This window comes from Molothrus ater, chromosome 12 (assembly GCF_012460135.2).
Source record: "Molothrus ater isolate BHLD 08-10-18 breed brown headed cowbird chromosome 12, BPBGC_Mater_1.1, whole genome shotgun sequence".
Lineage (NCBI taxonomy): Eukaryota > Metazoa > Chordata > Aves > Passeriformes > Icteridae > Molothrus > Molothrus ater.
Window position 1 is genome coordinate 18,804,728 of NC_050489.2, and position 63,113 is coordinate 18,867,840.

General features: G+C 50.8%; 4 protein-coding genes across 5 annotated transcripts; 1 reads left to right on the plus strand and 3 right to left on the minus strand.

Moving 5' to 3' along the window:
• Positions 1-12,930: 12,930 nt before the first annotated feature.
• Positions 12,931-19,623, minus strand: IRF8 (interferon regulatory factor 8). The gene is made up of 8 exons (XM_036390409.1): positions 19,450-19,623; positions 17,574-17,757; positions 16,531-16,619; positions 16,033-16,144; positions 15,713-15,760; positions 14,689-15,075; positions 14,004-14,119; positions 12,931-13,101 (listed from the first exon to the last, which is right to left on the minus strand). Exons 1-8 carry the CDS (start codon positions 19,621-19,623, stop codon positions 12,931-12,933), a joined length of 1,281 nt encoding a protein of 426 aa, XP_036246302.1.
• A 5,158-nt stretch (positions 19,624-24,781) lies between these two features.
• Positions 24,782-42,753, minus strand: LOC118691237 (dual specificity protein phosphatase 22-A-like). 2 transcript variants are annotated; one of them, XM_036390358.2, is made up of 8 exons: positions 42,717-42,753; positions 42,522-42,597; positions 41,172-41,205; positions 40,225-40,307; positions 36,308-36,357; positions 33,047-33,121; positions 31,885-32,056; positions 24,782-26,695 (listed from the first exon to the last, which is right to left on the minus strand). In XM_036390358.2, exons 2-8 carry the CDS (start codon positions 42,540-42,542, stop codon positions 26,501-26,503), a joined length of 630 nt encoding a protein of 209 aa, XP_036246251.1. In that variant the 5' UTR covers positions 42,543-42,597; positions 42,717-42,753; the 3' UTR covers positions 24,782-26,500. The 2 variants fall into 2 exon arrangements, with proteins under 2 accessions (XP_036246251.1, XP_054372084.1); XM_054516109.1 differs by having other exon boundaries at positions 31,885-32,089.
• An 877-nt stretch (positions 42,754-43,630) lies between these two features.
• Positions 43,631-48,638, minus strand: LOC118691350 (cytochrome c oxidase subunit 4 isoform 1, mitochondrial). The gene is made up of 5 exons (XM_036390517.2): positions 48,557-48,638; positions 47,762-47,841; positions 46,466-46,630; positions 44,735-44,866; positions 43,631-43,896 (listed from the first exon to the last, which is right to left on the minus strand). Exons 2-5 carry the CDS (start codon positions 47,838-47,840, stop codon positions 43,760-43,762), a joined length of 513 nt encoding a protein of 170 aa, XP_036246410.1. The 5' UTR covers position 47,841; positions 48,557-48,638; the 3' UTR covers positions 43,631-43,759.
• Positions 48,639-50,727: 2,089 nt separating this feature from the next.
• On the plus strand, positions 50,728-59,148 carry EMC8 (ER membrane protein complex subunit 8). The gene is made up of 5 exons (XM_036390475.2): positions 50,728-51,009; positions 54,802-54,878; positions 56,293-56,362; positions 56,830-56,924; positions 58,307-59,148. Exons 1-5 carry the CDS (start codon positions 50,812-50,814, stop codon positions 58,464-58,466), a joined length of 600 nt encoding a protein of 199 aa, XP_036246368.1. The 5' UTR covers positions 50,728-50,811; the 3' UTR covers positions 58,467-59,148.
• The last annotated feature ends 3,965 nt before the right edge of the window (positions 59,149-63,113 follow it).

Genomic DNA, 63,113 nt, shown 5'->3' on the forward strand with positions numbered 1-63,113 from the left:
GCCTGGAGGGCGGAAAGGGTAAGGACCGAGCTCTGAAACGTGAACAGAGGGATTGCACAACAGCCCTGGGCCAGGGGCAGCGTCCAGGCTCTGCCATCCAGCTGGATTTGAGGCTGAGGGTGCAGTGCCCACCTGCCCCGCGTGGCTGAAGATGCCCTGGCAGCATCAGCAGGGGGAGGCGCACACCCCAACCCAAAAATAGTCCTTGGGATCCACAAAATGACTCATTTGGTTTCTGGACCAAAAATATCTCCCTGCTCAAGGCTTGGGGCTGAAAGGAAAAGCCGGATGGAGTCTGTGCCTGACGGTGCTGGTGGATCCTCGGCCTGGAGCAGGTTTGGGAGGCTGATCCCTGCTCTGGGAAGAGCAGAGCCAGAGCTGAGAATGATGATGCAGCGTTGTTCTTGTGGTATTTCTGGCCCAGCCAGAAGAGGGAAGTATCAGAAATCTCATGAGGCCTTTTGTGAGATTTCCAGCTCTTTTGCAAGCCCCCCTGAGGCCTGGATTCATCTCTGACCTGGTTTGCTCGCTCTTTTTTTGTTGTTTATTCCTATAAAACACCCTTTTGCCCTGAAGGGATGCTCAGTTCTGTCTTCTACCTCGGTGTAGATACAAGGATGTGGAAGGAGTACAAGGATTAATGTCCCATTCCACCCTGCAACCTCCTGCACCAAAACCAGTGGGGAATGAAAGGGACAAGGAGTCCATCAAAAGAGCAGGAAAAAGGAAATAAAGCAGGAAAAATAGCTTTTCCTCATTCCCTGGCATGCTCAATGTGGCAGAATAACCACTCCTCCCCAGCCCTGCAGCTTGTCTGACACAGCATTTATTGGTTAAGGGAAGTTTGGGATGCCAAAAAAAGCTCCTTCATTAAGGACTCTATTAAATGTGTCCCTTTCTGCAGGAATGTCCACAAGCTCAGCTCCTGCACCCATGCCCAGCAAGCTGGGGCTTCAGGGACATGGGATCCTGCAGAATTCCAGGGTCAGCCCAGGGCAATCCATATCCCACCATGGTTGGAACACCACCAAAAGTGTTTTGTGGAGCTCCCCTCCATAAAACACTTCTATTTCCTTCAGCTCCAAAGACTTGGACAAAATACCTTGGGGAATTTTTCTTTGAGAATTTTCTTTGCTCCGAGCCCCTTCCAAGAATGGAGCAAAACCTCCTGGGAGGAGGAAACATGACAATAAAATCATTTAGGTCAGATAAGATCTCTAAGATCATCAAGCCCAGACGTTTAACGAGCCAAGGCAACCACAAATAGAGGTGACAAAGGAGAGGCTGAACCCCATTACAGGACACCAGCCAATCCACCCACAAGGAAAAGAGGTTTGGGAGCTCTCAGGGCTTTTCCCCCTTCAAGACCTTGCTCCAGCCCTGAGGGACACCAAACTAACAGGGGGTTTTAGGGCCAAGCCTGGCGCTGACAGGAAAGCAGCTCACGCCCCACTTCTCACCCGTAAATGTAAATGAGCCCCGAGACCACTCCTGCACCCACTCCGGCACTCATCACTTCTTCTGCCAGAATTTCTGCAAGGAAATTCCGATTTTTTAAAGCAGGGGCACCCCTGGGCTCAGCATCTCAGGAGCTGAGATCTCGCTAAGAGCAGATTAATTAATTCTCGGCAGAGGCCAAAGTCTGAACTCAAGGCTTGTTTTGTCACAGGGAATGGATCTCATCCAGGCTCATCCCAGCAGGAAAGGTCCTACTTAACTATTCAGGAAGCTTCAGTAGAATAAAATAAATATTTATGTTGTGAATTTTGTTCTTCTCTGCACATGGGTTTTGTGCACTGCAGCTCATTGGTTTAATTTTTTTTTTCTACTTGCTTTTGAAAATTTGGTCTCAAGCCAGAATTCCTATTAAATTCCAGACTCAGGAGGAGGCTGTAACACAAGCACATAATAAATGTCTGGAAAAGGAGAGGGGTTACAGGATGGGGAGGACTTTTTTCAGCTGGTTTCAGTGAAACTCCAGGTTTCGCCTGTACAAAACTGAGAGCAGCTCTTGGTGTTGGGGGAAAGGAGCTGGGGAACTTTTTTTTGCAGCTCTGTGAATTCTCAAAGCTCAAGCACTTGCCTTTTGTAGGCAGTGGAGCTACCTCAGAACCAGATGAGATGATCACACCTGCAGACTCCGAGGCTGAAGCATGTGATGGAAAGATTCTGGTTTTGGGGAGAATTGGCTCTGTCCCAAATCCAGCCTGAGAAAAGCTGATTGAATGCACAGGACAGCAGCTCTGGCTCTGCCAGCCTCCACTTGTGACCAAAAAAAACCACCCTAATAAAATAGCTAAAACAGCAGGAAAGTAAGGAACAGGAGAGCTATGATCAACTTACCACTATTTCTTATCTCAATAAAAAACAGAGGTGCGCTAAATCAGCTCAGATTGGGGTCACAGGTCCACGGGCCACCTCAGGCACGATTCCTGGAACTCTGGGGTTACCACATCGTGCCCAACTGACAGCTCAGGCTGGAGGCGAACCTTTACAGCAGGCCAATAAAAGGGAAAACAAACGTTACCATTCATTCCCATCCTCCTATTTTAAGATCTGGCCCTGCCCTGGAATCAGATCCCATCTCTGGCAGCACCTCAGCGTCCATCGGTGACACACAAATCAAGAGTGAATTATTAAATTCTCTGGGCTCCTTTCCAGCCTCACCTCTCCTGATGGCCCTGCAGGGCTGATAAGGAGCAGGATGTCTCACGGACTGGGCTGTGATGAATCAGCTCCTCCTGAACAGCTCCTGGTTGTTTGGAGATGAACAAATTCACCATGGGGCAAAGTGAGAACCAGCCTCAGGGTATTCAGCCTCTGGAAAGCGAACCTTCATGGGCAGGCAAAGATTTTCCTGCTCCTGGGGTTGGAGTTTCTGTGCAAAAATGCTCCAGAGACTCCAGGCATCGTTTATTGCCTTCCTTTCATTACTGACTTTAGAAAGAGGCTGCTACAAACTCCACCAGTTTCATAAAAATTGCAGCGAAATCCCCAGTTTTCCACTGTTGTGCGTAAATGTGTAAACTCTTCAAAAAGTGTTTAAACTCTTCAAAGTGTTTAAACTCTTCAAAATGTGTCTGTCCCATCCCTGGAAATGTCCAAGGCCAGGCTGGACAGGGCTTGGAGCACCCTGGGATGCTGGAAGGTGTCCCTGGCCATGGCAGGGGGTGGGATGAGCTTTAAAATGGCTTCCAACCCACACCTGTCTGGGATTCTGTGAGTAAGAACCAAAATCAGGAGACAGGACCAGAAATTACACAGTGGCACCTTTTCCTGCAGCAGCTCGAGAAGATGATGTCACTTTACCAGAAACACGGAATAATTTCTCAGCAGGGCAAAACCCAAGGCCAGGTTTTGCTTTCACATCGAGACCTCTGCAGTTGCAAACTCACAGCAGGAAGAGTTCCAGGCCAAGTAAAATAATCTGGGACAGAAGGGATTATTAAAGGTCATCTAGTCCAAGCTAGTTGGCCCAAAGGGCATCCAAATGGGATGGGTGCTGGCCAGCCAGCCTGGCCAGACATCTGCCTGCCACACAAAATCCTCCCTGGTACTCAAAAACCCTCCTGACACCTCTTGGCTTCATGACTCACCCTTACATCTTCACCCAGAAAAATCTGATGGGGGAAAATGAAGAAATTGTGCTTTTTCTAAGCCCTCCTTGAGCAGCAATTCCCCTGAGCCATCACTGCTCTGTATTTCATCAGAGGCACAGCCCTCAACCTGAGAAGGTGGGAAAGGACGTCCCAGGGGATCCCAGCCCTGAGGGCTCACATGATCCTGCCCTGCTCCAGCTGGGACTCTGCTGTTTCTCCTGGGGGAGTTGCACCCTGTGACTTTGAGTGCCCGGCACAGCAAAGCTGTAAAACCCCCTCAGTTTCTCACAACCCACAGCAAGGTTAAAATTACCCCAGAATTTCCAGCCTCTTGTCGAGACTGAGAGTTCCCCACATCCACCCCGAGGGTGAGCATGGAGGGTTTGTTTCCCCCACCATTCAGCCTCATCTTGGTCTCCTGCCTGATCCCAGCCCCACGAAAAGGAGACCCAGCCCTGCCAGTGGCTGTGGGCAGGAAAGAGGAATCGAGCAGACAGCAGAGATGCTCCTCAGGAGGAACCCTGGAGAGAATGGAGCTGTGTCCTGCCCAGTAGGGTGGAGCCCCTCTCTCCTTTCTGATCCCATCCCCACATAATCCAGCTCTTTCTTGGCCATCATTCCACAGGGGTTGGTCCCCACAGCCATGGGCAGGTTGAGGGAATGAAGGTGTCCATGGAGCAGGGCTGTGCTGGGGGCTCTGACCCTCCATGCTGCAGCCACAACCTACAGTCCAGGCTTCCCTCAGCCCTGCTTTTGGGTTCAGCTCAGCCACAATTGCTCCTTCCCCTCCCAGGGATCTGTTGGATGGTGTTGTGCAGGACCGGAGCTGGGCATTGGGCAGGGCAGGTGCTCACCCTTCTCCTGAGCTGCATCAGCGATGAACCTCCCTCCAACCACCACCCTTCTCTCACTTTCCCCCACCTTTTCCACCTCCTGCTCGGTGGTGAACCCCACAGACCACCTTCCCCACCTTCCCCACCACGAGCCTCCTTCCAGCAGGCTCTCCTTGCCCTTGCTGCTGACACCACAAGTGAAAGTTTCCCACTGATTTTTCCCTTCCTTGCCTCTCATGAAAGCAAGTTGTCCCTTCCCTTCTCCACCTGAAAAAGGGGCTCTTCCCGTCTCTCCTTGGAGCAGGTCTCCTCCAGACCTCACCATCTGCCCTAGGAAGGACAGGAGGTCACAATGGTCATGAGCATTTAGGAGCAAACAGAGAAAACCTGGGTTGGAGCAGCAAAGCAAATCAGCAAATTTGAAATATTTGGTGTTTTCACAAAAGAGGTGTCCAGACCCTCCTCCAAATCAAAACCAGACTGTGTTTCTGGTGCAGAGGTGTAAAAACATTCCCCAAAATTATCTCTCTTGCTATTTTCTAGCTGTGATCCCTCAGAAGAACAACCTGCTTTCTGCACCCTGCAGACCTGTCCATGAGCCAGATTTACCTCAGGGAGAAGTGGTTACTCCTCAAATACAGAACAGAAAGACACAGGCAGGGAATCGCTTGTTTCAAACCACTGTTGCTTCCACATCCCTCAGTCCTCCCTCTGACACCCAATAGAAGAAAAAGCAGAAACCATGGGATGCTGGAAATTGATATTATTGAAACTAATTCCTCCAAAAACCTAAAAATCTTGTTGTTCTTTTGGGGTTTTGAGCCGCCTAGTTCAGTGGAAGGTATTCCAGCCTCTAGGGAGAGGTTGGAATGAGATGAGCTTTGAGGTCCCTTCCAACCCAAATCCTTCCATGTTTCTATGATTTGCATTTCTCTGAAAAACACCCAGCACGGAGTAAGGAGGTTTTACATAACCCATGTGAATTATTCTCTCAGCGAGAGCTGGAGCAACTCTTCTGAACACCCAACTACATTCACACATTGGGGTGAAAAAGAAGGAAAAGGAATATTTCTCCAGCTTGGAGTATTTTTTTTTTTTAACCACCACATTGCAAAGACCTCCTTGTGCAATGGCCTGAAATGCCCTTTTGCTTCTTCCCATTTCCATTTTTAGGGCTGAGACCAAATCCTTCTAAGGAAGAGCAGCAGAGGCCCAGGTTACCTGGTGGCTCTGGGTCACCCCAAAGACCCACACCAAAAATCTCAGGCTGATTTTTATGGCTGCTCAGTGCATCCGGGTATTTCGTTATTACAAACAAATCACCCCAAATAAAAACATGTCAGAGCAGGACACAGCCCCTGAGCACATGCAGACTGAGGGGGAAGGGAGGGGATTTCAGCCTGGACGTGGTTTCAGGCTCGGTCTCATAACAAACCCAAAGTTCTGCACAAACATCACCGTGTTTCTCCCCGTCCCTGTGTTGCCTCTGCTGCTGGTGGAGCCTGTTCTCAGCACCTGGTGTCTGCTGTTCAGGCACCTGCAGAGGGACAAGGCACCTGTCAGAAGATGATTCTGAAAACTGAGTGGCTGTCACGTTTTCTGGGGTTTGGGACCTCCTTTCCTCTGCACGAGACCTTCCTGCAGCCAAGTCCTGCTTGAGGAATCCCTGCAGCTTCAGCCTCCTCACCCTCAGCTCTCCCCACCACCTCCTCTTCCTTCTTTTGATGGAGCTGAGGAGGTGCCTTTGGCCAATCCTTGTGTTGCCCCCACAGCTCTGACCTCATGGTTTGGCCCTTGAACCAAGTCCCACCATGCACCCAAACCAAAAGACAACTGAAAAGTGTCACATGAAACCATGTCAAAAAAAACAGACTCAAAACGGGCCAAAACCCTTGAGATCCACCAAAGTCAACTCTGGATGGGTTTTCCTGACAGGTTTCCATCACAAATCATCATCCTTGGCCATAAAAACAGCCAAGGGGGTATAAATCCCTTTGGGAAAGGAGGTGGGAGCCTCCATGCAGCTTTCCTGCCTTCCCAAAGAGAAATCTGCTGCCAGAACCCATGAGGAGGTGGCTGGTCCCAGATTACAACAGGATTCCATCACAAATCATCATCCTTGGCCATGAAACCACCCAAGGGGGTATAAATCCCTTTGGAAGAGGAGGTGGAGCTTTCCTGCCTTCCCAAGGAGACACCCTGCTGCCCATGAGCAGGGAGCTGCTCCCAGGTTACAACAAGTTTCCACCACAAATCATCATCCTTGGCCATAAACCCACCCAAGGGGGTATAAGCAGGATTTCTTTTCTTTGGAAAAGGAGGTGGGAGCCTCCATGGAGCTCTCCTGCCTTCCCAAGGTGACACCCTGCTGCCCATGAGGAGGGGGCTGCTCCCAGGTTACAGCAGGTTTCTATCACAAATCATCATCCTTGGCCATGAAAACAGCCAAGGGGGTATAAATCCCTTTGGAAAAGCAAGGTGGGAGCCTCCATGGAGCGTCTCATCCTGCTGCTGCCCATGAGGAGGGGGCTGCTCCCAGGTTACAACACACTGCAGGAAGAGCCCAGAGAAGCGGCTCTGGACAGGCTGCTGCGCCGAACGGGGGGCATTGAGCAATCAGACCAGTTGGAGAGGCTGGTGTCTAGAAATAAAAAGTGACTGTTTGTTTTCTAACGCCTGCAGAGGCGCCTGGGGGGGCCGGTTGGAGGAAGCAGCTGGAGCTGGTGGCTCTTGGATTCCCGAGCAGTTCAACTGTGAGCTGGGACCTGCCACTGCCTTGTGGTTGCAGAGCACTGGATGGAGATGCCTGCAGAGCTTTTCCTCTTTCTCCAGGTCGAGATGGGGTAAATCTCAGGATTTAGCTGGGACAAACCTCGCCTTCCTCCTCGCCAGCCCACCAAACTTGTTCTTCACACAAATTTGGCGCTAGGTAACTCCTCACGATGGGTTTCAGGCATGTGGGAGGGGTGGGTAGGCACTTCTTGTCCTCATGGATGCTGATTTCTTCTCTTGAAGCCACCGTCTGTGGTGTTTTTGGCATTTGGTGAGGGGCATCATTTGGTGAGTAGCATGTCCTGCATGCCCCTCACCAAACTCCAGAAATACATAATGAACAAGATTAATACAACCCAGGATATAACCCAGCCTGTTTTCTCCCAAGGAAAATGCTTCCCAGAGGCCCAGCTGCCTTCCAGCCACAAATCTCAGGAGTAAGGTTGGCTTTGGACCCAAATTACATCCCTGAGCCAGTCAGTAAGGAAAACATCAAGGGGCTGCAGTGTTGATCGCATCCTTTGCAGCACCCAGAAATCAAAATGTTCCTCTGCCATGGAGTAGACATCTTTAGGCTGGAAAATCTTAGAAAATTCCCCCAAATTTCCTGCCCTGGTCCACCCTTTCCTGCCAGATGTCAGGAGGATTTGGTAAGCACATGGCTCCTGCCCAAATATTCTTGAGGGAACCCAGTACGTCCTGCAAGTTAAGGTTTCCTTCGTGGAAACCAAGCTCCACTCTCCTTCCCATGTGGAACCTTTTGCTCCTGAAGGCAGGAGTTCAGCCTGGGCAGCTCCCAGAAACTCCCTTCCTATTCCCACAGGCCCTGCTGGGACACAAGGAGATATCCTGACATCAAGCAGGAGTTTGATGGTGCCGCTGCTCTGACTCCAAGTGTGGGAAAGCACCAAAAAAAGGCAGCAAGGATTTTGGGGAGGGCAGTCCGAGCATCTCATTTGTGCTCCACTATCCTGCTACGCCAGGAGGATGACTCAATGGAGGGGATGCAGGGGATAAACCACCCCCAGGGTTTGGGGACAGGGTCCTCAGCCAAAATCTTGGGCCACTCTTGGGACCTGGCAGCAGAAAAGCCACTGGCAGAGAGGAGCCCACAGTGGCACTGAGGTTTCACTTCGGGGAGGTGACAGAGAGGAACCCAAATGAACAGAAACCAACGAAAGTATTTGAGTCACCCAAAACCACCAAGGCAGGGCCCAGCTGCAGCAGCAGCGCCCTGGGGCTGCCCAGAGCCAGGCAAGGTGCAGGGATGGGTGCCCAGGATGCAGGCACTGCCTCTGGATTGGGGCTCTTCCAGAGCCCAGCAGCTGGGGATGGCAGTGCCCCTTCCTGCCTGGCTTGCAGGAAAAGGTGAGAGACGTGCAGGAAATTCCTTCTGGAATCCCACAAAGGCCACGGTGACTCTGGGCCAGAGCACCCCTGTGTGAGATCACTGCACTTACCTGGAAATCTGTGCTGGAACATCAGCCCTGGAGGCTTCCTCATGATGGATTGCAGGATGGGGAAACCCAGCTCAGGCCTAAAAATTCCATAAAAAACCCAAAATTCCATAAAAAAACCCAAGAAATTCCCCATAAAATCCATAACAATCCATTTAAATTTCCATTTAAATTTCCATTTAAGTTTCCATTAAAAATTCTAAAAAAATTCCACAAAAAATTTCCAAAAAATTCCATTAAAATTCCAAAATAATTTCCAAAAAAAAATTCCATTAAAATCCAAAATAAATTCCATTAAAATATTAAAAATTATTTTAAAATTCCATTAAAATTTATTGAAAAGTAAAAAATAAAAAAAAATTCATTAAAAATGGAACAAAAAATCCTCAATAAATTCAGTTTAAAAATGCTAAACAATTCAATAAAAATTAAAAATAAAAAATTAAAAGCCCTGAAAAATTCCCAAAAAGTCCCATAAAAACCCAGAAAAATTCCATTAAATTCCATAAAAATTTAAACAAAAAAACCCATTAAAAATCCATTAAAATTCCACTAAAAATCACATGCCCACATCATTACCCTTCCTGCATCCCACTGGCTCCTTCCCAGTCCCTCCTTAACCACCAGGTATTTCCTCTTGGTAATCTCTGTGGGATGGAGGCCATGGTGCTGGTTAAGGTCCAAAACTGAGCTGTGGGCTCTGAGACAGCACCAAAAATAACCAGAGCAGCACAAGGCACCTCAGCTCCCCACGGGGTGGGAATTGAAAGAGCCCTGGGCAGGAGCAGGTGGCTCCAGGCGGGCACCAGTGCTGGTTTCTGAGGAAGGACTTGGCCCTGCACATCTGGGGAAACCACGAGCGGGTTTCTGGTGTCCCAGGCTCCAGCCCCTCATGAGTTGTTCCAGCACAGCCCACAGAGGGTGCCTTGGACCCAGCTCCACCCTGCCAGGCCCACAGGTGATGCCTCAGGTTTTGGCTTTTCTATTTTTCAAATTCTGTGCTGCTTTAGTGTGTGGGTCTGGGTTCACATCAGGGGATGCTGAGCTCTGTGCACAGAGCAGGGACACAAAACAATTCCTGCTCCAGCTGGGCACCAAGGACAAATGATCCAAATCTCAGCCCAGGAGCACAAACACCGTGGGCTGAGAGAGAAAAACAAGGATGGGACTGCAGGGGCTAAAGCTGGAATGGGACAATGAACTGCAAGATGCAAATGGAGCAGGACTGATCCCAGGGAGAGACCCCGGGAGCGCTCGGGCATTTTGGGACCATTTGGGTTCATCCTGGGTTCATTTTGGGACCATTTTGGTTCATCTTGGGTTCATCTTGGGACCATTTTGGTCCATCTTGGGTTCATTTGGGGACCATTTTGGTCCATCCTGGGTTCATTTTGGGACCATTTTGGTCCATCCTGGGACCATTTTGGTTCACCTTGGGTTCATTTTGGGACCATTTTGGTTCACCTTGGGTGCAGCCCTGCTGGGCTCTTGTGCTGCCCAAGGTGGATCCATTGAGGAGATGCTTTTAATAAATCCCTGCTTTATTCTTTAGCTCTGCCCAGCCTCTGTTCCAGGTCAGCCTTCCCAAGGCATCACAGGAGGTGAGGCTTCCTCCACCCCCTGAGGGAGCAACCAGGGCTGGAGCAGGATTAAAGCCCGTGGGATGCTCAGGAGGAGCAGAGAAAGGCTGAGCAGTGCTCACAGTGCCCCTGCAGGTGCCATCCCCACCCCAGTGGCACAGCATCCCACAGGAGCTTACAGGAGTTGGGGTCCCCTTGGCCTTTAGGATCCTGGTGCATCCCAAAAACTCTCGGTGTGCAGCCAGTTCTCCTCACAAGCCCCAAATCCAGGTGCTGCAACGCCTGCAGAGGCACAAGGGCACAGGCAGGACCATGAGCATCCCACCACCAGGGCTGGGGCCAGCATGGAGGAATTCCCTCAATCTTCACGCTTGATCACAAAGTTCCAGCTGGTTCTCCCATCCCAGAACCCTGAGAAATGTGGATGGAGCAGTGTCCTGGATTCTGCTGGGATGGAGCTCATTTTATTCTCAGTATTGTCATTCAGTGACATTTTCTTCTCAGGAATTGCCATCCAATTGTACTGTGCATCAGCTGCTCTCCTTCACTTTTACTCCTCTCTCCCTTTCATTACAATTACTATACTTGATATTTTTATAATTAGAATCCCTGAACGGTTTGTGCTGGAAGGGACCTTAAAGTTCAACTCATTCCACCCCCTGCCATGGGCAGGGACACCTTCCACTGCCCCAGACTGCTCCAAGCACCATCAAACCTTGCCTTGAGTATTTCCAGGGATCCAGGGGCAGCCACAGCTTCTCTGGGCACCCTGTGCCAGGGCCTGCCCACCCTCATAGGGAAGAATTCCTTCCCCAAGTAAAGAATTTCTTCCAAATATTAAACTGTTCTCAGTCCACAGGGCTTTTCTTTCCAACTCCCCTCCCTCTGAAAGGGTACCAGGGAGTGAGGGATTACACCTGGGATTACACCACAAGAGGACAGTGGGGAAATGCTCCCATTTCTCATGGGAAAAGGAAAAGAGGAAGTTTTTGGACACAAGCATAAAAAATCGTCCCCACCCCATGACCTCAAAGCATCACACCCAGCTCAGTGCCGTGGCAGATGAGCAGGGACACATCCTCTTCCTCCTCCTCTCTGGAATGAAGGCTCTCCAAGTGATCCCATTTCCCTGCCTCCATTGCATTACAGCATTTTGACTCATTTCATTCTGCCTGGAGATGAATCCAGGAAAAGGAAGGAGGTGACAGAGGCTTAACACAGACCCCACCACAGGTAAAAACCAAATTAGGGGCAAGTCAGAGGTCCCAGACTCCCCCCAAGCAGCTCTGAGCCACCACCCATTCCACCCAAAAACCACATTGCAAGAGAAATACAAAATATAGCACTTTAATTGCAGGGAGATATAAAAATTTACCCAACAAATTAACAAACCTCAGGCATACAATAAATAGGCAGCTTTGGTGGCACGCACACATGTGCAGCCCTGCTCTGGGAGGCACCAGCAGCTCCCCAGAGCTGGGGGCACACACAGAGGCTGTGAAAATGAGGATTTACACATGGATGACGCTGCCTGGACACGCCTGGGAGAGCCCCACACGTGTGTTTGGGAGGGCAAAGCCAAGCTATTCACACTACGCCGCAACCTTGAAAAATTAAAGTTCTGTGTATTTATATATAAACTCTGGCTCTGGTCAGGAAAAATTAAGATTCCCAAGTTTTCATCTTCAGTATTTACATATAGAATCTCTGCATGGGTTCCCAAATTTCAATCCACTTTGGTGTGAAAGAGAAACACATAAATCTCACAGCAAAAAAAAAAAAAAATAAAGAAAGAGGAATTTCAGGAGTTCTCTTTGGGAGGTACACCCTGCCTTCCACCAGCAGGACTCTTTGAAGGGGGAAAGCTGATTCCTGGATATAATTTCCTAAATTTGAGCATTCTAAGGCTTTTCCAAGAGTCACCTCCTATCGAATTGCTGCTCTCAGCAAGGTCTGAGCTGCAGATTGTTGGGGCAGGTGGTTACAGCTGCTGGTTTTTGGTTCTGCCTGACTGGCCATTAACAAAGGCAACACAAAGCAAAGCCAGCCCTGACCTTCCTGCACAGCTTGGATGTTCCCCAGCCATGAGCTACAGACAGTCCTGGGAAAAGTCACTTTTATCCTAAATTCTTTACAGGACAAACACTGAACATCCAACCTGTTTGCTCATGGCAATTTTCACCACTGGATTTATACAGACTCCGCGCTGGAAACAGCAAAGAACAAAACCCAACTTTCCAGAAAATAAAGAAAAAAAATAGGAAAAAAAAAAAAAAAGAAAAAAGAAAGGAAAAAATCAGAGGAAAATAAAAAAATTAAAATAATAAGAAAATTTTTTAAAAGAATAAAAAAATAAAATAAGAAAATAAAAAACAATAAAATAAGAAGAAAATAAAAAAATAAAATGAGAAGAAAATAAAAAATAAAATAAGAAGAAAATAAAAAAATAAAATAAGAAAAAAAAAAATAAGAAAAATAAGAAAATTAAAAAATAAAATAAGAAGAAAATAAAAAAATAAGAAGAAAATAAAAAAATAAAATAAGAAGAAAATAAAAAAATAAGAATTAAAAAAATAAGAAGAAAATAAAAAAAATAAGAAGAAAATAAGGACACTTTTTAGTGTCACTTTTTAGGACATTTAGGCCCTGGTGGGAGCAGTCTGGGTGTGGCCAGGCCAGCCCAGCAGGCTCACACTGCAATCTGCTGGCTCTCCCTGAAGAGGGGCCGGGGTGTGCAGATGTCCTGGAAGATGCGGTAGCCCTGCTCGTGCTGGGGCTCCTCAGCCATGGGCAGCATGGGGCTGGAGCTGCAGCTCTTGCCAGCCTCATCCACCGCCTGCCTCAGGTGCAGCTGCTCCACCTGGGACAAAGCACAAAGGGCAGGGATTGAGTGAGGAGTGAACTCTTGGGGCATCTCTGCTGCTCCAGCCACGCAGCAGAGCACAGGGGGCCAGGTCCTGCCAGGAGAGCAGGTCTGGCTCTCCACAAGCAGCCCCAGGAATAAAGGAGCAGCCCCAGGAGCTCCTGCTAGCAGGGATATTGAGGTGCAAGGACAGGCTGGGGGTGTCCCAGCGCGTCCAGAGTGATCCACCGGGGCAGACATCCAGGACAGCAAGAGCTGACGAGGTCAGGAGCTGTGCAGGAGGCACAGGACCAGCCTCTGATCTCATAAAATCCCCACAGGAGCTCACAGACTGCTGGGTCTCTGCTTGCTCAAGAGGGGATGCCACACCCTCCCTGTGCCCTCCGTGTCACATCCCTGCTGCCAGAGGCTCCAGAAACCCTGTCCTGAGCCTTTTCAAGCCTACAACTGCTGCAGCTTCTCCAAGGAGAAGCTTCTGACCAGGAGCCATGAGGACTGACCCCACATCCCACCCCCTTCCAAGATCTCCCAACCCCACTGCTCTCAATCACAGCTGTTGACCACATCACTGACTGATCTAAAATCCACCACTCCAGGGATTTACTTCCCCATTTCCCACAGGAAAAGGCAGAAGTCCCAGTGCCAATGCAGGATCAGGAGGAAGAGGAAAGATTTCCCTGCAGTTCACAAAACTCGTGCCCTTAGGGAGCTTCATTTGCAAACCCAGCTCTGGGAATTTGATAATCAGCAGCCCAAGCACCTCTCAGGAGGCTGTGGAAAAGCACCACAGCACTTCCACGCCAATCCAGGCACCCAAATGCCCCGTGGCTGCAGGGGTGGGGCTCTGCCGGCAGAATTCCCTCCCTGCCTGGTCCCCTTTTCCTCCCAGCCCCCCGTACCTGGACAAGGATGAGTTTACACCTCAGGGGCACCGCATCTGGGAACTCCTCCCCGAAGCACAGCATGACCCTGCTGTCAGGGAAGCGGCCCTGGTTGTTGTAGTACTGCTGCAGCTCTGCAAGGACACAGGAAAACTGGGAATTTGCCCTCCAGGGGCTTCGTGACACATCCCTGGGATCAAACACCCTGCAAGGAAGCTGGGGGTTCAAGCAAAGCCCCCAGTCTGGAATTTGCCACATGACCCCAAACACCCCATTATCCTTTCCTAGGTCTGGTAGTGTCATCTGCTCACCCTTGGGAACCCAGCAGGGAGGGATTCAAAGTGTGCAAGGAAAAAGGGTTCCACCCTTTCAACCCCACCACGGGGCTCAAGGGGGTCTCACACTGGGTTTAAGCTCCAGAAACCCTTTGTGCATTGTCCCAAAGCTTTGGGATCCCAGAATTACCTCAGCTTTTCCAGGGAGCTTCTGGCCAGAGTCGTATCCCTGTTCTCCCATCCCCTCCTCAAGGTCTCCCCACCCCAAAACTGCTGCCACGCAGGACTGTCCACCACATCTGCTGGCTGACCATCCTCAACCACCCCCCAACACAGGGATTTACTTCCCACAGGAAAGAGCAGAAAATCCCAACACCAAAAAAAAAAAAAAAAAAAAAAAATTAAAAAATCAGGAGGCTCCTACAAACCTCGGAAGAACAAATTGGTGTCAAAGATCTTCACCACGTCCTCCCGGTCCAGCTTGTTGGGCCTGTCCTTGTAGGCCATGGTGTTGCCGCTCCAGAAGACCCTGCCCTGGCAGAGCCTCTTGATGAAGATGCCCTGCTTGTTGCTGTGCAGGAGGACACCCCTCTCCAGGTGGCCAAAGAGCTTCCTGGTGATCTGCTTCTGGCGCTCGTTCTGGATGGCGTCGGCCGAGGGGAACCGCACGTGCTCCAGGGCATCGGGGGCGTAGAGCTTCTCCCCATGGCCCGAGGGCTGCCCCAGGGAGATCCTGCAGCCCTCAGAGCACGAGGTGCTGACGTGGCCCACCAGCCTCCCGCTGTAGTAGAAGCTGATCACCATCTGGGAATAACCTGGGAGGTGAGGGACGTGGGGGTCTCATCAGGGAAGGGACGTGTCCAAATCCCAAATCTCCTGGGATGGCTCCCTCTTGGTGGAAGGACATCTCCAGGGCTGGCCAGCAAGTGAGAGCTCCCAATATTACAGGATTGGTGCTGGAAGGGATCTCTGGAAACCACCCAGTCCAAACCCCCTGCCCAGGCAGAGTCACCTGGAGCAGGTGACACAGGAGCAAATCCAGGTGGGGTTTGTTCCATGAATTCCTCTCTGAATGTCTCCAGGGAGGGAAATTCCACAAGTCCCCTCTGACACCCTCCATGGGAAGCTTTTCCTCATGTTGAGGCAGAACTTCTGGTGGTTTAGTTTCAAACCCATTGAACCTCTCTCCCTCCTGCCTTTGCTCCACACTCCCCCCACGCCATGAGCAGATTCCCCCATCCCAAAGGCTACCTGATCCCCCCATGCCAAGCAGCTGCTCTCCTCCCCCATGCCACCAGGCAGGATTCACCCCAGCATGGCAATGTGGACAATCAGGAGGGTGCAGCACCTCCTAAACCCAAAGCAAAGCCTCCCTGAAGGTGGGGGACAGAGTCAGAGCCACCTCCTGCCACCACAGAGAGGGGCACCTGCTGGCCAGGTGAGGAGCCTTACCTGAGTGATACTGCTCGTAGCTGGAGTACCCATTCATCAGGGGCAATGCTGTGGGCACAGAAAGCCAAGCTGAGCCTGCATTCCCAAATCCCAATCCCCCAGTTCCCCCCACCACCCCCCCTCATTTTCTGCCCCAGTTTTCCCAGCTCCCACATGGGAAATGCCAGCAAAAAGCTCCCAGCTGGATTTCTCCATGAGTACTTCAAACATTCTTAATAAGGAAGATAAAACACACAATGGGGAGCAGTTCATTCCCACACGGGAAGATTTTTCCTGCCCCAAAACCCTCCCAAACACCACACAAGCTGTTGGCTGCTTACCAGGGCTGGGCTGCTGCACCCACCAGTCGGGTATTGGGGGGTTCCTGCAGGTCTCCTGGGGGGGTGAGGGGCTCCTCTTGATGATGCCCAGGTACTCATCCACACAGGAGGGCTGTGGGACAGCAGACACCGGGATCAGAGCAGGTTTGGTGCCTCCAGCGAGGCCCTTGGAGCACTCAGGGAGGGCCCAAATGGCAATTGTGGGCTTGGAAAGACCAAGTCTGGTTGTACATCTGAATAAGACCCTCAAGAGCTACAGAGGGCGAGCAGGCAGGTGTGACAAGGCCAAGCAGGGGCTCAGAGCTGTGACACACCCATCCCCAGTGAAGGCCTCTCCCAGCTGGATGCACAAGGAAAGCAGGAGCTGGCGCTGCCTCACCTGAAGGAGCTGCAAGCCCAACCCTGCAGCTCTGCAGAGGCAATTTGGGGAAGGCAGCGCTTTCCCAAAGCTGACAGCTTGAGCCAAGCCCTGCCCCTGCAGCCAGGGTGAGGCCTCACCTCTTTGATGAGGTCCTCGATGGCAGAGGAGCTGCAGTCCATGTCGGTGACATCGTTCAGGCTGCTCCCGTTGGCCACCCCTGCTTTGCCTGGAGGGAGGGAGGGAGAGGAGAGGCTGCAGTCAGAACACCCACACTGGCCAAGCACAGCTCATCCTGAAGGGTTTTGGACACCTCTCAGCCAGTGAAAGTGGTGAAAGCAGGAACCACAGCAGAGCCATGTGACAGCACCTTGGAGAGGCTCACAGCCCCTCCAGAGCTGCTTTTTTGGGGCCAAAAATCACTTTACAACTCATCTCCCCCCTGCACAGGGACCAGCAGCAAGAAAAATCAAAAGCCTGGCTGGTGACAGAGACAGAGCTGGAGCAGGGGAGAGGGTTTGGGGGTTTTTTTGAGCACCCCAGAGACTGGGGCTGGGGCTGCTGCTTCTCTTTTTTCCACCAGCCACCCCAGGGCAGTGGTGCTGCTGGTGGGAACCTGCAGTGCCATTTGCATAGTGGCAGCACAGCCCCTGTGTGAACAGGCTGGGGGGGACAGAGATGCTAAAGGCAGATTTCCTGACTGCAAAATCATGCTTTTTTTTTTTTTGCAAGTTTTTAACTTAAAGGACAAAGCACACAGGCTCCCCTAACCACAAATAGTTATAGTTAGTGTGAGCTGAGCCACACCAGACATCAGAGCAGCTCTCTGCAAAATTGCTCCTCCAGCAAGAAAAGGGATTTATTGCAGCTCCCCACCATCCTCACAGGGCAGGGGTTGGGAGGAAAAGAAAAGGTTGAGGCTCATGTCCCTCCTCCAGGCAGGGAAGGTGGAATTTGCCCCTACAACATCCTCAGGGGATGGGAGCTCCCACGAAGCTGCAGCTGTCCCCTATTTCCTAGGGGTTTAAGGGGTTAAACAACCCAAGCCTGGCCTTTGTCCTCCCCTCCCTGCCACCCCAAGGGACACCTGCAGAGCAGGACAAGCACAGAGCACAGGGAGCCGTGCTGAGGTGCAGGGCTGTGCTCTCGGGATGGACCCTCAGTCCCTTCCTGGGGAACTCACACTTCTGCTCCTCCTCTGGCACGATCCTGTAGACCTTGTAGGGCTCGGAGATGTCCAGCTGGGACCTGTCTGTCACCTCCTCAAAGTCAGGGCTCTTGTTCAGGGCACAGCGGAGCCGCGTCTTCCACGTGGCCGGCTCAGCTTTGTCACCCTCCTTGAACTTGCCCTTGAAAACAGCCCAGGCCTGAAGCAAACAATGAGAAAAAAAAAAAAAAAACCCTAAGAAAATCCTCCCTGTGAGCCCTACAAAGCCTCTCAGGGAGGAAGAGCTGGGGTTGCAGAGAGCATTTTGCATCTTGCACCCTCTCGAGCATCCCTTGGGGATTTGCTGTTTCACTCCTAGACTGCAGCCACCTGCACGGCCACCACACCTGGGCAGGGTTTGGGGTGCAGAGCAGCACTACCTGCCTCAGAAATGCAGGAAAGGCTTCTAAAAGCCAGGTTTGCAAAGAGCAGAGATCAAAATCATCACTTGGGGGTTCACTTCTGCACCTAATGGTCAGGAGCGTGAGGAATCGCTGCTCAAAAATCAAAATAAACCTCATTGCCCAGCTCCTGACTAATAAGTTAATAAATAAACTGGTTTCCCCAAGATCAGAATATAATCTGTGTTTTTAGTAGAAGAACATATTTTACCATTGAATAAAAACATTACATATTTTTTAAAATATACATTTTGATTTCTTTTATAGATATTTCTATATTTTCAGAGGGCTGAGCTCAAGGCTGTCCTCATGGCTCAGTGCTCCCAAACCAGTTCTTACTGAAATTAAAGGACAGATACTTGGAAGTGGGGTCAGAGGGAAGGGGATTCCTGGGGAAGACCTGAACTTTTTGCTTCAGGATGGAATTTTCCCATTTTTTCCAAAACTGGAAACCCCCGTTTCCGTGAAATTTTTCCTTCCCACCTACAAAGTCCTTTGAGTTTGTTTTTTTTTTAATAAACCCAGCATTTTATCATGCATTTTATCATCAAGCTCATCAGCAATTTACCAAGAGAAGCTGATGAGAAGTTTAGAGCAGGTCAAAAGCTGCTTCTCACATCACACCTGGATTCAAACACGCTGAAAGCAAACTTAAAACTGGTCCTAAATTTTGATGAAAAGGAATAAATCATAAAAAAAAAAAAAAAAAAAAGCCAGGAGACCAACTCCAGCATCTCCTGCAAGGGTTAAAGATGTAAAACCCAGAGACAGCGTGGCCATGTCCCACAAAGGGACAAAACCAGCAGCACAGAGCCCAGGAACTCTCAGAATCTCTGCTGCTCAGAGTGACTCTGAGATAGGTACAGGCTTCTTTTTCCCAGCCCAGCTGTCAAAGAAGGAGTCAGGATTTTTCTGTTCTCGTTCTCAGGGTTGTTTATTATTTCTTATCTATGACATTCTTTCTCTGACCTGCTGAGGTCTGTCTGGCAGGTCGGGTTGAGGCACACTGGTGTTATCTTTTATACTAAAAACAACCTGTACATTATTTACCATAACTTCCCAATACCCATCACCTATGTTAGACACTGAGCTTCTACCTTAAACCAATCCAAAGGTGTCTCCACAGCAGAAGATGGAGGCCAAGAAGAAGGAGGACAGGACACACCCAGGTTCCTCCATCTTGCCTCCTGAACCCCCATTCTAAAAACCTCAAAAATCTATTTTTCACCCCATGATAAATTCACTATCATTCTACTTAAACCCTCTTGCCTTGTAATCCTTCATATAAAGGTTGGTAATTGTTTCTCCACGGGTCAAGATCAAAGGCTCAGGGGTCTCGGCTCTGTGCCAGGGTCTCTGAGCCCCCTGGGCAGGGTCTCAAGCCCTCCAGGGCAGCCAGAGGAGCATCCTGGGCTCCAACAAGGAACCACCAAGAAAAAGACATTCCCTACCTTGAAAATGGAAGCATCCACCTCCTGGTTGTAGTCCTGCTTGCCAGCGTGCTTCCAGGGGATGCGGAACATGGACTTGTCCTCGTTCTCCCAGATGAGCCCCGCGTAGAGCTCGCTGTCGATCTGCTCGATCAGCCACTGCCGCAGCCGCCGCCCGCCGTTCCTGTCACACATCCTGCACGGGCAAAATCCACCTTTTACCACGGGCTTTTGGCAAATGTTAAAGTGAATGTTATGTGTGTTGTGTTAGGAAGTTATGCTGTGTCGGTTTTCTTGAATAGCGCGTTAAATGTAGTTTGAGGTTATAACAAAATGTTAAAATGGAAACCGTGCTATGTAGGAGGCTTTTTGTCCTAAAGAAAGGAATCGCAGCGAGATAGCAGCCACAGGACACCTGAATCTTTCAGAGAAAGACAATTTATCAGAATTCTCTCTTATCAGAAGAATCGAGCTTCTTCCCACCTGGCTCAGCCCTGAAGAGGCCGTCAGCATTCAGAGGGAGAAGTTGACACTGACCAGACAGAATCCTGTGTTTGAATGGAATTTATGCATCATGTATGAGGTGCATGAATATGCAACAGGTTATTGTTTTTAAGGGTTAATCCTCTGTTAATATGGGTCCTTTTTCAGGCTTATGCTGCCCAGAAAAAGATACCCGGATGTCCTTAACTCTTTGTTTCTATTGTCTCATATTGTCCTAATCCAAATTGCCCAAATTATTATTACTCTAATTATATCACTATTTTTATAACCATTTTTTTACTATTAAACTTGTAAAATTTTAAAAACAAGTGACTGGCGTTTTTCACGCGTAGGGACAGCCAGCGAGCCCTCTCAGCTCTGCCAGCTCCATCCCAGCACAGGGACTGGGCTGCTTTGTCCCTTGGCCCCACGCTCGGCTGGCAGCAGCACCACCTGCAGCTTTTGGAAGCCCCCATGCCAATGTCTGCCCACTTTCAAGTCCCTTCCAACCCAAACCCTTCTGGGATCCCACAACTCTGTAATTCTAAGATTAAAACACCCCCAGCCCACACCCCCACCCAATCCTCTGCTTCTTTTAAAATTAAAAAAAAAAAAAAAAGAAAAATGAAGGCAATTTCCTTCTGAGTTGCTACAAATTCTTCCTCCAGCTCTACCAAAGTTCCGCTCCCAGAGTGGCTGACTCAGTGCTCTGCTGATTCCTATTTTGCTGCAGGATAAATGACAGAGGAAGCAGCTGGATGGGGATTAAAGCCCCCAGCTGTGCTGTCACCTGAGCAGGTGACACTGGGCAGGCCATGCTGGGGTGCCAGAGCCGTCCCTGGCACAAGGATTTGTCCCGGAGGGGGCAGCAGCTCCTCTCACCAAGCACTACTTGGGGAGCTCCAAACTGCATCCCAAATCCTCGCAGGGATAAGGGACACACAACTGCTGGAAGCAAAGTGCCAGGCTCAACCCTCCCTGTCATGTCAGGAGCTGGTGGCCTAGCACAAGTGATCAGCAGCCCCTAAATCAACGTGCCAGGCATTTTGGGCTCTACGTTTCACAGGACTGCCTCTCCCTCGTTTATTTGTTATTTACTGCCCCACTGGAAGATTTTTGGGCAGAAAATAAGGATGCTCCCAGCACAGCCTGAGAGCCAGTGGTGCCTGCTTTGCCATGGGCTGCCACCAGCTCAGTGCCACCAAATTCCATCCCTTCCTGATGGCCCTGGCTACTCAGAGCACAGCCCCTGGTTTTGGGATGGTGAGCACCAACACCACCAGCCAAAACATCACAGAGGGCACAGCTCTGGATGTCCCAAAGGACACGGCACAGCTCATCCCTGGAGGAATGGGGCACACGCAGCCTCTCTGGGGGCTCCAGCGCCCACTCCGAGTGATGCCAAAAGGGAAGAACCCGAGAAATCCCGCAGAAATGGGACACTTTTTCTAGAAAGCTTCTTCGCATCACTGCCGGAGGCCCGGGGCTCCATCTGCGTCCCCGAGAGGGAGTCACAGGCTCGGGACAGCGCCAAGGAGCCGCCTCCACCGGGCTGGCAGCGGCAGCGCCGCGGCTCCACCCGCCCATCCCGGGCTCTGCCACCCGCAGGGCACCGCGACACGGGGGACATCCCGCGACACGGGGGACATCCCGCGACACCCCCTGCGCTCCTCGGCAGCGTGCGGGAAACCGGGGTAGGGCTCGGGAGCTCCCCAGCCTTTCCCCGCGCGGTGCCGGTGCCCTCCCCGGTGTCCTCTCACAGAGGATGCCGGTACAGGACGCGGTCCTGCGGCAGGTCCCTGCCCTCCCACGGGGATGTCGGTGCCGGTCCCTGTTCCCTGGTCGGTCCCTGCCCTCCCACGGGGGATGCCGGTATGGGGATGCTGGTATGGGGATGCCGGTATCGGGATGCCGGTACCCGTTCCCCCGGCCGGCCCCTGCCCTCCCACGGGGGATGCTGCTATCGGGATGCCGGTACCTGTTCCCCCGGTCAGTCCCGGCGCCGTCCCCCTTTCCGCGCTCCCGGTGCCGCGCCCGCGGTTTCGCCGTGCTCATTATATATACCAGCAAAAATTATGAGGCCACGCCCACCGCCACGCCCACTTCACGCTCCACCAATCACCGACTCCTCGCCGCTCCTGCCCTACCCAATGAGGAGGCGGGGCCGTGCGGGGCTGACCAATGAGGAGCATCCCGGCGGGGCGCGCGCCGCAGTTTCTCTTAAAGCGCGGCTTTCCCCGAAATCAGCTGACCGAGGGGGCGGGGCCTGAGCGGGAGGGGGTGGGGCCTGGGCGGGAGGGGGCGTGGTTATCCCGCCCCTGTCCCGGGTCTGTCCCGGGTCTATCCCAGGCCGGTTCGGTCCCGTCGTTCCCAATCCCAAATTAATCCGTTCCCAGTTCCAACCCAGCTTCCCCAGTCCCAGAGCAGCCTGCCCAGAGCCAGACTGGTCTGGTACCAGTCCCAGCCCAGTCCATTCCCAGTCTCGGACCAACATCCCAGTCCCAGCCCAATCCATTCCCAGTCTCAGACCAACATCCCAGTCCCAGCCCAATCCATTCCCAGTCTCGGACCAACATCCCAGTCCAAAACCAATCCATCCCCAGCCCATGATCAGTATATCCCCAAATAAACCTCCCCAATTCCAGACCAGTCTCCCCAGCCCCAGATCAATCTAGTCCCATACCAGTTTCCCCAGTCCTAAATCAGTTTCCCCATTCCCAGACCAGTTTCCCCATTCCCAGATCAATTTCCCCATTCCCGGACCAGTTTCCCCAGTCCCAGATCAATTTCGCCAGTCCCAGACTGGTCACTCTCCAGTCCCAGGTGATTCTATCCCCAATCCCAAATCAGCCTTCCCAGTCCCAGACCAGTGTCCCCAGTCCCAAACCAGTGTCCCCAGTCCCAGCCCAGTCCATTCCCATTCCCAGGCCACGTTCTCCAGTCCCAGACTGGTCCATCCCCAGTCCCAGACCAGTGTCCCCAGTCCCAAACCAGTGTCCCCAGTCCCAGCCCAGTCCATTCCCACTCCCAAGCCACTTTCCCCAGTCCCAGACTGGTCCACCCCCAGTCCCAGTTTAGTCCAGGCAGTTCCCAGTTCCTTTCTGGATCACCCCCAGTCCTGGATCATCCCCCCCTGCCTGCCCCAGCAGCTCCCACTGTTCCCAGTCTGGATTTGGTGTCCTGGCTGTGCCCCAGCCTGGCCAAACCCAGCCAGACCCACCAGAGCATAAAGGACCATCTGCAGCCTGACTTCAGAGGGGGATTTTTTTGGGATTACCAGATTACACGCACATTTCTTGGAAGAAAACCATAATTACTCCCACGTGGGTAATACAGAGAAATGGGAAATGTATGGAGCTGCACAGATGGTTTAATAAAAATAACACTCTGAGGTGCACAACCTTTCCTGTCATTTCTAATAAAGGATGGCTGGAATGGCCCCTGTTTTTAAAAACCCCACTGATCCTCATTGGATCCCCCCCAGGAGTTTTGGGGTGAGCCAAGAACCATCTTCTGCAATCAGATACAGTCAGGAGGATTCATTTTCTTTTTTGACCAAAAATACAATTTTAAGCTTTGCAGGGGTATTGCATCCTCCTGCTAGATAGAGACCCTCCTGTAAAAACCTCTTTCTTTGGTTAAAATTCTGGGAAACTTGTGATATTTTAAAGGGTCTGCACACAACCAAACTCTCCATCCCCTCTGGGGACCAAAAACCTGGAAATTCATCACAGTGGGGCAAGGTGACTTCATCATTCCCACCTTCACTCTGGCTCTGCAGCTTCCTAGGCAAGGTAAAGGTAAAGGTGGAAAGGAAAATCCAAATTCCCTGGGGTGAGGAGGATCCCTGTGGGGAGGATAAAAAAATTAACCCAAATAAAATTGGGTTTCAGACACTTGAAACAGGCTGGGAAGGGAAGATGAGCAGGGCCAGGAATGTGCTGGGAACAATTTTCCCTGTCTGCAGCACCCTGGGCAGCTCAGCCTGAGGTGCTCTTGGCAATGTCCAAAAAGTGGAAATCAGCCCAGTTTTACCTGTTTGGGGTTTGCCTCCCAGCTGCCAGAATTCCTAAAGCCACCTCAGGTCTCCCTGATGGAGGACAGAGTGGAAAAATAGATATATTCTTATAAAAATAGATATATTCGTACAAAAAATAGATATATTCATATAAAAATAGATATATTCATATAAAAAATAGATATATTCATATAAAAAATAGATAGATATTTGATAGCCCCCAAATCCAGGGAAATCTGGGCTGGGAGGAGGTTTTGGGGCATGGTTGTGGCTGTGATGTCAGGCATGGAGGGTGCTGCTGCTGCATTCCCTGTGATTCCCCAAACCTGGGGGGTTTTCCCAGGTTTTGCTTTGGTGCTGTGGTTCCCAGGGAATGTTTGAAGCCCGGGCTGTGGAGCTTATCACACCTCCTGCACATCTAATCTCTGCTTATCACCCATCTCCAATGACTTCCTATTAACTCCCACTTTCTTCTCTTTTCTCTTCCTGCCTGCAAGTTCCATTTTTCTGCTTCCTAAAACGAAAACAGAGGCTTTAAATCCAATATTGATCCCTGAGCTGATTGCTCAGCCTCCCCTCAGCCCACTCCATCAACCTCATTAATTGCTTTCCCATTATTTCCATGTGGAATAACAGCCACAGGGGCCCTTTTCTCCATCTAAATAAATGGGAAAAAAAAACATTTTTTCCCCTAGAATTCTATACATCATGGCCAAACACGGAATATTTAAAACTTTTCATTTTGCTGGTGGTTCTCATCAAGAAAATGGGAAGCCGGGAAGTCATTTCAGTCCATGTCTGTATTCCCACCAGGAACACCACAAATCAAGTCCAGGCACCCTCAGGATTTAATCACTTTTTTCTTTATTAGGAGCTGGGTGAGTCACCCCTGGTGCTGTCACACGACGTGTACCCAAAAATCTTCATCCAGAGAAATTCCTAGAAATGTTTTGAATCCCTTTTTTCTTAGAAGGAATTGCAGAACAGACTTTTTTTTTTTTTTTTTGAGTGGACAAACAGGGTAATTACAGTAAAAAGGGCAGGATGGCACGGAAGGGTTGAAGGTTTCCATATGGAAGGGCTGAATCTATGGGATGGGATGGGTTGAAAGGCAGATGGGGGGAATTCCTGCCAAAAAAAAAAAGCTCTGGAAAAACATAATCCGAGTTTGGGATGAAAAACTGGACATGGCCACAGGGTTCAGGTATCAAAAAGGCTTTGGAGAAGGACAGAGTTAAATTGGTCCATGGGTTGAGTGAATCCAACCAAGATTTTGGGTTCTTTGGCAAGCAGGGACATTCAGATGGGGCTCAGGGAAATCCCAAACCCACTCTGGCTCCAGGGATGGAGGCAGTGGGACAGGCACTGCTGGATTTCCCCCCTCTCTGGGGCTGGGATAAGGAAAATCCCAGATAAAACCTAAATTTGGGTTTACCTTTCCCCTTATCCCTGGGGCTGGGATAAAGAAAATGCCAGATAAAACCTAAATTTGGGTTTTCCTTTCCCCTTATCCCTGGGGTTGGGATAAAGAAAATCCCAGATAAAACCTAAATTTGGATTTACCTTTCCCCTTATCCCTGGAGTTGGGATAAGGAAAATCCCAGATAAAAGGTAAATTTGGATTTACCTTTCCCCTTATCCCTGGAGTTGGGATAAGGAAAATCCCAGATAAAAGGTAAATTTGGATTTACCCTTCCCCTTATCCCTGGGGTTGGGATAAGGAAAATCCCAGATAAAAGCTGAATTTGGATTTTCCTTTCCCCTTATCCCTGGGGTTGGGATAAAGACAATGCCAGATAAAACCTAAATTTGGGTTTACCTTTCCCCTTATCCCTGGGGTTGGGATAAGGAAAGCCCCAGACCCCAGAGCCCAAGACCCCCGTGCCTTTGATCTAACCTTTGGAAAAAAAAACAATTACCAACCATATATGAAGAATTACAAGCCACGAAAGTTTAAGTAGAATGATAGTGAATTTATCATGGGGTGAAAAATAGATTTTTGGGGTTTTTAGAATGGGGGTTCAGGAGGTAAGATGGAAGAACCTGGGTGTGTCCTGTCCTTCTTCTTCTTCTTCTTGGCCTCCACCTTCTGCTGTGATGTTGGCACTTTTGGATTGGTTTAGAGTAGAAGCTCACTGTCTAACATAGGTGATGGGTATTGGGAAGTTATGGTAAATATTGTACAGGTAGTTTTTAGTATAAAAAGATAACACCAGGGGCAGGCAGAGTGCCTTGGACTGTCCTGCTGAGAGGACCATGGCTGGACAGGAGAGTTTTATAGATAAGGAGCAATGAACAACCTTGAGAATGAGAACTGAAGGGCTCTGGCTCCTTCTTCAACCACCAGGCTGGGAAAAGAGACTTTGTGACCCATCTCGGGGTCACTGTGAGCAGCAGAGGCTCCAAGAGCTGGCAGCTCTGTGGCTCCTGTCCCCCTGCTCCAGCCTGGAGCCCAGGCTGCTGCTGGCATCTTTGTGCCCTACACACCAATCCCTGCAGGTGCTTGGCAAAGGGAAAACTGAATTTTCCAAGCCCCAGGGCCAATTCCTGCCCGGGAACAGCCTGGCTGCTTTATCTGCTCATCCACCCGCTGCCACCAGCGGTGTCACCTGCGCGGCACGGAGGGGACAAGGTGGGAGCCGGGCAAGGGAGCCGGGAGCAATCCCTGCCCCCGGGCTGCTGCTGCTGCTGCCCCAGCAGACGCTGCAGCTCCTCCTGGTCCTGGAAGGGGTTCCTGCCGTATTCCCGGCGGATCCAGGCGCGGTACTGCCGGGAGAAGAGGCAGGAGAGGTTCTCAGGGGGAGCTGAAAAGCTCAGAAACCCCAGAGAGAGATGGAGCAGGGCAGCTCCGGGGGAAAGCAGCGAGCAGAGCAATTCCTGCAGCATCCCCAGCACAGCCAGCGTGCAGGAGGGTCCCATCCCACAGGAGCTCACACCCAGCACCCCACAGATGCAGTGGATCCCTGATCCCAGCACAGCCAGCGTGCAGGAGGGTCCCATCCCACAGGAGCTCACACTCAGCACCCCACAGATGCAGTGGATCCCTGATCCCAGCACAGCCAGCGTGCAGGAGGGTCCCATCCCACAGGAGCTCACACTCAGCACCCCACAGATGCAGTGGATCCCTGATCCCAGCACAGCCAGCGTGCAGGAGGGTCCCATCCCACAGGAGCTCACACCCAGCACCACACAGATGCAGTGGATCCCCCATCCCAGCACTCCCCACATCCCCAAGCACACCCAGCGTGCAGGAGGGTCCCATCCCACAGGATGAAGGGATGAAGAAGGAATGAAGGGACCAAGAGCAGCAGCAGGATGGGAGGGTTAAAAAGAAGGAATGAAGGGACCAAGAGCAGCAGCAGGATGATGGGGAGGGTTAGAAAAGGAGGTCAGTGTGGATGGATGTCCCCACAGATGCAGTGGATCCCTGATCCCAGCACACCCAGCGTGCAGGAGGGTCCCATCCCACAGGAGCTCACACTCAGGCTGGAGGGATGAGGAAGGAAGACAGGAAGGGATCAAGAGCAGCAGCAGGATCACAGAATCACAGAATTTCTAGGTTGGAAGAGACCTTCAAGATCATCGAGTCCAACCCATGTTCTAACACCTCAGCTAGATGATGGCACCAAGTGCCACATCCAGTCTTTTTTTAAACACATCAAGGGATGGCGACTCCACCGCCTCCCTGGGTAGATGATTCCAGTAATGGGTATCATCATCCCAGGATGATGGGTAGGGCTAGAAAAGGAAGCCAGTGTGGATGGATGTCCCCAGAGATGCAGTGGAACCCCCATCCCAGCACTCCCCACATCCCCAGCCCAGAGCTGGCAGCACCCTCAGCTTCCCACACTGCCTGCAGCTGGGACAGCAGCTTTATTTATTCCTCCTTGCCAAGAAGCTGCTGCTGCTGCTCCTAATGTGCCTGAATTCCTGTAAGGAAAGATTCCCAAGGTTTTTTTTTTTTTCCCCCAGAAGCAGTTGGTCCTTGCAAGGTGGGGCAGGTTTGATGTCAGAGCACCTCAGGAGGTTGTGGGGACCTTCTCACCCCACTTGTCACAGACATCTTTTCATGGAAAATCCTTTCCTTAGGATTTTTTCCTCCTGGGAAGCTGAGAGGCCTCAGGAACAGAGTGTGGGCAATGGTTATCTGCTGCTGTGGAATGCAACAGGTGCATCTGGGATTGGGCTCATGTGGTTGTTTCTAATTAATGGCCAATCACAGTCCAGCTGGCTTGGACACGGAGCCTGAGCCACAAACCTTTGTTATCATTCTTTCTGATTCTATTCTCAGCTTAGCCAGCCTTCTGTTGAAACATTTTCTTCTATTCTTTTAGTATAATTTTAAAGTAATATATATCATAAAATAATAAATCAAGCCTTCTGAAACATGGAGTCAGATCCTCGTCTCTCCCCTCACCCTCAGACCCCTGTGAACATGGTCACACTCCTCCTCCTCCTCCTCCTCCTCCTCCTCCTCCTCCTCCTCCTCCTCAGCCCATCTGGGGTAAGAAGGCAGCCTGGCCACGCGTGCCAGCGCCACAGGGTCAGCTGTGTCCCCAGAATGCCCATCTGTGCCCTCTCTGGCTTCCTTTTCTGAGCCTCCCCATCATCCTGCTGCTGCTCTTGCTCCCTTCCTTCCTTCCTTCTTCATCCCTGCAGCCTTCTTCATCCCTGCAGGCAAATGGAGAAGCCCCATTTGCCAGCTTGAAACCACAGCAGTGAGGCTGGAGCACCTTCCCCATTCCCTCCTCCCATCTGAGCCCCCTGAGGTGAAGGAAACTGAGGCACCACAGCCCCAGGAGCTCCAGGATGTTCCTCACGGGTTTAAACCAGCAAGGATTGAGGTTTCCCACCCACCAGGGCCATTCCAGGGCTGACATCACACACGAGTGGGAGTTTCAAGGAAAAGGCAGCTCTTGCTAAATCCCACAGACAGGAAAACACTTCCCAGCACCTCCACCCTGGGCTGCCTCAGGGAAAGGGCTGCAAAGCCACTGGCAAAGCTGTGAGGGGATGGGAAAAGCAGCTTGGGAGGGAAAAGGAGGAAATTGTGGTGTCCAGGGTGGATTTGGGGAGCAGGAGGAATGGCTGGGGTGGAGGGAGGGACGGCAAAGCGCAGCCCAGGGTGTGTGGGAAGGGCTGGGGAGAGCTGCCCTGCCAGGGGAAGCCCTGCAGGGAATCTCCAGCACCCAGGGTGGTTTGTAATCCCCAGGAGCATCTGCCAGCCTCCTCCAGGGACGTTTCTGGCAGCTGGTGACAACGGGGCAGGGCCACATCCCCCCGTGTGACAGCACCGGGGAAGGGAACTTGGCCTTGGGGACAGTGTCCCAGGAACTTGGCCTTGGGGACAGTGTCACAGGCTGTCCCTGCTCCCTCCTGCCAGGACAGGAATCCCCTCCAGGGGCTCATGAGGAGCACAGGGACCCCCTGTTTGCCATGGGAACCCCCCCAGGGGCTCAAGGGGAGCACAGGGACCCCCTGTTTGCCATGGGAATCCCCTCAGGGACCCCCTGTTTGCCACAGGGACCCCCTGTTTGCATGGGAACCCCCCCAGGGACCCCCTCTTTGCCACAGGGACCCCTGTTTCCCAAGGGAACCCCCCAGGTCCCCCTGTTTGCCATGGGAGCCCCCCCCAGATCCCCCTGTTTGCCATGGGAACCCCCCAGGACCCCCTGTTTGCCGTGGGAATCCCCCCAGGACCCCCTGTTTGCCATGGGAACCCCCCAGGACCCCCTGTTTGCATGGGAACCCCCCAGGACCCCCTGTTTGCCATGGGAATCCCCCAGGGACCCCCTGTTTGCCATGGGAACCCCCCAGATCCCCCTGTTTGCATGGGAACCCCCCAGGACCCCCTGTTTGCATGGGAACCCCCCCAGATCCCCCTGTTTGCATGGGAATCCCCCAGGACCCCCTGTTTGCCATGGGAACCCCCCAGGTCCCCCTGTTTGCCATGGGAACCCCCCAGGTCCCCCTGTTTTTCCCTTGCACGGCGGCTGCAGCGCACGGGGGGCTCTGTCTCCAGGGCTGGCACGGGGTTTAGGGGTGACAGGAGCTGTGACACCCTTTGCACACATCATTTCCAGGGTTCCCCTTCCCTTGCAGGGTGTCTGTGTCCCATGGGAAGTTTGGGAAGGGTGAAGGGGCAGAGTCCAGAGTGGGAGGCTGGAGGCAGCCACAGAGCCAGGTGGGAGCGCTGCTTTTAAAAGCCTTTCCCTTTGCTTTTTAAGGTCTTTCCTTTTGCTTTTTAAGGGCTTTCCCTTTGCTTTTTAAGGTTTTTTTTTCCTTTGCTTTTTAAGGGTTTTTTTTTTCCTTTGCTTTTTAAGGTCTTTGGTTTTTAAGGTTTTTCCCTTTGCTTTTTAAGGTCTTTGCTTTATAAATTTTTCCCTTTGCTTTTTAAGGTCTTTTATTTTAAGGTTTTTCCCTTTGCTTTTTAAGGTTTTTCCCTTTGCTTTTTAAGGTTTTTATTTCCTTTGCTTTTTAAGGTTTTTCCCTTTGCTTTTTAAGGTTTTTCCCTTTGCTTTTTAAGGTCTTTTATTTTAAGGTTTTTCCCTTTGCTTTTTAAGGTTTTTCCATTTGCTTTTTAAGGTCTTTGCTTTATAAGGTTTTTTCCTTTGCTTTTTAAGGTTTTTCCATTTGCCTTTTAAGGTTTTTTCTTTTTAAGGTTTTTTCCTTTGCTTTTTAAGGGCTTTCCCTTTGCTTTTTAAGGTCTTTCCCTTTGCTTTTCAAGGTTTTTTCTTTTTAAGGTTTTTTCCTTTGCTTTTTAAAGTTTTTCCCTTGGCTTTTTAAGGTCTTTGCTTTTTAAGGTTTTTTCCTTTGCTTTTTAAGGTCTTTGCTTTTTAAGGTTTTTTTCCTTTGCTTTTTAAGGTTTTTCCCTTTGCTTTTTAAGGTCTTTGCTTTTTAAGGTTTTTCCCTTTGCTTTTTAAGGTTTTTTCTTTTTAACGTTTTTTTCTTTGCATTTAAGGTCTTTGTTTTTTAAAGTTTTTTTTCCTTTGCTTTTTAAGGTCTTTCCCTTTGCTTTTTAACATCTTTTCTTTTTAGGGTTTTTCCCTTTGCTTTTTAAGGTTTTTTCCCTTTACTTTTTAAGGTTTTTCCCTTTGCTTTTTAAGTTTTTTTTCTTTTTAAGGTTTTTCCCCTTGCTTTTTAAGGTCTTTCCCTTTGCTTTCGGAGGCTTTCCATGTCAAACGTGCAGCTCTGACCCCTGCACTGAGTGCTCTCCCCGGAATGCAGCTGGGCTCTGCTCCATCCTCCCTTCCCTGCCGGGAACCAGCCAGCCTCAGCTCCTGCTCTCCCAAAACCTCGTTTTGGGGAGGAAATAGGAGATTTCTGCCCTCCTGCCTGCCACCTGCCCCTGAGAGCGGGGCCCTTGGTGCCCAGACATCCCAAAACTCCTCACAAGAGCCTTCCTCCCTCTCCAGTCCCCCTCTCCCTCCTGCATCCCCGGGAGCTGGCCCAGCTCCTTCCTGAGGTTCCCAAGGGACAAACTGCTCTCCCATCCTTCCTGCTGCATCCCAACCCCAGAAAACAAGTTCGGGGTTTTTAAGAGCTTTTTAGAGTGCACTCACACAGTATCAAGGGCCTTATTTTTTAAAATTTCTTTTTGTTTTTGCACACAAACCCCCCAAATCCTCAGGCGATAAACGACATTCCCAAATCCAGCTGGGGCAAAACAGCTGCATGCAAAGGAGCCATGCCTGGTTGCAAACCCCTCCAAAATGTACCCAAGGGTTTTTAAGTTTGGGGTTTTTAAGTTTGGGGTTTTTAAGAGTTTTTTTAAGTGCACTCACACAATACCAATGCACTTACTTGTTTCTTTGATTTTTTTTTGTTTTTGCACACAAACCCCCAAATCCCCAGGTGATAAACGACATTCCCAAATCCAGCTGGGGCAAACAGCTGCATACAAAGGAGCCATGCCTGGTTGCAAAGCCCTCCAAAAGCGCCCCCGGGGGCCTCACCTCGTGCAGCAGGGTGCTCTCATACTCCTGCAGCTGCTGCTGGAAGCCAGGGTTGGGGCTGGCGTAGGAGCGGACGGCCCTGGTGGCAGCCAGGCAGCTCTGCCAGCCCAGCTCCGTCACTGTCATCAGGTATGCCACCAGCAGGGTGCTGCTGCGGGACACCCCGGCCAGGCTGGGCCAGGAGGAGCCAGTCAGGGATGGGATCCTGCAGGAACCAGCCCTGGGATGCGGGTGCCTGGCTGGGCTGTGAGCAGCGTGAGCTGCAGGGGACAAGGAGCTCCCCTCTCACACTCTCACCGCTGCTGTCACCTCCCTGTCCCTTCCTCAAGCCACATCTTGGGTGCTCAGGTGGTCAGTGATGTTCAACACCAAGGACACTTTTAGGAGCCCGTGCCTGATGCCTCAGGTTTTGGCTGTTCTATTTCTCACATTCTGTGCTGCTTTAGTGTGTGGGTCTGGGTTCACATCAGGGGATGCTGAGCTCTGTGCACAGAGCAGGGAGACAAAACAATTCCTGCTCCAGCTGGGCACCAAGGACAAATGATCCAAATCTCAGCCCAAGAGCACAAACACCGTGGGCTGGAGAGAGAAAAACAAGGATGGGACTGCAGGGGCTAAAGCTGGAATGGGACAATGAACTGCAAGATGCAAATGGAGCAGAACTGATCCAAGGGAGAGACCCTGGGAGCGCTCGGGCATTTTGGGACCATTTTGGTCCATCTTGGGTTCATTTTGGGACCATTTTGGTTCATCTTGGGTTCATCTTGGGACCATTTTGGTTCATCTTGGGTTTGTTTTGGGACCATTTTGGTTCATCTTGGGTTCATTTTGGGACCATTTTGGTTCATCTTGGGACCATTTTGGGACCACCATTTTGGTTCATCTTGGGACCATTTTGGGACCATTTTGGTTCATCTTGGGTTCATTTTGGGACCATTTTGGTTCACCTTGGGTTCATTTTGGGACCATTTTGGTTCACCTTGGGTGCAGCCCTGCTGGGCTCTTGTGCTGCCCAAGGTGGATCCATTGAGGAGATCCTTTTAATAAATCCCTGCTTTATTCTGTAGCTCTGCCCAGCCTCTGCTCCAGCTCAGCCTTCCCAGGGCTCCATCCCCAGCTCCCAGAGGATGACTGGGCTCTGAGGGGTCCCAGCAGCTCTCACCAGTGCACCAGGCAGCCTCCCCCTGCGAGCCGGCACTCGTGGATGAACTGGATGCACTCCTTGAAGTGCTGCAGCCTGCAGGGAGAGAGGCAGAGGTGAGGAGGGAAGGAAGGGCTGCCTGTCCCTGCAGGGCACCCTGCAAACACCAGCACTGTCACTCCCAAGGGTTTTCCACCACCCCAGGGCCACCAGCGTGGGGTGGGAGCAGAGATCCTTCCTCTGCCAGGCAAAGGTGATGCCTCAGGTTTGAGCTTTTATATCTTTCACATTCTGTGCTGCTTTAGTGGGTGGGTCTGAGCTTCATACATGGGGATGGTGAGCTCTCTGCACAAAGTTGTTAAGTTATTAAGTTAAAAATTAGTTATTCGGTTAAAAAATAGTTATTAAGTAAGTATTAAGTTATTAAGTTAAAAATTAGTTATTAAGTTAAAAAATGGTTATTAAGTATTAAGTTATCAAGTTAAAAATTAGTTATTAAGTTAAAAATTAGTTATTCAGTTAAAAAATAGTTATTAAGCAAGTATTAAGTTATTAAGTTAAAAATTAGTTATTAAGTTAAAAAATGGTTATTAAGTATTAAGCTATCAAGTTAAAAATTAGTTATTAAGTTAAAAAACAGTGATTAAGTTAAAAATTACTTATAAAATAGTGATTAAATTAAAAATAAAAATAATTTAGGTATCATTTCTTAATTGAACAGTTTATCCCTAAAAATATCCTATAAAAAAAGAGATACAACTCCATTTTTTAACTTATTAAAGCACTATAAAACTCACAATCTGTGAAATATCTGTAATATACATAAAATAACCTGTAGTATAAATAATATAAATAAAATAATCTGTAAGACAAACAAAAACCAATAAACAGCTAAACCCAAACAAAAAAATACCATCTCACACATTTCATCCCAACCTTAACCAAAAAAAAAAAACCCAAAAAAAAACCAAAAAATCCACAGAGAAGAGGGTCCCTTTGGCAGCCCCTGTGCTGCGGCGCCGGACTTCCTCTGCTGCGCGTGATGGGGTGGGAGGGAGCCCTCGCTGCCTTCCTGATTTCTCAGAAGCCAAAGCTTGACCTCCTGCAGTCATTCCCACTGCCAAGGGAGCTGCTTTCCCTCTGGGAACTCTCCAGGAGCTCCTCCATCCCTGCTGGCCCATGGAGGAGGGTGTTTGTTCTTCACCCTGCCCTGGGGCGCTGGGCTCGGCGCTGTCTGAGGAGCCAGAATGAATTAATGCAGGAATCGCAGGGGGTTCTGCTCCCCAGGAACAGCAGGAGACGTGAGGGAGTGTCTGGCATGGTGAGCAGGCTAAAAATACTGAGCCTCCCATTCCTGCAAGGAGATGTCAATCCAAGGATACTCCAGCAAATGGAGCATCACCATCTGGGAGGGTTTTCCCTGCCCAAAGTGATGCCTCAGGGTTAAACTTTTATGATTTTCTGGTCCTGTGCTGCTTTAGTGTGTGGGTCTGGGTTCACATCAGGGGATGCTGAGCTCTGTGCACAGAGCAGGGAGACAAAACAATTCCTGCTCCAGCTGGGCACCAAGGACAAATGATCCAAATCTCAGCCCAAGAGCACAAACCCCGTGGGCTGGAGAGAGAAAAACAAGGATGGGACTGCAGGGGCTAAAGCTGGAATGGGACAATGAACTGCAAGATGCAAATGGAGCAGAACTGATCCAAGGCAGAGACCCCGGGAGCGCTCGGGCATTTTGGGACCATTTTGGTTCATCTTGGGACCATTTTGGGACCATTTTGGTTCATCTTGGGTTCATCTTGGGACCATTTTGGTCCATCCTGGGTTCATCTTGGGACCATTTTTGTCCATCCTGCGTTCATTTTGGGACCATTTTGGTTCATCTTTGGTGCAGCCCTGGCTGGGCTCTTGTGCTGCCCAAGGTGCATCCATTGAGGAGATCCTTTTAATAAATCCCTGCTTTATTCTGTAACTCTGCCCAGCCTCTGCTCCAGCTCAGCCTTCCCAAGGCATCAAAATCTCATCCCAGGGGATTTCCCTGTTTGTCCTGCTGATGTTCACAGAGCACACAACATCCCCCAGGGCCTGCAGGTGCTCCCCACTGAGCTCCAAACTCTCCAGATCCCAGTGCTCCCCTTCAGCCCCTCGGCAGGACCAGCAGGAATCTTCTCTGCTTGCAAGGACACGATGCTCATGCCTCCAGCCTCCATCCCTGTCCCAACATCCCAAAGGAATTTGGCTCCCCCATCCATCCTCACCCACTCCACGGGTGTTTTTCCCACAGGGAAAGCTCTGCCCGTGCTTTTCCAAGCGTGGGATCAGGCAGTGGAATTAGTGCTGAGCTCCCGAATCACAAGCAGGACACAAAGTTCACCAGGATTGTGAAATCCAAGGCATAAACTGACAAGCAGAAAATAGTTTCTTGAATAACTCTTCCTTCCTGCAGGCAGCCTTATCTTCTTTTTTTGGGGTTTTTTTTTCCCCTTTTTTTATTTTTTTTTTTCCCTTTCGTAGACACGCCACGAGCGCAAAGAAATGAGCGAAGGGGGAAAAAATAACAACCAAAAAAACCCAGTTCTTGCTGAGGCAGGGTTTTCTTGTAAAGCTTCTCTTTCCGCTCAGCCCAGAGCATGAGCAAGCAGGATTCCACCCCCAGGCATGGCTGCTGCCAAGGATGCTGGAAAAAACAGCACCTCCACAGGCAGGGGCTTGGAAATTAAGTTTTGATGCTTTTTAGGGTTTGATTGGAGGGAAAAATCCCCTGGATTTGCCAATTTGCTGGTGCAAATTGATGATTTATTGGTGCAAATTGATGATTTATTGGTGCTCGTCACCCAAAGCAGCAGCATCCCACAAAATCCTGGGAATTCCTCCCAGCTCCTCTCAGCAGCTTCATCTCCAAAACAGCATTCCAAGAGTTATGAGCATGGGTCATTGCTTTATATGGCAAAAATAATTCATATTTTAATAAATTTCTCTTTTAAAAAAAATGCCTTGAGGACTGACACAAATCATCTTTCTAACACTCCAGTTTTCAGTCCTGCCCAGTGGAATAACTCTGAAACTTGACAAAAAAATGACATTTCCTGACTGCAAACACATATTAAAAATAGATTTTAAGCCCTAAAATGTTATTTACCGCATAAAAATGAACCCCAGCTTCTGGGAAGCTCAGGGGTTACGTGAAATTTCACAGCATGGATGGACTGAACCTTCATCGTGCACAACCTGAGCTTTTATTGACCAACTGCTGACAGGAAAAAAGGATGGGAAATCACTTACAGGTTTTGACTGGATGAATCCGAGGCTGAGATACACAGATAGGTCATGTCCTGCAACACAGAATAAAACAGTCACTAAATACCTCCAAGAATCACAAAATCCTCCATTTCTCTCTCTTTTTTTCCTTCCTCAGTTGACCTTGAGGGGAGAAGAAATCTGAAAACCACCAAACCAGTGGGGTTTGCTCCACTGCAATGGATGAGTGCATCCATCCCACCCCACTGATTTCCCCTCAATCCCACAGGACGGGCCAGGCTGTGGGGGCGACTCAAACATTCAGGAGCCCCCCAAAACAGAGCCAGGGAGCCCCAGACTCCACCAGGAAGACGTGCACTGACAAAGCCACTGTCATCAATGAGTTATTTCCTCCCTGTCCTTTTAATACCCCATAAATCATCTGCTGCCTGCTGGCCTAGGTCAGATTACTTTCCTCTCCTTAAAACATCGCTTCCTCGATCCTCCCTGCTCAGAGCTAAATTTAGATCCTTTTTATCTGGGGGTTGGGGTTTGTTTTTTTTTTTAATCCTTTCTTAGCAAAATATGGGGGGAAATCCTGCAGCCAGAGCACCAGGGATTGCCCCATCTCCATCAGGTTCAGGCAGCCCAAGCCCCTGGACCACCCTCCAGCCCGGGAGGCTGAAAAATTGGATTATTTAAGGAAGGAAGGGGCAGAGCAGGATGGGCACTGGGTTAATTCTGTGCTGGGGCGACCCACAGGCTTTCCACACATCACCTCACCCCACAGCTCCACGCCTGGTGCATCCCAACGTGTCCCCAGGCTGGCAAGAGGCACCAAATCCACCCTGGAGAAGCCAAAAGGTCTTTGACCCACCCCAAAGCTCAACCCACACCCCCCAGGCCGGGATGAACCCCAGGGCTGCTCACAGGGCCGGGTGTTCCTGTGCTGGGGCTGGGTGTCCCTGTCCCTGCCCCGGGTGTCCCTGTCCCCATCCCACCATGGCAGCGGCGCTGGGGTTTGTGGTCACCGCTGGGGCCGTGATTGACACATTGCAAAACCCCCCGGGCCTTCCGCTTCCCCTCCGCGGGCTCTGCTCCATGGTGTAAGGGCTGTGTGCGCCCTGCTCCCTGGTGTAAGGGCTGTGCTCTCTGCTCCCTGGTGTAAGGGCTGTGTGCGCTCTGCTCCATGGTGTAAGGGCTGTGTGTGCCCTGCTCTGCTCCCTGGTGTAAGGGCTGTGTGCTCTCTGCTCCATGGTGTAAAGGCTGTGTGCACTCTGCTCCCTGGTGTAAGGGCTATGTATGCCCTGCTCCCTGGTGTAAGGGCTGTGTGCGCTCTGCTCCATGGTGTAAGGGCTGTGTGCTCTCTGCTCCATGGTGTAAGGGCTGTGTGCTCTCTGCTCCATGGTGTAAAGGCTGTGTGCACTCTGCTCCCTGGTGTAAGGGCTATGTATGCCCTGCTCCCTGGTGTAAGGGCTGTGTGCGCTCTGCTCCATGGTGTAAGGGCTGTGTGCTCTCTGCTCCCTGGTGTAAGGTCTGTGTGTGCTCTCTGCTCCATGGTGTAAGGGCTGTGTGTGCTCTGCTCCCTGGTGTAAGGGCTGTGTGCGCTCTGCTCCATGGTGTAAGGGCTGTATGCACTCTGCTCCATGGTGTAAGGGCTGTGTATGCCCTGCTCCCTGGTGTAAGGGCTGTGCGCTCTCTGCTCCCTGGTGGAAGGGCTGTGTGCACTTTGCTCCATGGTGTTAAGGGCTGCTCCCTGGTGTAAGGGCTGTATGCACTCTGCTCCATGGTGTAAGGGCTGTATGCTCTGCTCTGCTCCCTGGTGTAAGGGCTGTGTGCTCTCTGCTCCCTGGTGTAAGGGCTGTGTGCGCTCTGCTCCCTGGTGTAAGGGCTGTGTGCGCTCTGCTCCATGGTGTAAGGGCTGTGTGCGCTCTGCTCCCTGGTGTAAGGGCTGTGTGCTCTCTGCTCCCTGGTGTAAGGGCTGTGCACTCTGCTCCCTGGTGTAAGGGCTGTGTGCGCTCTGCTCCATGGTGTAAGGGCTGTATGCTCTGCTCTGCTCCCTGGTGTAAGGGCTGTGTGTGCTCTGCTCCCTGATGTAAGGGCTGTGTGCTCTGCTCTGCTCCCTGGTGTAAGGGCTGTGTGCGCTCTGCTCGCTGGTGTAAGGGCTGTGTGCTCTCTGCTCCCTGATGTAAGGGCTGTGTGCACTCTGCTCCCTGGTGTAAGGGCTGTGTGCGCTCTGCTCCATGGTGTAAGGGCTGTATGCTCTGCCCTGCTCCCTGGTGTAAGGGCTGTGTGCGCTCTGCTCCCTGGTGTAAGGGCTATATGCACTCTGCTCCATGGTGTAAGGGCTGTGTGCACTCTGCTCCCTGGTGTAAGGGCTGTATGCACTCTGCTCCCTGGTGTAAGGGCTGTGTGCACTCTGCTCCATGGTGTAAGGGCTGTATGCACTCTGCTCCCTGGTGTAAGGGCTGTATGCACTCTGCTCCCTGGTGTAAGGGCTGTGTGCGCTCTGCTCCCTGGTGTAAGGCTGTGTGTGCTCTGCTCCATGGTGTAAGGCTGTGTGTGCTCTGCTCCCTGGTGTAAGGGCTGTGTGCTCTCTGCTCCCTGGTGTAAGGGCTGTGTGCGCTCTGCTCCATGGTGTAAGGGCTGTGTGCTCTCTGCTCCCTGGTGTAAGCACCCCTCCCCGCCGGGGCTCCGTTCGCGGGGCGCCGCCGCCCTCTCGTGGGGACCCCCCGGCAGCGCCGGGCACCCTCCGGGCACGGCCCCGCAGCGCTGCGGGTCCCAACTGCCCCCCAAAAACCACCCAAACACCCCGCTGCTCCCCAAAAACCACCCAAACACCCTGCTGCCCCCCAAAAACCCCAATGCTCCCCAAAACCCACCCAAACACCCCGCTGCTCCCCAAAAACCACCCAAACACCCCACAGCCCCCCAAAAACCACCCTAGCACCCCGCTGCCCCTTCCCCAAATCCATCACTGAGCCCCTTTGGGCAGCATCTCCTGGTGCAACTCAGTGTAAATCAGTGTAAAATGGTGTAAAACAGTGTACATTGGAGTAAATCTGTGTAAATCGGTGTGAATCGGTGTAAATTGGTGTAAATCAGTATAAATTGGTGTAAATCTGTGTAAATCAGTATAAATTGGTGTAAATCGGTGTAAATCAGTATAAATTGGTGTAAATCTCTGTAAATCGGTGTAAATCACTGTAAATCATTGCAAACCAGTATAAATTGGTGTAAATCAGTGTAAATTGTTGCAAACCCAGCACTGTTTCTCCCCAGGCCAGGAGAAGGCCCAGGGTGTCCCTTCCCTTGCTGTCCCTTCGCTGAGTGTCCCTTCCCTGAGGGTCCCTCCCCTGAGTGTCCCTTCCCTGGCTGTCCCTTCCCTGGCTGTCCCTTCCCAAGGTGTCCCTTCCCTGAGTGTCCCTTCCCTGGGTGTCCCTTTCCTGAGTGTCCCTTCCCTGGGTGTCCCTTCCCTGAGTATCCCTTGCCTGGGTGTCCCTTCCCTGGCTGTCCCTTCCCTGAGTGTCCCTTGCCTGAGTGTCCCTTCCCTGGCTGTCCCTTCCCTGGCTGTCCTTTCCCTGAGTGTCCCTTGCCTGGGTGTCCCTTCCCTGGGTGTCCTTTCCCTGGCTGTCCCTTCCCAGGGTGTCCCTTCCCTGAGTGTCCCTTCCCTGAGTGTCCCTTCCCTGGGTGTCCCTTCCCTGAGTGTCCCTTCCCAGGGTGTCCCTTCCCTGGGTGTCCTTTCCCTGGCTGTCCCTTCCCAGGGTGTCCCTTCCCTGAGTGTCCCTTCCCTGGGTGTCCCTTCCCAGGGTGTCCCTTCCCTGGGTGTCCCTTCCCAGGCTGTCCCTTCCCTGAGTGTCCCTTCCCTGAGTGCCCTCCCCTGGGTGTCCCTTCCCTGGCTGTCCCTTCCCAGCTCCTGCTGCTGCCCCGGCTGTCCCCAGCCCCCCCAGCCAGGCACTCACCTCCAGCACGGGCTTGGCGCCGCTGTGCACGGACAGGATGTGGGTCACCCCCTTGCTCAGCAGCTTCTCATGGTCCTCAGAGTCTGGAAACGGGAGCCACGTGGGAATTTCCTGCCCTGCTGGGACCCCCCCCCAGCCCCTGACCCCCATTCCAGCCCTGCCTCTCGTCCCACGCGGTGCAGGGAGGAGGTTGGACATCCCCATCCAGGCCAAATCCCCCTGGGATGCACTGGGTGCTCAGCAGGTTCCTAAAGCCGTCCCTAAAGTCAGGAATTACCCTGAGAACTGAGACAAGGCTGCTGTGTCCTTGCTGTTGGGGAGGTTTCCAGATATGCCATGAATTTCCTGGGGTTCCAGCATGGCTGGTGAGCGCAGCTGGTGCACACATCTTTTACGGAAAATCCTTTCCTTTAGGATTTTTCCTCCTGAGAAGCTGAGAGGCCTCAGGAACAAAATGTAAACATGGATTATCTGCTGCTGTGGAATGCAACAGGTGCATCTGGGATTGGTCCATGTTAGATATTTGTAATTAATGGCCAATCACAGTCAGCTGGCTCGGACACAGAGCCCGAGCCACAAACTTTTTTTATTCATTCTTTCTTTTGCTATTCTTAGCCAGCCTTCTGATGAAAGCTTTTCTTCTATTCTTTTAGTATAGTTTTAATGTAATAGATATCATAAAATAATAAATCAAGCCTTCTGAAACATGGAGTCAGATCCTCATCTCTTCCCTCACCCTCAGACCCCTGTGAACACGGTCACACACAGCTCCCAGGGGACATCCCCCTCCTGGGCTGGACTGGGATCACTGGAAACTGGGGATTTGGGGCAGCTCTGGAAGATGCTGAGATTCCCAGCACATGGAGTTGCCAAGGAGAGGAATCCTCCAGCCCTGCCAGCTGCCCAAGGACCCCACAGCACCAGGGAGGGGCAGGGAATTCACTCACCACGAATATTCCCCAGGTAGAGGCCGGTGACAATCTGGGAGGTGACAAAAAGGAGAGAGAATTCAGATGGCACCAGGAACAAGGTACATCTGATGTGGTGGGAATGAGCTCCAGCAGGACCAGGACACCTGGCACCAAACTCCCCAGGCCATGCCAAGCCAAGCACCCAAATCCATGGATCATATCCATAAACAACCAGGAGAGGCTGAGCCCAAACCCCTCAGGAGAGCAGAGCTGAGGAACAACCCAGCACAGGAATGGGAGGAGTTTGGATGTGATCCTCTGGAGTTCCAAAGGTTGCATCTGCCACCTGGGGATGGATGGATGCTATTTACAGCAGGATTTCTATTTATTGCAGTTAAGAGATGTCAAGGCTGCAAATTTGGTCTCCAACTCGCTGCTGCAGGGTTATGAAGGAGAAGAGGGACAGCTGAGGGCGTTTAAGGGGTGTGAGAACCTGCCAGAGCGTTTCCAGAGGCACAGAAAGACAGAGCTGATTATCAGCTGGACTTGCTGGGTGCCCATCTGGCAGAAGAGCCCTGGTTTGAGGAGTTTTAGGGTTTTCAGCAGCACTGGGTCACATCCTGCTGAACCCCAGCCCATCCCTGTGCAAACACCTGGACTGAGCACAGCTCAAAGTGTGAAGGGGAATGCAGAGCCCTGCATGTCATGGGAGTCCAAAATTGGATCCTACAAAAGGCTCTGCACCAATCCAGCCCTTGGCAACAACAGCCTGGGCTCCCCAAAAGGGCACCATAAAAGGCACTTTGGGGGCTGTAAAAGGCACTTTGCCTGTCAGGCTGAGTTCACAGGGGTGAATCCCCGGTGTTAAACCACATCAGAGCCATGCAGAGGGAGTTTGCTCTGATCTGACCTCTCTGTTGTTGTCCCAGAGTCTAATTTTAAACTGAAGGATTCACATTCCAAGTGGTTATTTAAGGACAGCAACAGAAATTGATCCCCTCCTCCAGCCCTGGAGGAAAAAGCAGCACTGAAACCACATTTCCCCCATTGCTGGGGCACACCCCGAGGGTGGGAAGGGGGGAATTTCCCTGCAGGGACCGCTGTTATCCCTGAGGATGAAAATGCCAAGGTTTTAGCACCCCAGGGATGAGCATTTAATGCCAGCTGTCACTTTTCTGACACCTGCAGACACCGAGCTCTTCACCCCGATATAAACCTTGGATTTAAATCCCTGTTTGTTTTCTTAATTCTCTTGAAGTGCTTGGAATTCCAAAGGGCTGTGGGAAAGGGGAAGGTGCAGAGAGCTGTATTTAGGGACCTGGGAAGTGCATCCATGGGCTGCAGAAGCAGAGAATGTCCTGGCCACCATCCCACTGTCCCCTGTACCTTGCTCATTCCAGTCCCCATGGGTTTTCTCTCCCCAGGATCAGGATTTGGGTGGTTTCTCAGTCTCCAAGGCTACCTGCAAAGAAACACCCCAAATTCCCAGAGAGGATGGTGAGGTGTGACCCCCTCCCAGAGCAGGAGGAAGGGAAACACACCAGGAAGGGAGCAAGCAGAGCCCTGGCAAACTCAGCTCACCTGAGGCTGCTCCAGCGGGTCCTGCTGCTGCTCTGGAGGGAAGGGAGCAGAGAGTGGCTGGGGCCAGGCAGAGGAGGATGAAATAAGGATCTGGGATCATGGCAGGGCTCAGGTTTCCCTCCTGGCCTCCCTGGGGTTCTACAGCTTTTTGGGAAGGACAGAGCCAGGAGGAACAAGTGCCTTATCCCAGCAGCACTGAAACTCCAGTATTTGCTCCAAAATTAATCAATTTTACAGGCACAAAACCCTGGCAGCTCCATGTCCCTCACCCAGGTCAGTACCACAGCAGGGGCTGTGCAAAAAGCAGGGAAAAGCAGAATTCCAGCCATCACCAGCCTGGGATTGTCACCCTCATCCTTCTCAGCATCCCAGAGATAAATTTATCACTTAAGGGATTTTTCAGCTGTAGGAATGGGAACTCACTGCTTCATTCCCACCAGGTTACCTCACCTTAAAAACCTTCCCAAATTTCTGAGTGGAAGGGAAAGAGGGGCCAGCAACAGCTCAGCACAGCTCCTAAAGCACAACCTGAATTTCCTGATGGTTTCCTGTCCCATCAGGAAAAGAGCAAACTTAAGTCCAAGCTTGGTTTAGGTTTCAGAGGGGCAGGGATCAGAGGGACCAAAGATCTTGGGAATATAAACCATGGATGCCCATGTGTGGGCACACAAGGAGCTCCATCATAATTCAGAAAATTCCTTCATGGATCAGCTCTGCTCACAGAGACACTGGGAAAAACAGGGATTAAGAGCTGTTAAAAACCTGCAGGGTCTAGGAGACACCAGCTCAGCTAAGGGAGAAATTTGGCAGCAGCTTTCTTAGCCCTGAAAACATTAAGCCAGGCAGGAAATCTTGTTCAGGAACCCAATGTCCCACCCCAAGAAACCCGTCCAGAGACCGTCAAGAGGCAGCTGTCAAGTTAACCAGACATTTATTAGCATTTCTGGAGGTGGAGAGGGTGTTCCAGTACAACAAGCAACGAGGTCACACACGGGTGATGGAATCATTTCATATTCAAGCAGAGCAGGTTCCACTGAGTTGCTTTATTTCTTCCATTCGTTCTTGTCAAAATCCCACTGGGCTGTGATGCCCTGCACGGGGTTAACCCTCATGTCCAACATCCTCTTGGTCTGAGCTGACAGCCACTCGTCAGAGAAGGTGTGAGGGACAGGGCCGTACACTGCAGGATAGAGGGAATCATGGAATTATGGAATTGTGGAGTTATGGAGTTATGGAGCTATGTCCTCATGCCATGTCAGCAAGCTGGGAATTTTGGGCTAAGTTTTGCTAATAAAAGGGGTTTTTTTTCCCCGGGAGTCATCCCACTGGAGCAGGTTGCCCAGAGAAGCTGTGGCTGCCCCAGCCCTGGAAGTGTCCAAGGCCAGGTTGGATGGAGTTTGGAGAAACCTGGGACAGTGGGAAGTGTCCCTGGCCATGGATGGAGGTGAAATGGGATCATCTTCAGGATCCCTGCCAACCCAAACCTGTGATTCTATGATCTGTTCAAACCCTCACTCCCTGCATGCAGCATCTGCAGCATCCAGCTCAAACCACACTCCCACATGGATTCTCCAGTGGTTTCCTCCCTCACCAAGATAACAGCTTGCTGCTCTCCTATTTTTGGGAGCCTCAAGGCAGGGAGCAGCTCCTTTAACTGCTGCTCTGCCTCCTGGCAGCTGGAGGCTCCCTGAAGGCTGAATCCTTAGCTGGGAAGGCAGCCAAACGTGGCAGAAACCCAAATGTTCACTACCCAAGGCAGCAAAAGAGGGGAAGCTCTGGGATCAGGAATCTCACCACTCATTCCCTTCCATTTCCTGTCCTCCCAGATTTCTCTGAGTCAGCTTCCTGATTATTTCTGCTACATCCCCACAAGAGGCAGCTCCAGGATGGAGTTTTCAGGGACTAACAGACAGCTCCTGCTGCAAGTCCCTGTTCTGGCTGTTCCACAAACCATCCTGGCCCCACAGAATTCCCATCAGGCATCTCCTGATCCTACCCTCCATGGAAGAGTCACTTACTGAAGTGCTTCTGCCAGATGAGGATGATTCCAGTGAGACCAAGGAAGAACAGAACTCCCCCCAGGACGGTTTTCCACTCGTTTGTCCCTTTCTTCATCTCTGCGTAGGTCTCGTTGAATTTTATCCGATACACTGGGGGGAAAAAAGCATCAAATCCTCTCTTTTAACTTTTCCTGGGTCTGAAGGTGAGCAGAACTCTGCAGAGGGAGGTGAACGAAGCCTGAGGATGTTAAATCAGGTTTGGCACACACCAAGGCAAATCAGTTCTTTCACCCCCACATCAATTTTAGTCTCCATTTTACAGATTATCCTAAAGTTGGGCACAAGTTACAGTGTAGACCTGAAAGAAGGAAAACTGGGAGTTCTCCTTCCTCCCCTCCAATTCCCCAGTGTGTGGTTATTGACCCCAAAGTGTGGTTATTGACCCCAAAGCTTGCCAGCACAAATAATGCCAACAGGAATGTTTCAAGCTCAGCTGCCACTGAAATCCACAGGAATTTAAAATCCAAAGCAACAGAAAATTTGGAGCAATTCCTCAAAGTTTTAAACCTTTCCCAGACCAGGTTCTCCCTTCACACCACGACAGCAGTTAGAAAAGATGAAGGAATTTTATTTGCAAGTCAAAACACCCAGGGGGAGCCTTCATTAGCTGGAATTTGGTTCATGCCAAGGTCAGTGGTTATTAACATTCAAATCCATGTTTGTGTTTGGGGCTCACTTCACCCAGCTGGACTAACAATGGCATGGTGTTGTACTGAAGAGATTTTTTTCCTGGCTGGTTGAAAGCAGATGGGAATAAAGAAATAAATTATTATTATTATTATTATTATTATTATTATTATTATTATTATTATTATTTACTATTATTGTTGATGTTGTTGTTGTTATTGTGATTTTTTTGGTGTTTTTTTGTTTGTTTCTGGAAGAGGAAGGAAGGGCTGAATGTGACCTCAGATTTGGAACAGAAGCCACAGCAGGGGCATTGCATGTTCTGTAACAGCACCAAAGATCTTGGGAATAAAAACCATGGAGCACACAAAATTCAGAAAATTTCTTCATGGATCAGCTCTGCTCACAGACACAGGGAAAAACAAGGATTAAGAGCTGTTCCAAGCATGGCATGGAACAAAAAGCTGTCAAAAGACTTGACAAGGGCCTGGAGTGCCAGGACAAGGGGAATGGCTTTGAGCTGAGCGTGTTTAGGTGGGATTTTGGGAAGGAATTCCTCCCTGTGAGGGTGGGCAGGCCCTGGCACAGATGCCAAGAGATCCCTGGATCCCTGGCAGTGCCCAAGGCCAGGCTGGACAGGGCTTGGAACATAAGAATAGAATATATTAATAATAGAATAGTAATATTCATAATACATAGAATAACAAATTTCTATTCAAAATTCTGTTCAGATTTTGGTTAAAAAGTGGTCAAGGTAAAATTAAAGAATCATCATCTGCAAGTTTGATACAATCACCAGGATCCCCCTGTGTTTTCCCTCCAAGCTGCTTTCCCAGCAATCCCCAGTCTGTACTGGCACATGGAGTTACTCCTTTCTGCTCCAAGCATTTTGGCATTTTCCTTTCCTGAACTCCAGGAGATCCCCACTGGCCCATTTCTTCAGCTTCTCCGGTGCTGGAAGGAGATGATCCTCAAGCTCCCTCCCCACCCAACCCACGGCATGCTCAGAGATGGGAGCTGTGCCGTGGCTGCCTGGAGGTCCCTCAGAGCCCCCACACCTACATTCCACCTTCTCCTCGGCAGACAGGGCGCTCCAGGACGCCTTCTCCTTCTCCTTGAGCGCGCGCTGCTGCGCTGACAGGTCCCGCACAAAGGCCACCTCGGGCAGGGGCACGTCCCGGCGGTCCACGTACACGGGAAGGGTGTAATCCTCTGCCTTGACCACGCCTGTGGGGACAGGGACACGCACGGGGACACGCACGGGGACATGGGGGACACGCACGGGGACACACACGGGTCATGGGTGACACACGCGGGTGACATACACAGGTGACACACATGGGTCATGGGGGACACACACAGGGACACACAGGGGTCATGGGTGACACACACAAGGACACACACAGGGACACACATGGGTGACACACACAGGGACACACACAGGGACACGGGAACAAGGACACACACAGGGACACACACAGGGGGACACAAGGGACACACAAAGGGGGACACACATGGGTAACACACACAGGGACACAGAGACATGGGGACACAGGGAAACACAGGGGGACACACACAGGGACATGGTTGACACACAGGGACACACACACACACAGAGGAACACAGGGACACACACGAGGACACCCAGGGGGACACAGGGACACACACAGGGCCATTGGTCACAAGCAGCTCTGACTGGTCCCAAGCCACAGCCCAGCAGTGCACAAGTGCAGCAGTGCAGGGAGGAGGTGCAAGGGCTCAGGAGCAATGCTGAACCTGAGAACTTTTATGTTCTACCAGCACAAACATGGAATTACAGGAGGGTCTGGGATGGACTGGGAAGGGTCCTAAAGCCCATCCCACTGCAGGCCCTGCCATAGGCAGGGACAGCTCCCACTGTCCCGGGACTCCAAGCCTGGCCTTGGGCACTGCCAGGGATCCTGGGGCAGCTGAGGGAAGGAAAGGAGCCTCAGGGGGCCCTCCTGGCTCTGCACAGCTCCTGCCAGGGAACAGAGACAGGAGCAGAGGGAACGGCCTCAGGGCAGGCTCAGGTCGGACATCAGCAGGAATTTCCCCATGGAAAGGGGGGTCAGGGATTGGAACTGCCCAGGCAGGGTTGCAGTGCCCATCCCTGGAGGTGTCCCAGCAATTCCTGAGGTGGCACTCGGTGCTCTGGGCTGGGGACAAGGTGGGGATGGAGCACAGCTGGGACTCAGTGACCTTGCAGCTTTCTCCCACCTGGATGATGCCATGATTGTCACTCCTGCCACCTCCCCAGGCTCCCTCCATCCCCACCCTCCCCTCACCCAGGGCAGATTTCTGTGCTCCCCCCCTCAGCTTTATTCCCCCCTGACCCACCGTGTCCATGTGCCCTGAGGCACAGGGAGGTGGAGATGGATCTCCTCCCGACCAGGCTGAACACTCTGGAAGCCAACATCCTGCAGGGGCAGGCAGCAACAGTCAGTGCCCACGGTGACATAGAACATTTCCCACGAGTTTATATATATATATATATAAATATTTATAGTCTAAAGATTTCCTGCTCCTTCTCCAGAGGGCAGCACACCACTCCATGCTAGAGAGGAGATTTAGTGGGATATTCTCCCACTAAACCGATCTGGATGAGCCTTTCTCTCCCTGTTTTTAACCCGAGCCTCCTGCACTGGAAGCAAAGGACATTGCCATATATAAACCACCCTTCTAGGACGCTGTAATTCCAAACTAAACCATTCCTGGCGCCTCAAGCACATCCCAGAGCCACTGCAGAGACCCCTGCGCAGGGAGCGTCCCAGGGAAGGGCGGGATCCCCACAAGGGATTCGCACCCACACGGGATTCCGGATCCTCCGCTGACCCCAGCCCAGCCCAAAGCCGCCCAAGCTCCCACCCGGAGCCGCTGTCTGCCCTGACCTTGCCCTCCCTGCCCGTCACCTCAGCCCCGCCCGACACGTCGCGACACCGGAGTCAGAACCCCTCACGGACCGGGCGGGAGGGGCCGCAGCGCTGCCCCCTCACAGCCCTCCCCGCAACCCCCAACCCGCGCTGCCCCGCCAGCCCGGCCGTGGATAGGGATGGCGGGGAGAGCTCCGTTCTCGCTCCCAGCCCGCTCCCCGCCCGTCCCCGCGCTCCGCCCGGCCCGGCCCGGCCCCACGACCTGGCGACCGTCCTCTACGGCTGGCGGGACCGGAAGGAGCCGCGGCCGGAAGCGCGGGGCACGCCGGGAGCGCGGGGCAGCGAGCGGGCCGGGCCGGAGCGGCCCCGCGCGGGGGCTGATGGGATGCGGGCGGACCGCCGCTGGAGGTTTAGCCCGGATTCCCAAAATCCCAGGGGGAGGATGTCTGAGGATGGGTGTGAAACACGCCAATCACTTGTTTTTAAATTTTTAAAAGTTTAATAGTAATAAAATGGTTTAAAAAATAGTAATATAGTCAGAGTAATAATAATTTGGACAAATTGAATTAGGACAATATGAGACAATAAATACAAAGAGTTATGGACAGTCCAGGTACTTTTTTCTGGGCAGCACAAGCCCGAATAAGGACACCCGTTAACAAAGGATTAACCCTTAAAAGCAATAGCCTGTTGCATATTCATACATCTCATACATGATGCATAAATTCCATTCAAACACAGGATTCTGTCTGGTCATCGTCAACTTCTTCCTCTGAATCCTAACAGCACCTTCGAGGCAGGAAGAAGTTCGTTTCTTCTGATAAGAGGGCAATAAATCTTTTTTCTCTGAAAGATTCAGGTGTCCTGTGGCTGCTATCTCGCTGGGAGTCCTTTCTTTAAAAAAAGTATCCTACATAGCACAGTTTCTATTTTAACATTTTTTTATAACATAAAACTATATTTAACACACTACTTAAGTGAATTAATACAGCATTACTTTCTAACACAACACATATAATATTCAGTTTAATATTTGTGAAAAGCCAATCATAGAATACGCATTTTTCACATCCGGCATCGAGCCCAGCTGTGCCCCATCCCCACCTTGTCCCCAGCCCAGAGCACCGAGTGCCACCTCAGGAATTGCTGGGACACCTCCAGGGATGGGCACTGCAACCCTGCCTGGGCAGTTCCCATCCCTGACCCCCCTTTCCATGGGGAAATTCCTGCTGATGTCCGACCTGAGCCTGCCCTGGCCCGGCCTGAGGCCGTTCCCTCTGCTCCTGTCCCTGTCCCTGTCCCTGTTCCCTCCTGGCAGGAGCTGTGCAGAGCCAGGAGGGCCCCCCTGAGCCTCCTTTGCTCCAGGCTGAGCCCCCTCAGCTCCCTCAGGATCCTCCTGAGCCCCTTCCCAGCTCCCTCAGGATTCTCCATTCCCTTCCCAGCTCCCTCAGGATTCTCCAGCCCTTTCCCAGCTCCCTTCCCTTCCCTGGACATGCTCCAGCCCCTCAAGGTCCTGTGAAGAGCCCAGAATTTGGCACAGGGTTCAAGGTTTGGAGCCCAGGATGGAAAAGCCCTGAGGGGGATTCGTGTGCCAGCCAGGGACAAACATGGCCGAGGCATCACTGAAGTAATTTTTTTATACAAAACCCCTTTTCCTTTATTATTTGGGATACCCCATCCCTGGAAGTGCCCAAGGCCAGGCTTGGAGCAGCCTGGGACAGGGAAAAGTGTCAGGGGTGGGAATGGAGGATCTTTAAGGCCCTTCCAACCCAAACCATCTGTGATTCATGTGATGGGCCACAGGCTAGACTGGATCATCCTGGAGATCCTTTCCAACCCAACAGTCCCAGAGATCTTTTCCCACATGATGATGTCACGGGTTTTTCCCAGAGATCTTTTCCAACCTGATCATCCCAGAGATCTTTTCCCACCATCCAATGATCCCAGACATCTTTTCCCAGAGGTTTTTCCCACACGATGATCCTGAAGATCTTTTCCAATCCGATGATCCCAGAGGTTTCTCCCACTCGATGATCCCAGAGATCTTTTCCCAGAGATCTTTTCCCACACGATGATCCCAAAGATCTTTTCCCAGAGGTTGTTCCCACCCGATGATCCCAGAGATCATTTCCCAGAGATCTTTTCCCACACGATGATCCCAGAGATCATTTCCACCCCACGAGGATCCCAGAGCTTTTCCCCGGTGCGGTCCCGCGGCACCGCGGGCACCGCTCTCCCCCATCCCTCCCCGCTCTCCGCCGCCCCTCACTCCGCTCACCCCACACCCCCCATCCCACAAACTTTTGGGAGCCTCCCGCATATTCAGCATCCTCCCCACACCCCAAATTCCCCTAAATCCCCCCCAAATCCCCCCAAATCGCTGTCGCAAAGCCGGCCGCGCTTGGCGGCGCTTGCCGACAGCCGGCGGCGCTGTGCGGCGGACGGGGCGCGACGCAGGGCGGGGAGCGGGGCCGCACCGGGCCGCACCGGGCCGCACCGGGGCCGGGGCTCGGCACCATGAAGCTGACCACCCAGGCTTACTGCAAGATGGTGCTGCACGGCGCCAAGTACCCGCACTGCGCCGTCAACGGGCTGCTGGTGGCCGAGCGGCCGCCGGCGCCGCGGCCGGCGCAGCCCGCGCTGTTCGTGGATTGCATCCCGCTCTTCCACGGCACGCTGGCCCTCGCCCCCATGCTGGAGGTGGCCCTGACCCTGGTGAGGTGATCCTGCAGGGGTGTGGGGTGAGGGATGGGGTGCTGGAAGGGGGTTGGGGGGCGCTGGGGGTGCAGGGCAGGGAGGGGGGGAATGGTGCAAAAATTGGGGGAATTGTGGTGGGAGAGCTGGGGGTGCTGTCGTGGAGAGGAGAAGGGTCCCCCCCTAAAGGGGCTCCAGGAGAGCTGGAGAGGGACTGGGGACAAGGGATGGAGGGACAGGACGCAGGGAATGGCTCCCACTGCCAGAGAGTGGGTTTAGGTGGGATTTTGGGCAGGAATTGTTCCCTGTGAGGGTGGGCAGGCCGTGGCACAGGTGCCCAGAGCAGCTGGGGCTGCCCCTGGATCCCTGGCAGTGCCCAAGGCCAGGCTGGACAGGGTTTGGAGCACCCTGGGATGGGGGAAGGTGGAATAGGATGAGCCCCTCCAACCCAAACTGTCCCATGATTGTGAGCAAAAAACGATCCATCCCTTCTTTATGCCATTAAAAAGAAGAAATTTCTGGCTCCTCCAGAGTCATCTTTAATGTTTCCCTCTGTGTTTTTCATCCCAGTAAAGATTTCATTTGGAAACAAATTCCAGTAACTCGTGTCCCTCCAGCTGAGATGATGCCGTGGCAATGTTGACATCTTTGTGGAGCCTGGAAATGATGAAATGCAGCCAGAGGCACAGGACAGGAGCTGAGCCTGAGCCCTGACCAGTTAGTTTTACCATTAAACACCCAAAATTATCATTTTAAATATATTTACATCAGTGTGGGAGTAGCAGAGCACTGTGTGTTTTCATAAAATCAGGATTAAATGTCTTTCCACAGGGTTTGTGGCACTGAATTTGGTAAACTTTAGGCTTTCAGTGCAGCTTTTTATTGTAGATCTTGCAGCAGGATCAGATTATTAGGAAATAAATCCTGTTTCTTGCAACATCTGCAGGAAGAAAATTATCCCAGAGCCAAAGCAATGGCAGGATTTGACTTATTTACTCCCAGTTTTTGGTACAGAAGGGTAAAGATTGGAAACTCCTGGTGTTTCCCACAATAATTAGGGCTCTATGTGGTTCACAGCCACTGCTGTGATCCTTTAAAAAACAGAATTTTACAAGAGCCCAGGGCCTTTTGCTGCTGTTCTGGGTTTAAACAAAGGCAAAGGTGTCAGTAATTCTGTCAGAGCAGCTGTGAAAATTGGATTTTCTCATGGAAAAGGTTGGAAGGAGGTGATTCCACATCTTCTGTATGAGCTTGCCTTTGGATCCAGAATAAATCAGGGAGATCAGGGTGCTTAAACTCCATTTTTGTAGCAAAGCAGCTTCACTTCTAAAGGATTTCAGAGCTGTGGCAGTATTTAGTGGGATCTGCTTCTTTCCAGCCTCAATTATTGCTGATTCTTGGTGTAGGGTGGCCCTGTGGGAGGGGTTTTACAACCAACCCCACAAGTTCCACCTCCTCTTCCCTGCCCTGAGTCATCCCAGAATGGGATGGGAGCAAAAATACAGAAAATAGAGGAGGGACTTCCAAACTTCAAGGCTTTGCCTCCTAAAACTTTCAGGGGGTCCAAGGAATGCAAAACCCCCAAACGGCACCTCCAGAGGGTGCTTGGGCACTGAATTCCCCAGGGAATGTTCTCATTCCCGAGGTCCCAGAGCTCCGGGAGTGTTGGGACAGCGCTGCCAAGCACGGGGAGGGATTCTGGGGTGTTGGATTGATGATCCTTAAGGGTCCTCCCAGCACATTCCAGGATCCTCTGATTTCCCCGAGACTGGGAGCTCCAGAGGGCAGAGCAGCAGCTCCTGTGTTTCATTTGCACTCTGAGATCCTTTCCCAAGCCAGGGGCGTGAAGAAAAAGTGAATTAAGTTGCACTCGAGCCTCTGAATTTCTCTGCTAATTGATGCGGTTTTACAACCACAGCTCCAAAAAGGAGAAACCGAGGAGCACTTCCCTCTCCTGGAACGGCACTCAGCTCCTCCTCCTCATCTTCCTCCTCCTTTTCCTCCTCCTCCTCCTCCTCCCAGCGTTTTCCAGCCCTGGTGGCTGCAGCAAACCAAAGCCACTTTGGATTTTTCCTTGGCAAGACTGGATGTGACCGAAAATATTTCTAATATTGAAAGTATTTCTGCCATTAAAAATATCTCTACCATTAAAAATATTTCTACCATTAAAATATTTATAACATTAAAAATATTTCCAACATTGAAAATATTCCTAGTACTAAAAATATTTCTAACATTGAAAATATTTCTACTATTAAAAATATTTTTAACACTAAAAATATTTCTAATTTTTCTAACAGGAGCTAATTGCTGTGTGGTGTAGGAACAGTGCTGGGCTTGGAAATTACAGCTGGAAACAGCTTTCATTCCAAAATGAGATTTTTTTTCTCCCCCCTTTGTTTTATGCAGAAGCAATTTTTAATTACCAGTTAGGAAAGTGAGAACTTAAAATCATTCTCTTCTTTCTTTTCAAGACAATTTTTGGTAGGGAGCAAAAATGGATTTAGGACTGCGGTTTTTAATTTTTAAATAGATGGAGTTGGGTTTTTTTTTTTAATAATTATTATTAATTTTACTGCCTGGTCTGCTGGCTCTAATGCCAAGCTTTCAAACCACTAACAATTAAAACCAGAGTCCTAAGCCCTCAAAATGGGTTTGGAATTGAAACAGCAGCTCTTGCAGGGCTGCACAGCTTTTTTTTTTTTTATCACTTAAATCCGTGTCATCCCTTGGATTATTCACATGGCTGCTTTGTTTGGTTGGTTCTGCAGTCTAATACAATAATTATTGCTGAAAATGAGATTGATTTGACTCCCAGGATGCCACAGGTCAGCACCAGATGTATTTTTGGAGGCCTTTTTAATAGAGCTGGGGAGGGTTTTTTGAGGCCGTGCTCTCTAGGGACTGCAAAGGAAAATTCGAGCTGCTTCCTCCCCTTCTGTCTTTGTATTTTGCTGACTTGATACCCTCCATTCTAATAAAAAGCATCATATATATATATAGATACCATGTATATATATATAGATAGATATTTTCAAAGTCAGACTCAGCGGGAGGAATTCAGCTCCAGTTTAAAGCAGCAAGAACAGCAGTGTTTAAACCCATTTAATTAAATAGCAAGAACCAACAAAACTACCTAAGTACAAATCAAAATTTGTCTAAATTATATGCCAGAAGCACATCTGGTTAAGCATTTACATAGAAATGGTAAATAAGGGAGAACTCTCAACAGAAAACAATTTTATTTCATTTGAAAAGCTGCTAAATGGGACAAATTTCTGCCTCACATTCACCTTTCACGTCCAGCTTTGATTTTCTAATAAAGGCCCCAAATGGTGGCATTATCCCCCAGAAATGGGACATTAGAAATAAAACCTTTCTGCAAGGACAGGGCAGCATTCCCTGAAGTGCCTTGGCAGGTGAGCACTGACAGAAAATTGTCCCAGCCCTTGGTGGGTGAGCCCCAAAGCCTCTCCAGGCTGAGTTTAATTGTCCTGTCACTGGGATTTAGGCCAGGCTTTGACTGAGACAGCTCCTTGCTCTTTTGCTCCATTTGGTTAATGCTTCCCATCATCCTCCAAATGCTCTGTTGGGTTTCTCCATCCCAGCTCAATCAGCCCAACTGTGAGCACTCCCACAAGCAGACAGAAATATGGATTTATTTCAAGAACCCCGTGGCAGAGATGGAGCAACACTGCTTTATTTACAGGACAGCCATGAGATTTTCTTCATCCTGGGTTGTTTTATTTTTTTTTTCCTTGATCCTGAAGGTTTTTTTTTCCCTAGGATTCATTGTTGCCATTGCTTTTCCAGATTGATTCCTGGTGCAAGGAGAACAGCTACGTGATAGCTGGATATTACCAGGCGAACGAACGCGTGAAAGATGCCAGGTGTGTTGGGCCAATATTTCCTTCTGTTTGCTCTTTTAGCTCGTACCTTGGACTCTGCCAGCAGCAATCATCCCCATAAATCAGGCGTGTGTGATTCACTCTGACAACTGTCAGCTGCTTCCACATTGTCTCCGTGGGGCTGCGGGATGTGGCCTTTGGTCAGGTGCAGAAAGTCCTGGCTTTGCAGAATCCCTGCTCTCCTCCCATGGCTGCTATAAAAGGCCACTCTTTGAACCAGTGCCAGCTTCTTGAATTGCAGTTGTCAGGGAAAAAGCCAAAATCTGCAGAGTGTTTGCTCGTGCAGTATGGATCTTGGAAAGTCTGACAACTCCCAGGTTCTTATGGAAAGTCAGGTGTGACCTGATTCTTTCTAAATTTCTTCATCGTCGCTGAGTTTTTTCAGAGCAGTTTTTTACATGGTAAAGAAGTGGAAAATGATGTCAGTGATAGCTCTTATTTATCACTTCTTTTCCTCAGGATTAGTCATTTTTTTCCCTGCTGGCTGACTCAGATTACTCACTAAACAATAAGGAACCTTCCTGTGGAGCCACAGTTTAATTTTAGATCTGTGCATTCCATATTTTCCCCTCTATCTGTTGGACAAATCCAGGATTGGGACTGATCAGCTAGAATAAGAGCAACTTGTTTAAAGTATTATGCCCCATCCCTGGAAGTGTCCAAGGTTGGATGAGGCTTGGAGCAACCTGGGATAGTGGAGAGTGTCCCACCCATGGCAGGGGATGGGATCAGAGGATCTTTAAGGTCTCTCCCAACCATTCCATGATGCTCTGATTCCAGTTATTTGTTAATGTATATTCAGACTCAGTTATGGTTTTTAAGGAACACGTGTGACTTCTAAGGTGTCTAACAGGGATAAAAGTATTATTTGTCCTTTCCTTATAAATCTGATGCACACATTTTTAAGAAGTTACAGTTTTTTCTCTTTGAGGTTTGAAAGAATGTCACAGGTTTGATGGTTTTTTGAAAGTTCAGTTTGATTTCTGGAGGTAACTGGCACCACACAGAGATTGTCGATGGCACCACATTAAGTAGCACCACACAGAGATTGTCACCTTTGAAACGTGGTAAAGGTTGTCACAGGTTATCTGATTTTGGACAAGTTTTCAGTGCAGACTGGGGAGAAAACTCAGTTTCTTTTTTAAATGCCTGCCAGGGCAGTCATTGATCAGGGGGAAGAAGACAGGAGGCCACCCAATGTTGATTCCATGTCATTCCAAAGCCGTCCCTAACCCCAGCTGAGCTGCCTTCTATCAGCTGTGGCATCAGCTCCTTTATCTTGTTCTTGTTTGCAAGCACCCAGAGTCATTCTCACATCTCTCTGAGCTCATTTCCTGCTGCTTTCAGCTGAAACTGGTGGCTCCCATCACTCAGTTCCTTTTCCTTTCTGCTCCAGCCCAAACCAGGTTGCAGAGAAAGTGGCCTCCCGGATTGCCGAGGGTTTCACAGACACTGCGCTCATCATGGTAAAGAGCTTCCTCCCCCTCACCCCCTGTGTGTTCTGACCCTGCTGCTGGACCAGGGAAATGCTGTTCTCTGGCTGCTTTCATGAGGAATTCAGTTTCTCTTCCTCTCCAAAATGCTCTGGGGAGGAGATGCAATGAGCAGTGAAGTTCAGTGTAAATCCACAGAGAGACTGTGGTGAGCTCTCTGTCACCTCAGAAGAACTGGAGGCTTTCTCTACATGTTCAGGCAGCAATTTCTGGCTCCAGCCCACCTCCTGCAACTTAAATTCTTATATTTAATGTCACAAACCAAGCTTTGCCTCCTCACTGCTGTGACAAAGGACATTGGCAGCTTACATTTGGCAGTTGGAGGGTAAAACAGTGGGTGGGTGTAAGATTCCCTGTTTTTACAAACTGATTTGGGGTTTATTTCCTCTCTTGGGATGCTGAGAAGCAGACTGAGGTGCTGTTTCCATGTCCCACCCCAGGTTGACAACACCAAGTTCACCATGGAGTGTGTGGAGCCTGCCATCCACGTGTACGAGCTGCACGAGAACAAGTGGAGGTGCAAGGACCCCCACGTGTGAGTGAACCAGGAATTCCATGGGCTTTGGGGAAAAACAGGCTGTCCCTGTGAGGGCACTGCAGCCTGGCTTGATTTAGAGTTTTTCTGTGGTGGTTCCTCTCAGTTTCCCTGGGTCTGGATGGAAGGCACTTGAGACAGTAGTTCATGTTCAGACTCACATGTTTATCATTTCTTATCAGTAAAACAGTCTCACAACCATGAGTTTGGCAGCCTTTCATTAGCAAGGCACAAAATGGCCAACCATGTCTTGTAACAAGGTCTTTTAAGACTAAACTATCCAACTAAGAAATGACACCTAAATTATTTTCCCCTTTAACCCAATAACTGATGCCTCAAAGTCCCCAGTGCAGACTTTTCTGTCCAATTACAAAACATCACCCAAACCCTGAAGAAGAAGGAAGAAGGTAAAGAGGAACAACCAGCCACCACCCTAAAACCTCCATCCTGCTTTATTTGTATATTCTAAAACCCCAAACTTTTACGTTTTCTACCCTGTGCTATTACTGATAGCACAGGTTAGAAGACTTAAATAACTGATCCCTCAAAGCCAGTAAATGATCCCTTGAAGCCCACAATGCAGACTTTTCTGTCCAGTTACAAAACATCACCCAAACCCATGAAGAAGGAGGAAGAAGAAGGTAAAGAAGAACAACGAGTCTCCATCCTAAAACCTCCATCTTGCTTCATATTTATTTCTATATTCTAAAACCCCAAACTTTACATTTTCTACCCTGCGCTATTACTGATAGCACAGGTTAGAAGACTTAAATAACTGATCCCTCAAAGCCAGTAAATGATCCCTTGAAGCCCCCAATGCAGACTTTTCTGTCCAGTTACAAAACATCACCCAAACCCATGAAGAAGGAGGAAGAAGAAGGTAAAGAAGAACAACCAGCCTCCATCCTAAAACCTCCATCTTGCTTCATTTTTATTTCTATATTCTAAAACCCCAAACTTTTAAGTTTTCTACCCTGTGCTATTACTGATAGCACAGGGTAGAAAACTTAAATAACTGATCCCTCAAACCCAATAACTGATCCCTCGAAGCCCCCAATGCAGACTTTTCTGTCCAATTCCAAAACATCACCCAAACCCATGAAGAAGGAGGAAGAAGAAGGTAAAGAAGAACAACGAGTCTCCATCCTAAAACCTCCATCTTGCTTCATATTTATTTCTATATTCTAAAACCCCAAACTTTTAAGTTTTCCACCCTGTGATATTACACACTCCTAACCAACTCCACACCCAGTACTATCAATTAATTTGGGAAGCCTGTTCCACGGCCTCAGGTCAAATGCAGCGCTCCCTTGTAAGCGCAGAAAGTTTAAAATTCTCAGCATCCAAGATTCCAATTGCTGCCTGGTTCTTTTCCATCCTAGTGACTTCTGTGAAGACTGGACCGAAGCCCAGCGCATCGCTGCCTCCCTGCTGGACAGCAAATCCTACGAGACCCTGGTGGATTTCGATAATCACCTGGATGACATCCGCAACGACTGGACAAACCCCGAGATCAACAAAGCTGTGCTGCACCTCTGCTAGGAGGGATCCTCCTGACTAATCCATGGGCATTCCCACTCTGTACTGAAGAGAGAAAAATGCTATTTTTGAATGTAAATAGAATTAATATTCAGTACCTTGTGTGGAAAGCTGACTGATTAAAGAGGAGTGGCCTGTCCCGCGGCGCGGTGCTGTGTCCGTAAAGCCACGGGATGTTGGTGGTGACATTCCCTGGAAGAGCTGCCAGCTGTCACTTCCAGCTGTCCTCGTGGACACCATCCCACCTGTAGTGAATGTTGCTATTCCTTGGAAAACAGAACTGCTTCTGCTTGGCCCCCGCTGTTCCTATTCCAAAGTTTTGACTTCAGCTTTTCTAATCTTTAGAGAGGTTACTTTTTAACGATTTCTGGAAATACCTTTCCAAAAAAAAAAAAAAAATCAATCCTGTCCTCAGGTGAGAGATTTTAAGGGCAAATAGATCAAATGAGAGGTGAATGGTTTCTTCTGGCCTGGGTTGGAATTGTAACTCTCTTGGCACAGTAAAATGCAAACTCTTGAGGATGTTCCATGCTCATGTGTCACCTGTTTTGCAGTGCTTTAGCATGACAGAGAGTTTTAAAGCAGTATTCCCAAATAATCTGGTGGTTCCTGCTCTCCATGGGCTTGGCAAGCACAGTTACTGCTTGAATGTGTTAAACCCAAAGTAAATGATTTATAAAAAGGACTGGAAGCACACTGCTGAGTTTGAATCTGCAGTTGGAGTCTACAGTAGTGAAATACTGTATTAATTTCATGCATTTTTATGGGGGGAGTTAATCAGCAGGTCTCATTTTCCACATGATCCAAGTACATGGAATCAGGGAGCCTGGGTACAGCCTAGTTCAGCTTGCCTTGTCTTTCCCATTAATATTTATTTCCAAGGAGAATTTTCCTGGACAATGCAGCTTTATACCAGCCTAGAAAAGCTCTTCGTTGCCTCTCTCCTGACTGTAGTTAAACACAGCCTCAACCTGCAACAATTCCTCCAGATTTCCTTCCCTTCCTGCCCAGAAATATTGTTACAAGGAAGATCCAAATATCCACAAAATGTCTGCCCGTCTCCAATCTTAGTGTTAAAATCACAGCAAAGTTTGGGTTGGAAGGGACTCAGAGATCATCTCATTCCATGGGCAGGGACACCTTCCCCATGAGCAGGTTGCTCCAAACCCCATCCAACCTGGGCTTACTTCAAAATAGAATTGTCTGAACCTCACAATTTTGAGTCAATAAGCCCAAGTTTTGCTCCTGGTTTTTGAGAGGGATGGGGCAAGGCTAAAATCCCACTTAACAGCAGGGAATAGACCCTGGATGCCCCCAGGCTGTGGAGTTCCCCCCAGGGGAGATTCCACAGGGCCATGGGGTGAGGTGAGAGGGAGGAGAGGAAGCTTTGGGCACTTTGGGTTTTATCTCCCTGCTGTGCACGGGTGAGGTGTGATTACCAAAGAGCTTGGCACCGAGTCAAGAACCTTCCCTAGGCTGAGTCAGGCTTGCAGAGGGAAATGTTTTCACTTGTTGACTGAAAACACCTATTTAGCTCCCCAAACCAGTGAGATAACACATTCCGGTGGCTGCTCCACTCCGCATCTGTAGGAAAAGATTTCCCTGGAGCAGAATGCAAAGCACCCAGACTGCAGGAAGAGGGCTTTGTGCAAACAGCCAGCGAAATCCAAGGTATTGTTCCAGAGGCAGATCCTTATCTTAGCCAGATTCCTCATGTGGGGTTGTCAGAAGGAGCTGCTGGGTCTCCTGAGCCACAGGAAATGTGTTTCTTGTTCTTTGTAACAGAATCTCCTAATCAAGCTTTGATCATAAATATGCAAATTCAGGCTAATCCTGTTCCCCCTGTTCGGCAGTTTGTCTCCTCCGTGTGTAACCTGCTGGAATATTCCCTGTGACTAACCTGGGACACACTGCTGGAAGGGGAGAAGCTTTTAGTGCTTTGTCTTCCCCTTTTTTAATCTTCTCTTTGCTCTTTGCTTTCAAACGGGGATTTTTTGCCACCAGCAGAAGCCCAGGCTGGCTTTAAGCAAAGAGGACAAACCTGCAGATCTTATCTCCCCTGGCCTATTTGCATTGAAGGCTGGACAAGAGCAGCAATTCCATAAATCCAGGCAGCCACCGTGGCTCTCCTGGCAGAATGAGGAAGCTGCAGGGCTCGGGGAAGGCTGGGTTCCCCTCTCCTGCTGATGTGCCCGGAGCAAATGCTGCTTTCCTGGCTGGTTGATCCTCTGGATTCAGGGCAGGAATTCAAGGTAATTCCTTGTAAAACTTCAGGGGGAGGAAATCTTGGGGAAGGCATCTCTTGCTGAGAGCTGGGAAGGCAGCACTGGGAATGTGTGTCCTAGTCTTTTTTGGTTTGTTAGCAATTAATGACTTCCAGGATTAACTTTTTTCTCCCTATCCATCAAAATTTGGCATTTGGCTGCCCAGATGTTTTAACTCCCAACTTTTTTACCTCATCCACATGACCTGAAGCACTTGGAAAAAAGAATCCCTGAATTGTTTGGGTGGGAAAAGATCTTTAAATCATCTCATTCCATCTCCTGCCATGGGCAGGGACACCTTCCACTGACCCAGGCTGCTCCAAACCCTGCCCAGCCTGGCCTTGGACACTGCCAGAGATCCAGGGGCTGCCACAGCTGCTCTGGGCACCTGTGCCAGGGCCTCCTAACCCTCACAGGGAACAATTCCTTCCCAAAATCCCATCTAAATCCACTCTCTGGTGGTGGGAGCCATTCCCCGTGTCCTGTCCTCCATCCCTTGTCCCTCTCCTGGAGCCCCTTTAGGCCCTGCAAGGGCTCTGAGCTCTCCCTGGAGCCTTCTCCATGTGAGCACCCCCAGCTGCCCCAGTCTGTGGGATTCTCTTTTCCCCACTCAACCCAATTTTCCAGAACAGTGACGAGCATCCCCACAGGCAGGTGGGTGCCAGGAGCCACGGAATCCCTGAGCAGCTGCTCTGGGGCACTTCCAAGTGAGGTCCCTGCTCCCAGGGAATGCCAGGTCCCACATTCTCCCTGAGCTCGTCACTCTGTGGGTGCATACAAGGATTTGGGGAAGTTTTTTCCCCATCCAGCAAGCAAAGCAGCCTGCTGCTGGCATTTTCCCTCTTCCCATCTGCTCCTGGGATGTTCCCGAGGAAAGCGAGCAGAGATGTAACAGCTCCAGCTCTTGGAGCCGATGCAGGAGCAGGTGAGCGGTTCAGAGATCACACCTGGCACAGCTGGAGCCAGCAGCAGACAGATGTGCAGAGCCCACCCCAGCCGTGAGGGGCGGCCCCCTGCCCCCAGAAATTCCTCCAGCGAGTGGCAGGCGAGGAGAGGTGACGGTGACAGACGCAGGAAGCAGTGCCCGGCCCCTCTGCTCCCTGGCTCCCGGCCTAATCGCTGCACTCCGGGCTGGAGATGCCGGAGGAGGAGGGCGCTGCCAGGGAGAGCCGCGATGATGCTAATGGAGGAGGCTGTTAGCGGGGTGGGCTTGCGGCTGAGTGCAGCCTGGAAAATGGCCTCGAGGGGAAATGCGCTCGGTCTGTGAGCTCTGCTTCTCGTTCGGGTGGAATTCAGCTCCTGGAGCCGAGCTGGGGCGCCCACACGAGCTGGTCCCTGTTGGGCTGCTCCCCTCCCATCCCGCCCAGGCTCTGCTATTCCCAGCTGGACTTGGGCACCTCCACACATCCCAGTCTTGCAGCACAACCCCCTGAGCCCTGAGCCAGCCCTCCCGCAGCGGCAGCGCTTTCTGTGTGCCCAAGGAGCCGCTGAGGGCTTTATCGATTTCCCTTTTTTATTTTTTTCACTGTCGCTTTTAGACCACATTTTCACCCAGCCTTCTCCTTCGAAAGTCCACCCCAGCTGCATCCCTTCCTCAGCTGCATCCCTTCCTCTTGGTTTCCAGAGGAGAGGACGGACACGGGGGGACAGCAGCTGGCAGGGGGGGACAGCGCTCCTGCCTGTGGCACTTCCAGCCTGCCGGAGCTGGGATGAGGGAAGCAGGGAACTCTGCTCTTAGGAACACCCGGTAGGTGGGCTGGGGCTGAGGGCTCACTCCGGGAGCGTTCCAGGCAGGGCTGCTGGGGCTGCAGCTCCAGCGGGATGCGGGCAGGATCCGTGCCAGGCGCAGCTCTGCGCACAGCCAGGCCGGGCAGAACGCCGCCGCCCTTCCTAGAAATGCACCCTGGAGCTTAAAAGATGGACCTAATTGAAAAACTCTATCGAGGTTGTAGCAGCAGGGGATAAAAGGGAAAGCTGGGCCCAGATTAACCTGGAGCTCAGCGAGCCGGGAAGCGCGGCAGCCGTGGCCAGGTCCCTAAGCCAATTCCCAGCCGTGGCCTCCCGGCCGGATCCATGCTGGGGAGAGGTGCTTTGTCCTGGATGCAGGAGCTCTGTGCCTCAGGTATGTCCTCGCTCCCCCTTCCCTCCTGACCCTCTCTCCTGCCCCATCCCGCTGGATTTTCTCCGGGGGTGCTTCCAGCCCACGCGGTTCCTGCCGCTGTCTCGCTCTGCTGCTCCTGCCAAGAGCCCGTGCTTGGGGAGTGCTGGAGCTGCTCCAGTTCCCCCAGAGCCTGCATCTTCAGCTGCCTCCTCGTGACATCCTCCTCCCTCCCTCCTTCCCTCCCTCCCCACTCCTGGCATCCCCTCCGGGTGCTGCTCGCCAGCC

What these genes read in the sequence shown, in the direction of transcription:
- IRF8 (XM_036390409.1), bottom strand. Translation starts at nt 19,623, where the DNA reads ATGTGTGACAGGAACGGCGGGCGGCGGCTGCGGCAGTGGCTGATCGAG. An exon ending in GGTGCAGCAGCCCAGCCCTG is followed by an intron (nt 15,761 to 16,032) that starts GTAAGCAGCCAA and finishes CTGTGCCCACAG; the next exon opens with CATTGCCCCTGATGAATGGG. An exon ending in CTACGAGCAGTATCACTCAG is followed by an intron (nt 15,076 to 15,712) that starts GTAAGGCTCCTC and finishes CTCACCTCCCAG; the next exon opens with GTTATTCCCAGATGGTGATC.
- LOC118691237 (XM_054516109.1), bottom strand. Translation starts at nt 42,542, where the DNA reads ATGGGGACTGGAATGAGCAAG. An exon ending in GCGCCAAGCCCGTGCTGGAG is followed by an intron (nt 36,358 to 40,224) that starts GTGAGTGCCTGG and finishes TCTGTGTTGCAG; the next exon opens with GACATGACCTATCTGTGTAT. An exon ending in GGAGGCTGCCTGGTGCACTG is followed by an intron (nt 32,090 to 33,046) that starts GTGAGAGCTGCT and finishes TGGTTCCTGCAG; the next exon opens with GATCCCATCCCTGACTGGCT.
- LOC118691350 (XM_036390517.2), bottom strand. Translation starts at nt 47,840, where the DNA reads ATGTTGGCTTCCAGAGTGTTCAGCCTGGTCGGGAGGAGATCCATCTCC. An exon ending in CCTCAGGGCACATGGACACG is followed by an intron (nt 46,631 to 47,761) that starts GTGGGTCAGGGG and finishes CTGTCCCCACAG; the next exon opens with GCGTGGTCAAGGCAGAGGAT. An exon ending in CATCTGGCAGAAGCACTTCA is followed by an intron (nt 43,897 to 44,734) that starts GTAAGTGACTCT and finishes TCTATCCTGCAG; the next exon opens with TGTACGGCCCTGTCCCTCAC.
- EMC8 (XM_036390475.2), top strand. Translation starts at nt 50,812, where the DNA reads ATGAAGCTGACCACCCAGGCTTACTGCAAGATGGTGCTGCACGGCGCC. An exon ending in TGGAGGTGGCCCTGACCCTG is followed by an intron (nt 51,010 to 54,801) that starts GTGAGGTGATCC and finishes TTGCTTTTCCAG; the next exon opens with ATTGATTCCTGGTGCAAGGA. An exon ending in AGGTGCAAGGACCCCCACGT is followed by an intron (nt 56,925 to 58,306) that starts GTGAGTGAACCA and finishes TTTCCATCCTAG; the next exon opens with TGACTTCTGTGAAGACTGGA.